At 44.0% G+C, this 72,089-nt stretch overlaps 2 protein-coding genes and 1 long non-coding RNA gene across 3 annotated transcripts; 1 reads left to right on the top strand and 2 right to left on the bottom strand.

Annotated features, from left to right (window-relative positions):
- Window positions 1-12,054: 12,054 nt before the first annotated feature.
- On the bottom strand, window positions 12,055-13,779 carry LOC106610757 (uncharacterized). The gene is made up of 2 exons (XR_001329964.2): window positions 13,634-13,779; window positions 12,055-12,959 (listed from the first exon to the last, which is right to left on the bottom strand). It is a non-coding gene; the product is annotated as an uncharacterized lncRNA (long non-coding RNA).
- Window positions 13,780-39,482: 25,703 nt separating this feature from the next.
- On the top strand, window positions 39,483-47,189 carry LOC106610740 (isoleucine--tRNA ligase, mitochondrial-like). Its single transcript, XM_045723331.1, has 11 exons — window positions 39,483-39,556; window positions 39,844-39,962; window positions 40,342-40,404; window positions 40,491-40,660; window positions 40,853-40,943; window positions 41,042-41,178; window positions 41,223-41,383; window positions 44,512-44,603; window positions 46,435-46,502; window positions 46,628-46,754; window positions 47,053-47,189. The coding sequence occupies exons 1-11, from the start codon at window positions 39,483-39,485 to the stop codon at window positions 47,187-47,189; spliced, it is 1,239 nt and encodes a 412-aa protein (XP_045579287.1).
- Window positions 47,190-47,699: 510 nt separating this feature from the next.
- Window positions 47,700-71,849, bottom strand: LOC106610756 (rab3 GTPase-activating protein non-catalytic subunit). The gene is made up of 34 exons (XM_014210296.2): window positions 71,429-71,849; window positions 70,494-70,576; window positions 65,470-65,590; window positions 65,264-65,345; window positions 65,006-65,053; window positions 64,815-64,890; window positions 64,622-64,723; window positions 64,413-64,512; window positions 62,940-63,038; window positions 62,599-62,747; window positions 62,357-62,436; window positions 61,966-62,055; window positions 61,630-61,769; window positions 61,272-61,461; window positions 60,995-61,138; window positions 60,779-60,861; window positions 60,630-60,694; window positions 60,444-60,534; window positions 60,196-60,323; window positions 57,881-58,094; window positions 57,363-57,460; window positions 56,992-57,097; window positions 56,521-56,681; window positions 56,271-56,445; window positions 53,721-53,888; window positions 53,525-53,631; window positions 53,222-53,288; window positions 53,060-53,130; window positions 52,609-52,644; window positions 52,424-52,498; window positions 49,914-50,129; window positions 49,523-49,825; window positions 49,211-49,375; window positions 47,700-49,033 (listed from the first exon to the last, which is right to left on the bottom strand). Exons 1-34 carry the CDS (start codon window positions 71,535-71,537, stop codon window positions 48,881-48,883), a joined length of 4,095 nt encoding a protein of 1,364 aa, XP_014065771.1. The 5' UTR covers window positions 71,538-71,849; the 3' UTR covers window positions 47,700-48,880.
- Window positions 71,850-72,089: the final 240 nt, after the last annotated feature.

Below are 72,089 nucleotides of genomic sequence, written 5' to 3'. Positions count from 1 at the left end.
CTGTAGAACACAAAGGGCCAGTGGTGTAGGGGAGGGTATACGTAGGTATAAACCGTATACCCATTTTGTTTTCAGTCGGCATTGCGTATACTCACTCCTTAGTCCCTACTGATGCGTATCAAAGTAGTGTAGTGGAGGTATACGACTTGTAGTACAATAGAGAAATCATGCACAAAGTTGCCAACATAAATCGCAAAGCACGTGAAGTATATTCACATGTGCACCACACACAAAGCCTAGTTTCAGCGAAATATCATCTGCAGGCAGCCAGAGTGTGCAGCTCTCAACTGGTTTTGGCATGGAGCAGCTCACAGATTAATGACATTGGTAGCCGGTAGGGTAGGAAAGACGTTTCAACTTATGATATCTAAGACAACAATGGTATGCAAACCAGGTATTGAAAAAGTTTAGACCGAAGTGTTGGTTAGAAGGCTATTTGTGATGCGCAATTGTCATCATGGGCTGTTTGCATCAGGGTGTAGATATGGATGGGCCTGGGTGGACCAAGGCTCATCGACTTGGAAGCCAGGCCCTGACTGGCACACCCAATCAGACTGATGTGGTTTAAGCATTGTTGTGGACTTAGCCCATCTAACTTTGTGATTTTGAGAGTGAAAATCAGAGAAATCTATAGGAAAACTCACAACGTGAGATCAAAAGACAGATACTGGTGGACAAGGAGGCATACAAGCAAAGGGTGGAGAGGACCCTCTCCTCAGGTAACTCAAGTGTGGCGCACTGCATTAGCATCGAATAGCCCCTGCGATATGCAACTTTTCAGAGAAGTTAGGAACCAATATACAGTCAGTTAGGAATGCAAAGGCTAGCTTTTTCAAACAGAAATTTGCATCATGTAGCACTAATTCCAAAAAGTTTTGGGATACTGTAAAGACCATGGAGAATAAGAGCACCTCCTCCCAGTGAGCAGGAAGTGCTCTTATTCTCCATGGTCTTTACAGTGCCCACTGCACTGAGGCTAGGTAACACTGTCACCACCGATAAATCTACAATAATCGAGAATTTCAATAAGCATTTTTGACTATCAGCTCTGCACCCCCCGCAGACAATGTGGACCCTCTCTTTCTAAAATTATCCGCCGCAATTGTTGCAACCCCTATTACTAGCCTGTTCAACCTCTTTCGTATCGTCTGAGATCCCTAAAGACTGGGAAAGCTGCCTCAGTCATCCCCTCTTCAAAGGGGGAGACACTCTAGGCCCAAACTGTTACAGACCTATATCCATCCTGCCCTGCCTTTCTAAGGTCTTCGTTAGCCAAGTTAACAAACAGATCACCGACCATTTCGAATCCCACCGTACCTTCTCCGCTACGCAATCTGGTTTCCGAGCTGGTCATGGGTGCACCTCAGCCACGCTCAAGGTCCTAAACGATATCATAACCGCCATCGATAAAAGACAGTACTGTGCAGCAGTCTTCATCGACTTGGCCAAGGCTTTCGACTCTGTCAATCACCACATTCATATCGGCAGACTCAACAGCCTTGGTTTCTCAAATGACTGCTAGTAAAACTAAATGCATGCTCTTCAACTGATCGCTGCCCGCACCCGCCCGCCCGACGAGCATCACTACTCTGGAGGGTTCTGACTTAGAATATGGGGACAACTACAAATACCTAGGTGTCTGGTTAGACTGTAAACTCTCCTTCTACAGTCACATTAAGCATCTCCAATCCAAAATTAAATCTAGAATCGGCTTCCTATTTCAAAACAAAGCCTCCTTCACTCATGCTGCCAAACATACCCTCGTAAAACTGACTATCCTACCGATCCTTGACTTTGGCGATATCTTTTACAAAATAGCCTCCAACACTCTACTCAGCAAATTGGTTGTAGTCTACCACAGTGCCATCCGTTTTGTCACCAAAGCCCCATATACTACTCACCACTGCGACCTGTTTGCTCTCGTTGGCTGTCCCTTGCTACATATTCGTCGCCAAACTCATTGGCAGCCCATCTGTAAATAGCCCACCCAACTAACTCATTCCCATGTTATTTTTTTCCTCTTTTGCACCCCAGTATCTCTACTTGCACATCATCATCTGCACATCTATCACTCCAGTGTTAATGCTAAATTGTAATTATTTTGCCACTATGGCCTATTTATTGCCTTACCTCCCTATTCTTACTACATTTGCACACAGTGTATATAGATTTTTCTATTGTGTTATTGACTGTACGTCTGTTTATCCCATGTGTAACTGTGTTGTTCTTGTCGCTCTGCTTTGCTTTATCTTGGCCAGGTCGCTGTTGTAAATGAGAAATTGTTCTCAACTGGCCTACCCGATTAAATAAAGTTGAAATAAAAAAATACAAATAAAAGGGTGGCCTGGCAAGGGATTAAATCCATGGCTGGTGCCCCCCACATAGGCAGGGGAAAACCAGTGCTGACCATGGGAGAGATGAGAGCCAGAACATGGCTAAAGAATTGAATGTTTTCTTCTCAAGATTTGAATCAGACAACTTTGTGTCAGAGGTAAAACAAATGGAAGCATCATTACAAATGTTTGAAAGGTTCGTTGTTCAACAGGCTGATGTTTTGGCATTTTTCAGGGGATGTAATGCACACAGGCCAAAACAAAATAAGTGGACATGTGTTAAAGCACTGTGCTGAACAATTGTCTGGTGTTTTTACAGACATTTTCCAATCCTCACTCGGCAAGCAACACATCAAATCAAATTGTATTGGTTTCATACACATGGTTAGCAGATGTTAATGCGAGTGTAGCGAAATACTTGTGCTTCTACTTCCGACAAGACAGTAATATCTAACAAGTAATCTAACAAATTCACAACAACTACCTTATAAACAAAAATGTAAGGGATGAATAAGAATATGTACATATAAATATATGGATAAGTGATGACTGTGCGGCAAAGGCAAGATGCAGTAGATGGTATAGAACAGTATATACATATGAAATGAGTAATGTAGGATATGTAAACATTATTAAAGTGGCGTTATTTAAGGTGACTAGTGATACCTTTTAATTAAGTCCATTTATTAAAGTGGCCAGAGATTTGAGTCTGTATGTTGACAGCAGCCTCTCTATGTTAGTGATGGCTGTTTAACAGTCTAATGGCCTTGAGATAGAAGCCTTTTTTCAGTCTCTCGGTCCCAGCTTTGATGCACCTGTACAGACTTCGCCTTCTGGATGATAGCGGGGTGAACAGGCAGTGTCTTGGGTGATTGTTGTCCTTGATGATCTTTTTGGCCTTCCTGTGACATCGGGTGCTGTAGGTGTCCTGGAGGGCAGGTAGTTTGCCCCCGGTGATGCATCGTGCAGACCGCACTACCCCCTTGCGGTTGAGGGCGGTGCAGTTGCCGTACCAGGCGGTGATACAGCCCGACAAGATGCTCTCGGTTGTGCATCTGTAAAAGTTTGAGTGTTTTAGGTGACAGGCCAAATTTTTTCAGCCTCCTCAAATCAAATCAAATTTTATTTGTCACATATACATGGTTAGCAGATGTTAATGCGAGTGTAGCGAAATGCTTGTGCTTCTAGTTCCGACCATGCAGTAATATCTAACAAGTAATCTAACCTAACAATTTCACAACAACTACCTTATACACACACAAGTGTAAAGGAATGAATAAGAATATGTACATAGAAATATATGAATGAGCGATGGCCGAAAGGCATAGGGAAGATGCAGTAGATGGTATAGAGTACAGTATATACATATGAGATGAGTAATGTAGGGTATGTAAATATTATATAAAGTGGGCGGAGCAGTTGCCGTACCAGGCGGTGATACAGCCCGACAGGATGCTCTTGATTGTGCATCTGTAAATGTTTGCGAGCGTTTTTGGTGACAAGCCGAATTTCTTCAGCCTCCTGAGGTTGAAGCGGCGTTGCTGCGTCTTCTTCACCACGCTGTCTGTGTGGATGGACCATTTCAGTTTGTCCGTGATGTGTACGCCTAGGAACTTAAAACTTTCCACCTTCTCCACTACTGTCCCGTCGATGTGGATAGGGGGCTGATCCCTCTGCTGTTTCCTGAAGTCCACGATCATCTCCTTTGTTTTGTTGACATTGAGTGTGAGGTTATTTTCCTGACACCACACTCCGAGGGCCCTCACCTCCTCCCTGTAGGCTGTCTCGTCGGAGTACAGGAGAGGGCTGAGAACGCACCCTTGTGGGGCCCCAGTGTTGAGGATCAGCGGGGTGGAGATGTTGTTACCTACCCTCACCATCTGGGGGCAAACCGTCAGGAAGTCCAGGACCCAGTTGCACAGGGCGGGGTCGAGACCCAGGGTCTCGAGCTTAATGATGAGTTTGGAGGGTACTATAGTGTTAACTTCTCTAGGGCCAGTGGGACGATTTCGTCCCACCTACGTAACAGTCAGTGGAATCCCGTGGCGCGTTATTCAAATACCTTAGAAATGCTATTACTTCAATTTCTCAAACATATGACTATTTTACACCATTTTAAAGACAAGACTCTCGTTAATCTAACCACACTGTCCGATTTCAAAAAGGCTTTACAACGAAAGCAAAACATTAGATTATGTCAGCAGAGTACCCAGCCAGAAATAATCAGACACACGCATACCCCCCGCAAACTTCCGGTGAATTTACTAAATTACTCACGATAAACGTTCACAAAAAACATAATTATTTAAAGAATTATAGATACAGAACTCCTCTATGCACTCGCTATGTCCGATTTTAAAATAGCTTTTCGGTGAAAGCACATTTTGCAATATTCTAAGTAGATAGCCCGGCATCACAGGGCTAGCTATTTAGACACCCAGCAAGTTTAGCCCTCACCAAAGTCAGATTTATTATAAGAAAAATGTTATTACCTTTGCTGTTCTTCGTCAGAATGCACTCCCAGGACTTCTACTTCAATAACAAATGTTGGTTTGGTTCAAAATAATCCATAGTTATATCCAAATAGCGGCGTTTTGTTCGTGCGTTCAAGACACTATCCGAAAGGGTAAAGAAGGGTGACGCGCCCGACGCGTTTCGTGACAAAAAAATTCTAAATATTCCATTACCGTACTTCGAAGCATGTCAATCGCTGTTTAAAATCAATTTTTATGCAATTTTTCGCGTAAAAAAGCGATAATATTCCGACCGGGAAATCGTGTTTTAGTACAAAGAGAGAGAAAATAAAAACATGGTGTCGCCCCGTGCACGCGCCTCAGTCTGATGGTCCTCTGATAGACCACTTACCAAAGGCGCTAATGTGTTTCAGCCAGGGGCTGGAATTACATCATTCAGCTTTTTCCTGGGTTCTGAGAGCCTATGGGAGCCGGAGGAAGTGTCACGTTACAGCAAAGATCCCAAGTTTTCAATAAACAGAGCCAAGAAGACCAAGGAATGGTCAGAGAGGGCACTTCCTGTACAGAATCTTCTCAGGTTTTTGCCTGCCATATGAGTTCTGTTATACTCAGACACCATTCAAACAGTTTTAGAAACTTTAGGGTGTTTTCTATCCAAAGCCAATAATTATATGCATATTCTAGTTTCTGGGCAGTAGTAATAACCAGATTAAATCGGGTACGTTTTTTATCCGGCCGTGTAAATACTGCCCCCTAGCCCTAACAGGTTAAATACTGAGCTGTAGTTGATGAACAGCATTCTTACATAGGTATTCCACTTGTCCAGATGGGTTAGGGCAGTGTGCAGTGTGATTGCGTCGTCTGTGGACCTATTGGGGCGGTAAACAAATTGGAGTGGGTCTAGAGTGTCAGGTAGGGTAGAGGTGATATGGTCTTTGACTAGTCTCTCAAAGCACTTCATGATGACGGAAGTGAGTGCTACGGGGCGATAGTCATTTAGTTCAGTTACCTTATCTTTCTTGGGAACAGGAACAATCGTGGCCCTCTTGAAGCATGTGGAAACAGCAGACTGGGATAAGAATTGATTGAATATGTCCGTAAACACACCAGCCAGCTGATCTGCACATGCTCTGAGGACGCGGCTGGGGATGCCGTCTGGGCCGGCAGCCTTGCGAGGGTTAACACGTATAAATGTTTTACTCACGTTGGCTGCATTGAGGGAGAGCCCGCAGGTTTTGGTAGCGGCCGTGTCAGTGGCACTGTATTGTCCTCAAAGCGAGCAAAGAAGTTGTTTAGTTTGTCTGGGAGCAAGACATGTGTCTTGACGACGACTGTGTGATCACGATCTCCATGGCCGACATGAGTAAGACCTTTGAACAGGTCAACATTCACAAGGCTGCTGGGCCAGACGGATTACCAGGACGTGTACTCCGGGCATGTGCTTACCAACTGGCAGGTGTCTTCACTGACATTTTCAACATGTCCCTGATTGAGTCTGTAATACCAACATGTTTCAAGCAGATCACCATAGTCCCAGTGCCCAAGAACACTAAATCAACCTGCTTAAATGACTACAGACCCGTAGCGCTCACGTCCATAGCCATGAAATGCTTTGAAAGGCTGGCAATGGCTCACATCAACACCATTAACCCAGAAACCCTAGACCCACTCCAATTTGCATACAGCCCAAACAGATCCACAGATGATGCAATCTCTATTGCACTCCACACTGCCCTTTCCCACCACGACAAAAGGAACACACCTATGTGGGAATGCTATTCATTGACTACAGCTCAGCGTTCAACACCATAGTACCATCAATGCTCATCACTAAACTAAGGATCCTGGGACTAAACACCTCCCTCTGCAACTGGATCCTGGACTTCCTGACGGGCCGCTCCCAGCTGGTGAGGGTAGGTAGCAACACATCTGCCACACTGACCCTCAACACTGGAGCCCCTCAGGGGTGCGTGCTCAGTCCCCTCCTGTACTCCCTGTTCACCCACGACTGTGTGGCCAGGCACGACTCCAACATCATCATTAAGTTTGCAGATGACACAACAGTGGTAGGCCTGATCACCGACAACGATGAGACAGCCCATAGGGAGGAGGTCAGAGACCTGGCCGGGTGGTGCCAGAATAACAACCTATCCCTCAACGTAACCAAGACTTAGGAGATGATTATGGACTACAGGAAAAGGAGGACCGAGCACGCCCCCATTCTCATCGACGCGGCTATAGTGGAGCAGGTTGAAAGCTTCAAGTTCCTTGGCGTCCACATCACCAACAAACTAGAATGGTCCAAACACACCAAGATAGTCGTGAAGAGAGCACGACAAAGCCTATTCTCCCTAAGGAAACTAAAAAGATTTGTCATGGGTCCTCAGATCCTCAAAAGGTTCTACAGCTGCAACATCGAGAGCATCCTGACTGGTTGCATCCCTGCCTGGTACGGCAACTGCTCGGCCTCCGACCGCAAGGCACCACAGAGGGTAGTGCGTACGGCCCAGTACATCACTGGGGCTAAGCTGCCTGCCATCCAGGACCTCTACACCAGGCGGTGTCAGAGAAAGGCCCTAAAAATTGTCAAAGACCCCAGCCACCCCAGTCATAGGCTTTTCTCTCTACTACCACATGGCAAGCGGTACCGGAGCGCCAAGTCTAGGACCAAAAGGCTTCTCAACAGTTTTTACCCCCAAGCCATAAGACTCCTGAACAGGTAATCAAATGGCAACCCGGACTATTTGCATTGTGCGCCCCCTCCCCAACCCCTCTTTTATGCTGCTGCTACTCTCTGTTTATTATATATGCATAGTCACTTTAACTATACATTCATGTACATACTACCTCAATCAGCCCGACTAACCGGTGCCCCCACACATTGGCAACCCGGACTATCTGCATTCTATAGGAAGTGCTTGTTGCCTTTTTATGTTAATGCAAATTCACCGGGTCATGATTTTTTACTGCATGAGCAATAATCAAAGGTCAATATGGTTGTTTGCTCCCTGATGCTATCGGTTGACCTTTCAGAATGGAATCCCTCCTCAACATGGCCCCAAAGGCAAATCTGGTTTACAATGGTTCTAATGCTCCCTCTCAACCTTTCAAATAAGTAATAGTTATCAGGAGTTTAGTTCAACCATCCTTGGTGCTTGTTTTCACAGCCACTGGGGCATATGGAAAGCCAAAAACTTAGAACCTTTACACATATCACCTGCCAGTTCATCGTCTAGTCCCAGTGTTTCCTAGCCTCGTAAACCAGCCCGACCGCTGTGCTCAATTGTTTCACTTCGAGCTTAGGTTTGGATCAAAATGATATTAAAATGCACACACCATAACTATCATGTACAACAAGCAGATATGAGCTTTCATGCTGTTCCTTTAGATGTCTTATGATAAAAAGACTACTTTACCTCAAAGGTGGTGAAGTAGGAAACACCATGCAGGGAGGAGAGGGATGCAAAAGAGAGGGATTCAAATTAAAACAAATGGATGTAAAATCAATGCAAACACCTTCCACAGCAAGAGGCTGTGTGCAGACCATGGAAAACTTGAGCCCCAATGATAAACTCAGCAACAAAAAAATAAGCAGGAACTGGCAAATCTGGTGCAGTCCATGAGGAGATGATGCACAGCAGTACTTAATGCAGCTGGTGGCCACACCAAATACTGACTGTTACTTTTGGTTTTAACCCCCCCTTTGTATCAGGAACACATTTTTCCATTTATGTTGGTCACATGTCTGTGGAACTTGTTCAGTTTGTCTCTCAGTTGTTCAATCTTTTGTTCATACAAATATTTACCCATGTTAAGTTTGCTGTAAATAAATGCAGTTGACAGTGAGAAGATGTTTATTTTTCTGCTGAGTTTACATATGAATCACTTGAGGCCCTGTTAGCGATGCTCAAGTAGAAATGTCAGAGGGACTTGTTTCATCTTAAGGTGATCTGTTTTGTTTCTAGAACAACGCTACTGCACATCTATGGCAAAGTTCTGATTCCCGACAAGGTGTAAATGAACTGGTGCAAACCATCAGGCACCTGTATCTTGCTTCAAACCAATACACCTTGACGGAGCATCGCTCATCAAAAACAGGAAAACAAGGATTTAAGGAGATGAACCCATTTGGTTGATGCATAGAATCCATGGTGTAGGTGGTTTACGTAACTGATAAGATACTTTGCTCACAGGGAGAAGAGGGACACGAAACTACTCGATTGGAACCAGTGGCGATTTTAGCATGTAAATCTTGTTGGGGCAATAATAATAAAAAGTGGGATGCATGAGAGAAAAGCCACTACACAACACTAAGCAATACATGAATTGCACTATAACAGTTACAAACGGTGCCCACAAACTGTTTGGGCCTACATAAAGCTGTCCCAACATCTTACCACTGCTACACCTGGCTATTGGCTATCAGCAGAGCCTTGTCTGGCAGCCAAATAGTTCATTCAGCCTCATGTACTGCCTTTAAAGAAACATAGCTGATATGGCTGACTAGCTTAAACAAATGTGGTTTCTAATGACAATTGAGATGTACAAACTATGGCATAAGGGGACAAAAAGCAGATAAGAGGCAAACCAGAAATTTCGATTAAGACATTAATGAGCGAGCTAGGATTGACGTAGTCAATATAACTATTTGTTTAGCACTTTTGAAATGTACAGCGACAGAAATCAGAACATGGGCCGTTCTTAGGGTATTCTCCCTGTAAACCAATTCAGAACCGCAGGATAAATTAAGGGGACATATAAGCAGACAATGAAATCTCGATGATTACATCTCTCTAAAGCAGGTTATAGGCTACATGTGCACCACCAAGTCAGAACAGTAGGTGAAATAAAGATGGGTAAATAGATCAAATTATGAGGGTGAATCACATTGGCTACTAACAGTTTACTACACAACATACACTTAGTATTACTTTCTTAGCTACAGTACAAATATCTCCCTGGCATATTACATCACTTACGCAGCAGCATACACAACATTTTTGGACTCACCTTGTTGTGCTGTGCTCACTTGAACAGGAAGGTGGCACGGCGGACCTTCGTGGGCAAATTTTTTCATCAAAGTCTGGCATTCTCTGGATGTATGGTGCCTTCAAGACAACTGGGATCTCGGAAAAAAAAACAAGGTCAAATCATGACGTCATTGATCTTCAGGTTGTAGCTCTAGAATGAGGCCTGAGTTCCCAACTTACAATTCCGAGTTGGATGACCGTTCAAAACGTATTTCCCAGGCGGAGCTAGTTTTTTACAGAATTCCCAGTTAACTTCACTTCAGTGAGTTCAAGATTTCGCAGATCCGAGTCAGTTGTTTTGAGCATGGCACAAATCATGCTTCATTGACAGCACGGCCAATGTTGAATGTTAATCAACTTAAAACTTGGAAAACACTTAATCCCAGATTTGGGACCACACAGCCACTCCACTGAATAGCTGTAATGGAAATTATGTGATTAAAGGTTTGACTAAATGATTTCACTCAGAAACCATATAACCTGTTGAAATGTATTAGCAAGTATAAGGCTATAATAATATGTTAAAAACTATAATCCAATACTGTGTGTGAGTTGACTGTTTAAGACTAAGACACTGTTACCACTTCAAAATGAGCAGGGCAGAGTTGATAAGACGACCTTGGGAAAGGAACAGGAGAAGAGGCCTCCCTAAGTTAGGGAGAGAAACAACGGCCTGGGAACGGCTTACTTGGCAGGAGATTATTAGACAGGTGGCAAGGTTTGATAATGAATGCATTTGTACTGTGGAAAAATACAGCCGCATAAAGCCGGGTGGAGTTCTCTACTGATGCGAGTTCATTTGGGTGTGTGTGTGTGTGTTAATATAAAAGGCTTCGTACATTATATGGATTTTAGAGCTCTCGTAAATAAACATTCTGGCTCTCCGTCTGCTTCATTCAACCAGAATCTTACACCCTCTGGGGGGCAGACTGAGTAGTTTCATTTAAGTTCTGTTTAAGAACATTGATAACTTAATTCATGTAACAATAGCAGGCTAGTGATTGCTTTGCAATGCTTGCAGTTAGCCACTTTTACTGATTCCTTCCAAACCACTCCGTTGAATTTGCGATTTTCAACTTGTGTAATGTTTATGTCCAATGACCGGTGAGCACCGATGCACTATAATTTCTCTTAATATGACAAGGATTAAAAAGGATTTGCCAGTAGATTGTCGACTTGATTCATGACTGCTAGCTCAGATTTTGAAAGTATGTTGACAGTCCAAAGCTACTGTAGATAACGTGATTTGACGTCATTTTATCTGTGGCCAATGACCTTGAGCTTTCTTGGATGGACACTTCTAATGTAACTATGGTAGCACCCAAGGGGCTTGAATTCAAGGTCTACCCTCCCCACAAGTGACAGAACAGAGATAATCATGGTGCAACTAGAGAACATTACCAACGCCACATATTTTCCGCTGGCTACCCCACCACAGAAAGCACTGAGGTAGGCTGAAATACCTGTGTTTTGGATCTGCCTTAAAGCAAAAACAGGCCGTGTTTGCATGTGGTTTTAACACTTAACAAACTGATGTGACAATGCCAAACATGCAAAACAGGTAAGCCCCAAAAACCAATTGAAAATTACTACAATGTACAGCATTTCAACCCCCCTAAGGTCAATTAGCATTGAATCCCCATAAAGTCAGTTTAAGCCATTTTTTTTTTGCATTGGATGAGTTGTCACTCCACCGCATGTGCTGGTGTGAAAGGTGAGTGTATGTAAAACCATGCGACATCCTGAAAACCAGTCTACTCACGTAGCTCGCGAACACAACAGCGTTCCGTTTCTCTACAACCATCTTGTGAGAAGTCTGAATAGCCTCCAACTTGTCTGTAGCATATGAACAGTCTACACACCATGACCCCTCTGGAAAGGTGAGACAAAGGTCAATGTAGCTAGGGTAAAGTAAACTCGATTTAAAGCAGACAAGTCAACTGTCAGGAAACTGCACTGTTTTGGCCACAAGGAATGCAAGACAAGTCATGTCCTAGTTGACATGGCATAAATGCTAGAACTGGCCAAAGGCAAACATTCGTATAACCCATTCTAAAAGAAGGATTTAAATTGTGGCACATCAAACCTAGTCTACCTGAGTAAATCCCTGGTCTTAGCTATGTGATCAATAAAGGGGCTGGAGACAGTGGAACAGAGCAAATTACTTGGCAGGTCTAGCATTATAATTTACAGACAGGAGAAGTCAAAATTATGTCAAAGTATTTTTATTATATAAGAAAAGCGTCACGATTAATCTATATTTCAGAGCTTTAATTAAACAGGCCTTAAAAACAAATAATCTAAGCATATCACAGCACTGATTTATACAATTAAATCTCACATATGCCAACTCAAACAATCTCATATTCTAGAAATAAATATCACAAGTGTACATCAAGCCTCTGACAAAGTAGTCACTGCAGTTGCAGAAATACCACTGTTCGTGCATGTGCCACAGATTCATTTATACCTTATTTTCGAAGTGCCTCAACCAACATTTCTTTAGACATGTTAACTTCTTAAGTTCCTAAACTACCCCCTGTGCTACACTGGAACAGCGGGACCAAACGGTTCAAAGTGCAGAGTTCCGTACATCCTCATCATGGACTGATCCTTATCATGAACTGCCTCCATGGAGAGGACCGTACCGGTCGGCCTATGGGCATGGGGCCAGTGTGCGAGGAGTGTAGGCCTACTGGTTTGAAGCGGCCGGAAGGTGTGAGGGTAAATAATTCCCATCAGTGAAGTAGAAACGGGTTCTCCTCCGGCACGCAACTCGACCGAATCTCTTCGGTTATGTGCGAACATGACTGCCTTTCTGAATTTTTTTTTGTATGTACCCTTAGTAAAACAGTTTGCCCCATCTAGGCAGCTGATGTTACAGTCTTGCCGGTGTCTGTTCAGTGATCAACAGCCCTCTAGAAGCGCCCCTGTAGAGAGCCCCCCACCAGGATGGGTATGATGAGCGCGACCGAGCTGGACTGCAAGGACGCACTGGCTCCTTTGGGAATGGTGTTGTTCTTGGCGACATCGGGCATCTTGGTCATGTTAGAACTCGCGCCGCCAGCTTTGGTCGTAGCATTCATGGCAGGGGACTGTGTGCTAGCCTTTTGCGCGTGGACCTAAAACAGGAGAGCAGAGGGGCTTGTCACATGTGAAAAACACGTCAACCTGAAACATTTGACGAATCAGACAAGTATAAATAAGACTTCACTTTCGTCCGACTAAATTAAAAAGGGCAAACGGTCAGCTAGGCAGTAAAAATACAAGAGCCCTACGGCAATATGTTCCAACAACATGCACCATAGAAAACTAAAGACATGTAAGTGCCATCACCTTGTGGACAATGTTTTCTATAGCCTATAGGGTAACGGGCAACATCCTGCATTTGAATTGCGCAGTCAAGGATAAGAAATAAAGACAGTCGCGCTAAAATTACATTAGCCAGCCTATGCATGTTGTAGTAACTTTAGATCGAGGACTAAGTAGCCTATCTGAAGAGAGGCGTCAGTTCCAAATTGCGCTGGAACGCTAGATTTTGCCAACATGTCGTCAATCATACTTACTGAAAACATCTGAGGTTAATTATACGCGCCATCATTCGCTTGTCAATGTCGAAAATCATACATTTTAGATTTACGGTAACAAATTTCAGCCTGATTAATAAGCCATATTGAACGTTACACCTGTCCTGTTGAAATACATTTGCTCTCCAGAATAATGGGTAGCCTAATTCAAATCCGGGTTAATCTAAAACAAACATAGTAAAAAGTATTTTTGAAAGAAAATGTCTTACCTGTGATGAAAAATGCATTGCAAGGAGAAGGAATCCAATGTAAGCCATAACAATTTTAGTCATCTTGTTATCGGTTTCTTCCCAGCCACAATTACGCGTAATATAGCTATGCTGCCTCCGGCTTTTCTCAAGATGAATGACTGGAGGACAAACCCAGGGGATTTTATACCACCACCGAGCGTGACGTTAGGCAACGCTGCGCATCCCCCAAACCACCTGTACAGCCTTCCAATCAAATGGAAACCTACAGTTTATCAGAAACATCCCAGAAACTACACCTCTGAGACCTCTTCTTATACATCTTAGGGTGTGACTGTCAGCAATACAAAAAGCCTTTGTGTTTATAATCATTGTCTTTAAATATGAATTCACTCTCACAATTTTTAGAGTTTGAGACAATTATTCTCTCTACCTTCCTCCTCAGAGAAGGTTGATTCCATGAGCATGATGGGGACAATTTTCAAACAATAATAATTATACAAGTAGTCTAGTTAATGTTGTTCAAAATATTTTTATGGTGATATTTTGCCTGGTAAATGGCAAAGAAAAGTTTTACACATAAGCAGGTCTTATATCGACCTCTTGCGGTAAACATACGTTTTTTACCACAATGCAACTCGTTTCATATGTACCTTCCCTGTCCGTAGAAGCTATAATTCACCGGCGGTGACTAAGGTCAAGTGAATACTAGAAAAGTACATTTCCTAAAGAAAATTTGTGCTTGCTAGTTTGTTTTGAAGTAATATGGTTGATAGAAAAGGATAGCTGGATTAGGTGAAAGTTGGTTGGGTGTCTCTAGCTTGAACGGTTCTAGAGTTAGGCCTATAATATTACTGTTGGTGGCTTATTTATGCTAATTAATGAAAATGTAAATAGTTATAATTTATAAAGTTTTGAAAATGTTGAAGTTGTTTTGTTTGTAGCTGAAATGGTGAAAGAGCAGTAGCATTTAAAATGTCACTGTGTTTTTATGGTTGGCATTGGGAGATTCTCAAGTGGTCTAAAGCCCATCCTCCATAGCTGCAGGAAGCAGGGGTGCTGGGGCTGCGGTGGAGATGGAGTTGAAATCAAATCAAATTTTATTCATCACATGCTTCATAAACAACAGGTGTGAAATAACAGTGAGATGCTTACTTACGGGCCATACCCAACAATGCAGAGAGAAAGAAAATAGAGAAATATTGGAAAAATAGTAACTTTATTATAAAGGTGATTTTTTTTCAGTCAGCACCCCCTACTCAAAACATCTTGCAGCGGCTATGCCATCCTCTCCTTGACTCCACTGTCCTCCTCTCCTCCGTGACCCGTAAACCACTAAGTAGTCGAGGGGTCTAGGATAGTGTAAATGAATTAATAGGTGAACAAAGGAGTGTCCTCCTCCCCTTAATTACCTACTTCAGCAGAGGATGCAGAAGAGCATCCTCCCAGTGGCAGACAGTGGCCAAATGGGGCACAAGGGCATGTGTCCCCTCAGATTTGTCCAGTTTATTTTTTATTTTTCAGATGTTAAATTAATTACTAAACTTCATTTTTAGCCCACATTCTGTTGTAATTATTTATAGAAAAGATCTGTCAGCGCTATTTTGCGGAGTGAGCACACTGACTGGACCAGGCAAGGATTACCAGGCAAGGACTCGCAGGAGGTATGTTGTAAATGAATTTGATTAAGCTATGTAGCCTTTTGATTCCTTCTTAATCAATAAATACAACTTTTTTTTTTGTTTCTCTGTAATACTATCCACCTAGCAATTTCATGAATTTGACTTTATCTAGCCAGCTAGATCGGTTCCCTATCTCCCAGCCTCATGACTAGCAAAATTGTGCACTCTCTTTGTAGACTTTGCAGTGTCTATTAATTGTCCAAACGCACAGTCATTTTCCCACTCTATATTGCAATAGAATTTTCACAAATGCTCACAAACTGTTAGGGCCTACATAAAGCTGTCCCAACAGCAGAGTCCCAACAGCAGTCCCAACCCCTTACCACTGCTACACCTGGCTATCAGCAGAGCCTTGTCTGGCAGAAAAACATTTAATTTAGCCTCATTTACTGCCTTGGGATATATAGACAGAGTTGGTCCATTTGTGCAGACAAAGCCAAAAAAATGGGATCTCTGCAAAATAAAATATATGAACACTGATTCACAGAGCCATAAACTTGCACAGGAAATTCTTTAAAAAAAGAGCTGCAAAAGAGCTGGATGCTCGCTTTTTAAGAGTATATTTTTTCTACCAAATCTGTCTTCCGAACGGCTTACTATGTCACCAAAAAAAAACGTCCTTTCACTGACCATCCTGGGCTGATAGACCTTGAGAAGGTCAACGGTGGTAACATGGGTTGAGTCCTACATTCAAACGTGACATGTTCAGACAATATATATTTCATATCAAAAGAGATGAGACAGGCTTTGGTGGCCAACATCAAAAGCACTAGGCCAAAACTCACTGTTCTCATCGATGAGAGCACTTATCTTAGCAAGAGGTCTTGCTTGGTTGTCTACCTTAGAACATCCATACACAACTCAGAACCACTGACCTTTTTCCTAGATCTTCTGGAACTGGAGAATAGCAATGCAGAGGGAGTCACTAATGCAATGCTCAACTGCCTTCTGACATGTGGCCTTGATGATGCCTTCCTTAAAGAGTGCCTAGTTGGGTTCTGTTCAGACGATGCTTCAGTGATATTAGGTAGAAAGACTAGTGTATATACACAAGGTTAAAAAGCCAGTTCCCACAGAGTTGTCTGTTAGGGATGCAGTGAAGTGTTGTACAGAAATCAATCACTTTACATGTTTTATAGACGAGTTGTAATGTCTTTTTAAGGTGTTTAATGTCAAGGTTAATGTCTTGGGGGTAAGGTGGGTGGCGTCATCATATAGAACTTGTTATAGCAGTCTGTAAAGTGCACCATGCATCGACCAATGACTTGTGTGCTGCCAGTAAAGATCAACACTGCTGCTACTCGCTGATTATTATCTATGCATATTCACTTTACAAATGACCTCGACTGACCTGTACCCACGCACATTGACTTGGTTACCGGTATCCCCTGTATAGAGCCTCGCTATTGTTATGTAAATATCTTGTGTTACTTTTAGATTTTTTAACATTAGTTTATTTAGTCAATATTTTATTAACTCTATTTCTTGAACTGCATTGTTGGTTAAGGGCTTGTAAGTAAGCATTTGCATTCGGCGCATGTGACAAGTAGCATTTTATTTTATTTGGTCATTTTATGAAGAATATGGGTCTCATGATGGATGCATGAAAGGAGTTGAAAGACTTATCAGAAACTTTACGGTCAAGAGACATTCGTTTGACAAACACAGTGAGTCACACAATAAAATAACAATAATGAGGCGATGTACAGGGGGTACCGGTACCGAGTCAATGTGCAGGGGTACAGGTTAGTCGAGGTAATTTGTACATGTAGGTAGGGGTAAAGTGACTATGTATAGATATTTATGCTCTTATCTATTCAGTTGTGGGGGTTTGAGTTGAGTCAGGTCTCTTTCTCTCCCTCCTCTCTCTTTTCTCTTCTCTCCCCCTTGTGGTGGATATCTGGAGCAGTGCTCGCAATAGTCTCTCACTTCGATTATCTATGAATTTACTATTGTAAACTTGGAGAAAAGGGAATGGGAATAATATCAAGTAAGGAACATGGCATTCTCTCGCCCTCAGCTCTCCGGCCTGCTCCGGCCATGTCAAGCACGTAGACTTACTGGCCTACTATGAAGCAACACAGGGTGTGACCCCGTTGGTACTGGATGTAGGTAAGCACTTTTCTCTGCATTGGCTGGCAATGTCCTGAAACCGTTTCTTTTTGTGCTCAATTTTATTAGGCACAATCTTGTGTTTACTAATTTAGTTGCAACACCCCTCTCGTTTTCGCTCTCTTACACACACCTATTGTAATTATGTATTACAAAGAAATGTGTGCACAGTTTTTTTTGCAAACAGCCAAGAGTTAAATGCATTTAGACTGCAGTGATACTGTTACCGAATCGTGTCCTATGCTTAGGCTAATCATCACATAAGGAATTGGATTTTGTTAGCCTGCATAGATGCATCATGCTTTATTATAAAGGTGATAATTTTGTTTCAGTCAGCACCACCTGCTCAAAACAACTTCCCGTGGCTATGCCGTCTTCTCCTTGACTCCTCCGTCCTCCTCGCCTCCTTGACCGGGAGGAGAGAATCCTCCCAGCGTCTAGCATGGACAGTGGCGTCATGCCCATAGGGGGCACAAGGGCATGTGCCCCCTCAGATTTGTCCTATTTATGTTGAAATAATTACTAAACTTCATTTTTAAGCCTACGCTTTATCATAATTAATCATAATTATTGTGGAGGGGCACACTAACTGGACCCCCCCCCTATTCTCCCTAGTAAGTGATTAATTCCAATGTGCACTGAGCAAAGAAATGCTAGGCAGGACATTGGATAGATACTCTAGTGTGTGCAGTATTGTCAGTGGAGGAGGAGAGGGAGTGTAGAGTGACACACACAGCGTTTGATTTGATTTTAGCTGCCGGTGATGGGAAGGACTTGCAGGAGGTATGTTTGTAAATTGATTTGATTAAGCTATTGGTTCCTTCTTGAGGAATAAATACAAAAAAAATAATTGTTTTTGTTTTTCTGTAATACCAGCCACCTAGCAATTTCATGAAGTTGGCTTTAGCTAGCCAGCTAGATAACTCTGTTGGAAGATTGAGTTTTATTAGATCGATGGGTTCCCAAAGGAAACTCAAAAGGTTTTCTTTAATGGAAGCTTCTCTAATGTCAAACATGTAAAACGTGGTGTACCGTAGGGCAGCTCTCTAGGCCCTGTACTCTTCTCTATTTTTACTAATGACCTGCCACTGGCATTAAACAAAGCATATATGTCCATGTATGCTGATGATTCAGTTCTTAACTGACTTGCCTAGTTAAAAAGGTCAAATAAAAAATAAATTCAACTATATACACATCAGCAACCACAGCTGTTGAAGTCACTGAAACCCTTAGAGTTGCAGTCTGTTTATGAATGGGTGGCCAATAATTAACTGGTCCTGAACAAATAAGAGCATTGTATTTGGTATAAATCATTCCCTAAATTCTAGACCCCAGCTTAATCTGGTAATGAATGGTGTGCCTGTTGAACAAGTTGAGCAGACTAAATTACTTAGTGTTACCTTAGATTGTAAACTGTCATGGTCAAAACATATAGATTCAATGGTTGTAAAGACGGGGAGAGGTATGTCCGTGATAAAGAGATGCTCTGCTTCTTTGACACCACCCTCCAAAAAGCAAGTCCTGCATGTTCTAGTTTTGTCTTATCTTGATTATTGTCCAGTCGTGTGGTCGAGTGCTTCAAGGAAAGACCTAGTTAAGCTGCAGCTGGCCCAGAACTGAGTGGCACGTCTTGCTCTTCATTGTAATCAGAGGGCTGATATAAATACTACGCATGCCAGTCTCTCTTGGATAAGACTTGAGACTGACTACCTCACTTATTTTTATAAGAAACATTGTGTTGAAAATTCCTAATTGTTTGCATAGTCAACTTACATACAGCTCTGACCCCCCCCAACCCCAAAACATGCCTCCAGGGGTATTTTTGTCACGGAAGTCGGCTCCTATCCCCGTTCTGGCGGCACTCGGCGTTGCCAGCCTACTTGCTGCCACCGATCCTCTTTTCCTTTGGTTTTGTGTTACACCTGTTTTGAGTTTAGTAATTAGTCGGGTATTTAGTCTTGCTGTCTGGGTTTAGGTTTTTGTGCGGGATTGTTTGTTGCTTGTCGTGGGGTTTATGTGGGGTGTTTTTGTTTTCTACATTTATTTTATGTAGAGGACGTTTGTTTCATTTACTGGACTGCACTCAAACTATTTTGAGTTGGACATTTTTTGTCTGGGTTGTTTTTCCCTAAAGGATTTTTGTGGAACTAGGCAAATAATCACCCTACTCTATATACATGGTCTCCTGCGCCTAACTTCACTCTAGTGAGTCGTGACAATTTTCACCAACCTCAAATTTAGAACAAATTCAAGAAAGCGTACAGTATTATATAGAGCCATTATTGCATGGAACTCCGTTTCATCTCATATTGATCAAATGAACAAACATGGTTTAAAAAAAAAAACATTTCATAACCTCTCCCCTATTTGATCTAGATAGTTTTTGTGTACGTCTTGATGTGTAGGCTACGTGTGCCTTTAACATTTTACTTCTGTCCTTGTATTAATCTCATGTTTTGTGTGGACCCCAGGAAGAGAAGCTGCTGCTTTTGCAACAGCTAATAAAATACCTCATAACTAGCTACCAAGACATTTTAGGCTATCAAGTTAGAGTAGCTTGTCTATTTTAGTTGGTATGCCTGCCAGACTTTAGAAAAGCAAGCGATTAAATGTTCTGAGTCACATTCTCAATATTTTAGCAGAGATGCATATTTAGTATGTAGTGGTCAAAACAGCGGTTTGCAAAAATTTTAGATTGATGCTGTTAATACATTTTGTTCAAACGCCAGATTTGAGTAGCGGAGAATTAGGTGTAACTTTGTCTAAGTTGTTGCAAAGTGGAATTATCTGATATGAAACACCGTACCCCCACAGTTATGCTCCCGCCATAGTGAAACAAGTGACAGCAGAAAGGGGTCAAGTACAGAAACTGAAAGTTGAGCTAGGCTAGCAGGGCACAGAAGGCTACCCAATTAAGCGAGTCACGTGTAATTAATGGCTGAAAACCTGCCCAAAAGGCAAACATAAGAGCCCATGGTGAAGGACTAATTGTGGGAAGTCAAAACAGTCAACTTTGAAAACCCTAGATATGTAGGGTCTGGAGACTAAAGTGACAGCCAATTAGTTGGCATGTCAAGCTTTAAAATACTAAGGACTATGCTCATTTCAAATGTTATTGTAGCCTATGAGAAAGTGGAAACATACCTTGTCACAAGTGCATATTAATACTTTATTGAACAATCTATATATTAGGCTGCAACAGTTACATTTCATGATAAATTTACAATATAAAATGTGATACTCATCAACTAAAATCACCAAGTGTATATCAACCCTCTGACAAAGTATACTTTGCAGTTGCAGGAATAGAAATACCACTGTATGGACACATGCAACAGGTCAGACGAATGGATATGTAAGCGTCAACCAACATTTTCCCCTTTAGTTGGTTTCCCTAACACAGCAAAAATGTACACTGCAAAACAATCCCTAACGACCCCTGTCGTCTGTGCACAAGAACCAAACAAGTCAGGAGTTTCGTACATCCTCATGGCCGGCCTCCAGAGCGGACCACACGTTAAGACATATGTGCTTGGGGCCAGTGTCCACGGAATGGGTAGGCCTACTGGTTTGAAGCGCCCGGGGAAGGTGTGAGCGCAAATACGAATTCCCATCCGTGAAGTAGAAAGGTGATCTCGTCCGGTACTTGAACCTCCCAATTCGCTCACATGACCGCCCGCAACGATTTTTTAAAGAGTGTTTTGTAAAACATCGTGGCTGTGTTTTCAGTGCACATGTGCCCTCTAGAAACGGCCCTGTATGAGCGAACCCACCACAGCAATATGGATGAGGAGCGTGACCGCGCTGGACTGCAAGGACGCACTGGCTCCTTTAGGAATGGTGTTGTTCTTGGCGACATCGGGCATCTTGGTCATGTTAGAACTCACGTCGCCAGCTTTGATCGTAGCATTCATGGCAGGGGACTGTGTGCTAGCATTTTGCGCGTGGACCTAAAACAGGAGAGCAGAGGGACGCGTAATTGAGGATTGGCGACAAACTTCAAGTCAAACTTAAACACTTGACGAATCGGGACAAATCTCAAAAAGCCTACATACCTTCCGACTAATTCCAAACGGGAAAAAAACATGTGCATTATGTTTGGAGAACATATTGCCATGCGCCTTACAAAACTTAAGACATGTCGTAAGTGCCATCACCTTGTGGAAATGTTATCCACAGCCTATAGGGTAACTGCCAATACCCTGCATTTGAATTGCGCAGTGGAGGAGAAAGATACCGTCGCTCTCAAATTACATTAGCCTATGCATCTTGAAGTAACTTCGTAGCAAGGATTCAGTATTTGATGGGAGGCGTCACCGTTTCACAGCGCGCTCGCACGCTAGATTTCGCCAATCAGACAGAAAACATCGGATACCAATTATATGCGCCATCATTAGCTTGTCAATGAGAACACCCGTCGATAGTCTAAATACATCTTACATTGATTCATTTTCTATGGTTTATCAACAATAATCCATATTGAATGTTGCAGCTGTACTGTTGAAATGCCTTTACTCTACAGAATGGATAGGCTAATTAAAGACACTTTGTTCAACCGAAACAAACATGTTAAAGAGTAAGTCATAGAAAATGTCTTACGTGTGATAAAAACAGGATGGCAAGGAGAAGGAATCCAATGTAAGCCATCACAATTTCAGTAATTCTGTTATCGGTTTCTTTCTCTACCTCAATTACGTGTAGTGTGACTGTCCTGTCTTTTATCACGGTGAATGACAAGAAAACAAATCCAGGGGATTTTATACCCCCACAGAGTGTGACGTCAGGTCAGAAGGTCATATCCCCAAAACCAACTGTCTGGCCTACCCCTCAAATAGAAACCTACAGTTTATCAGAAACCTCCCATAAACTAAAGGGCTGAGACCTCTTCCTATATATATCATCTTATGGGGTGACTGTCAGCAATACAAATATCCTTTGTGTTTTTAATTACTGTCTTTCTTTATATAATGTCAGTGAATATTAGGCAAATTCACAGGCTAATAATTTGAAGTTCGAGACTATTATTCTCAAAATCTTCCTCAGAGAAGGTGGACCTCCATGAGCATGATGGGGACATCTACAATATTACTCCTATAGGTAGTTTAGTTTATGGTGCTCAAAATATATTTATGGAAGATATTTTGCCTGGTAAATGGCAAAGAAAAGTTTTACACATAAACAGGTCTTATAGCAACCTCTTGCGGTAAATCAAATCAAAGTTTATTTGTCACGTGCATCGAACAAAAGGTGTAGGCCTTACAGTGAAATGCTTACTTACAGGCTCTAACCAATAGTGCAGAAAAGGTATTGGGTGAACAATAGGTAAGTAAAGAAATAAAAACAATAGAAACTACTTACCACAATACAATTCGATTCATACATTATGTCCCTTCCCCATCCGTAATATTAGGCATACTGGTCTCACATGGAAGCAGTGGCGGTTGTAGTTTGTATGGCTCCCTGGGCGAACCCCCCCCTTCAAAAATGCAACAATATGTCTGTGAAACTATATATTCACAGTATTATGAATGAATTGTGGTTTAATTTGGTAGCATTTCATAGTGTGACTTATTTTACTAATTGCGTTAGTACTGTACAAAGTTAGAGGTGTAGCTATTTGATAGATTCCCCCGCTCCCTCTACCTCGGCCTTCCAGTGGGGAGCTTGTCTTGAAGTAATATGGTTGATAGAATAGGATAGCTGGAACAGGTGACGGTTGGTTGGGTGTCTCTTGCTTGAACGGTTCTAGAGTTCGGCCTATAATATGTGTTATTTTATGTTATTTTATGCTAATTCATGCAAATTTGAATCGTTCTAATTTTTAAAAGTTTATCAATTTTTTACATTGTTTCAATGATTGTAGCTGAAATGTTAAGGAGCAGTAGCATTTAAAATGTCTATCACTGTGTTCTTATGATTGGCATTGGGAGATGCTCAATTGGGTTAAAGTCCATCCTGCATAGGGGAGCTCCAATACCCTCTGTGGTGAAATGGCAAAACGGCAGCACCCCCTGCAGAAGAGGTAAGAATTTGTGTTGTTGCATTAAAAAAAACATTGCAACTATTTTTCTGTTGCATATTTGATATAATTAATAATTGGAGTAGGGGAGAGAGAAAAACATGGGAGTTCTTTGAAGCGGTGGATGTGGTGCAATCAGAAGTGGAGAGAAGATTCGACCAGGAAAGGCTTGGGATATACGCAAAATAAGAGAGAACCATAATAGCCGCAGCAAAAGGAAGCACAACTCAACTGGATGCACAGTCCCTTGACTCCCTTCACCTCCCCATGCAGCTAGACATAGGCCGCCTGCTGCTCCAACTCCACGTTGGGAGAAATTACAAAAAATATCCCTTGCAGCACTGTCCCATGGGTTACTTCAACTCGCCCAACTTCACCCACAAACAAGAGGTCTCTTCAGAGAAGTAGAAACCCTAATCAAACTTTGACTCTGTCTTCCAATCTCTGTCGTGTCCTCGGAGAGGACGTTCTCCACCTTTCGCCGCCTAAAGGCGTGGATGGTCTGCTAAGTTAATTGAATCTCTATATAAACCACAAAAAGGAGGGACTGGGATGTCTTGCTTCCTACTCAGTATCTGGATGGACGTGTTCGAACACTTTTCCATGAGAGCAGAAGTCATGTTCTGATAATCACGCCAACTAGTAGGGAGTTTCAAGACAACGCTGAAGCTCTGAGTTAAAATGTACATACGTTTTTTGCGTAGTGCTTCCTAATGGTCGATTCTGATATTTTCCAATTAGGAAATTTCAGAGTTTTTGAGTTCTGGGTTGTCTTGAAAAGGGGAGTTAATCACGTGTTTGACTGAATGGTCATATACAGTTGAAGTCGGAAGTTTACGTACACGTTAGCCAAATACATTTAAACTCAGATTTTCACAATTCCAACATTTAATCCGAGTAAAAATTCCTTGTCTTAGGTCAGTTAGGATCACCACTTTATTTTAAGAATGTGAAATGTCAGACTAATAGTAGAGAGAATGATTTATTTCAGCTTTTATTTCTTTCATCACATTCCCAGTGGGTCAGAAATTTACATACACTCAATTAGTATTTAGTAGCATTGCCTTTAAATTGTTTAATTTGGGTCAAACGTTTTGGGTAGCCTTCCACAAGCTTCCCACAATAAGTTGGGTGAATTTTGGCCCATTCCTCCTGACAGAGCTGGTGTAACTGAGTTAGGTTTGTAGGATCCTTGCTCGCACACGCTTTTTCAGTTCTGCCCACAAATTGTCTATAGGATTGAGGTCAGGGCTTTGTGATGTCCACTCCAATACCTTGACTTTGTCATTAAATCATTTTGCCACAACTTTGGAAATATGCTTGGGGTCATTGTCCATGTGGAAGACCCATTTGCGACCAAGCTTTAACTTCCTGACTGATGTCTTGAGATGTTGCTTCAATATACCCACATCATTTTCCTTCCGCATGTTGCCATCTATTTTGTGAACTGCACCAGTCCCTCCTGCAGCAAAGCACCCCCACATGATGCTGCCACCCTTATATGGTGTTTTTCGGCTTGCAAGCCTCCCCTTTTTTCCTCCAAACATAACGATGGTCATAACGGCCAAACAGTTCTATTTTTGTTTCATCAGACTAGAGGACATTTCTCCAAAAAGTACGATGTTTGTCCCCATGTGCAGTTTCAAACCGTAGTCTGGCTTTTTTATGGCGGTTTTGGAGCAGTGGCTTCTTCCTTGCTGAGCAGCCTTTCAGATTATGTCGATATAGGACTTGTTTTACTGTGGATATAGATACGTTTGTACCGGTTTCCTCCAGCATCTTTACAAGGTCCTTTGCTGTTGTTCTGGGATTGATTTGCACTTTTCACACCAAAGTACGTTCATCTCTCAGCAACAGAACGTGTCTCCTTCCTGTGCGGTATGATGGTTGTGTGGTCCCATGGTGTTTATACTTGCGTACTGTTGTTTGTAGAGATGAACGTGGTACCTTCAGGCGTTTGGAAATTGCTCCCAAGGATGAACCAGACTTGTGGAGATCTACAATGTTTTTTCTGAGGTCTTGGCTGATGTCTTTTGAGTTTCCCATGATGTCAAGCAAAAAGGCACTGAGTTTGAAGGTAGGCCTTGAAATACATCCACAGGTACACCTCCAATTGACTCAAATTATGTCAATTAGCCTATCAGAAGCTTCTAAAGCCATGGCATCATTTTCTGGAATTTTCCAAGCTGTTTAAAGGCACAGTCAACTTAGTGTACGTAAACTTCTGACCCACTGGAATTGTGATACAGTGAATTATAAGTGAAATAAATCTGTCTGTAAACAATTGTTGGAAAATTACTTGTGTCATGCACAAAGTAGATGCCATAACCGACTTGCCAAAACTATAGTTTGTTAACAAGAAATTTGTGGAGTGGTTGAAAAACGAGTTTTAATGATTCCAATCTAAGTGTATGTAAACTTCCGACTTCAACCGTGGCTTACTGTGTAGAGCACCTAGCTCCTCATGATTGTTACAGATTGTGGCAAAGGTCCCAGTTATTATGTCTGTCTATCTCTGATAAGCTTCCCAGGACAGGGCTGAAAATAGACCATATCAATATATGTAGCCATATCATTTTTTTATTTATTTCACCTTTATTTAACCAGGTAGGCTAGTTGAGAACAAGTTCTCATTTACAACTGCAACATGGCAAAGATAAAGCAAAGCAGTGCGACACAAACAACACAGTTACACATGGAATAAACAAACATACAGTCAATAACACAATAGAAAAAATCTATATACAGTGTGTGCAAATGAGGTAACATTAGGGAGGTAAGGCAATAAATAGGCCGTAGTGGCAAAGTAATTACAATTGAGCAATTAAACACTGGAGTGATAGATGTGCAGAAGTTGAATGTGCAAGTAGAGATACTGGGGTACAAAGGAGCAAAAAAATAAATAACAATATGGGGATGAGGTAGTTGGATGGGCTATTTACTGGCTATGTACAGGTGCAATGATCTGTGAGCTGCTCTGACAGCTGATGCTTAAAGATAGTGAGGGGAAATATGAGTCTCCAGCTTCAGTGATTTCTGAAATTCGTTCCAGTCATTGGCAGCAGAGAACTGGAAGGAAATGCGGCCAAAGGAGGAATTGGCTTCGGGGGTGACCAGTGAAATATTCCTGCTGAAGCACGTTCTACGGGTGGGTGCTGCTACGGTGACCAGCGAGCTGAGATAAGGCGGGGCTTTACCTAGCAAAGACTTATAGATGACCTGGAGCCAGTGGGTTTGGCGACAAATATGAAGCAAGGGACAGCCAACGAGAGCGTACAGGTCGCAGTGGTGGGTAGTATATGGGGCTTTGGTGACAAAACGGATGGCACTGTGATAGACTACATCCAATTTGCTGAGTAGAGTGTTGAAGGCTATTTTATAAATGACATCGCCGAAGTCAAGGATCGGTAGGATAGTCAGTTTTACGAGGGTATGTTGGCAGCATGAGTGAAGAATGCTTTGTTGTGAAATAGGAAGCCGATTCTAGATTTAATTTTGGATTGGAGATGCTTAATGTGACTGTAGAAGGAGAGTTTACAGTCTAACCAGACACCTAGGTATTAGTAATTGTCCAATTATTCTAAGTCAGAACCGTCCAGAGTAGTGATGCTGTACGGGCGGGCGGGTGCGGGCAGCGATCAGTTGAAGAGCATGCATTTAGTTTTACTTGCATTTAAGAGCAGTTGGAGGCCATGGAAGGAGAGTTGTATGGCATTGAAGCTCGTCTGGAGGTTAGTTAACACAGTGTCCAAAGGGCCAGAAGTATACAGAATGGTGTCGTTTGCGTAGAGGTGGATCAGAGAATCACCAGCACCAAGAGCGACATCATTGATGTATACAGAGAAAAGAGTCGGCCCAAGAATTGAACGCTGTGGTACCCCCATAGAGACTGCCAGAGGTCCGGACAACAGGCCCTCCGATTTCACACACTGAACTCTGTCTGAGAAGTACTTGGTGAACCAGGCGAGGCAGTCATTTGAGAAACCAAGGCTGTTGAGTCTGCCGATAAGAATGTGGTGATTGACAGAGTCAAAAGCCTTGGCCAGGTCGATGAAGACGGCTGCACAGTATTGTCTTTTATCGATGGCAGTTATGATATCGTTTAGGACCTTGAGCGTGGCTGAGGCGCATCCATGACCATCTCGGAAACCAAACTGCATTGCGGAGAAGGTACGGTGGGATTCGAAATGGTCGGTGATCTGTTTGTTAACTTGGCTTTCGAAGACTTTAGAAAGGCAGGGTAGGATAGATATAGGTCTGTAACAGTTTGCGTCTAGAGTGTCTCCCCCTTTGAGGAGGGGGATGACCGCGGCAGCTTTCCAATCTTTGGGGATCTCAGACGATACGAAAGAGAGGTTGAACAGGCTAGTAATAGGGGTTGCAACAATTGCGGCAGATCATTTTAGAAAGAGAGGGTCCAGATTGTCTAGCCCAGCTGATTTGTAGGGGTCCAGATTTTGCAACTCTTTCAGAACATCAGTTATCTGGAATTGGTTGAAGGAGAAATGGGCAAGGCTTGGGCAAGTTGCTGTGGGCGGTGCATGGCTGTTGACCGGGGTAGGGGTAGCCAGGTGGAAAGCAATTATTGTGGATTTATCGGTGGTGACAGTGTTTCCTAGCCTCAGTGCAGTGAGCAGCTGGGAGGAGGTGCTCTTATTCTCCATGGACTTTAGTGTCCCAGAACTTTTGGGAATTTGTGCTACAGGATGCACATTTCTGTTTGAAAAAGCTAGCCTTTGCTTTCCTAACTGCCTGTGTATATTGGTTCCTAACTTCCCTGAAAAGTTGCACATCGCGGGGACTATTTGATGCTAATGCAGTACGCCACAGGATGTTTTTGGGAGTGGAGCTAGGCGCTGCAGGGCCTGGATTAACCTCCACATCACCAGAGGAACAGAGTAGGATAAGGGTACGGCTAAAGGCTATAAGAACTGGTCGTCTAGTACGTTCGGAACAGAGAGTAAAAGGAGCAGGTTTCTGGGCGCGAAAGAATAGATTCAAGGCATAATGTACAGACAAGGGTATGGTAGGATGTGAATACAATGGAGCTAAACCTAGGCATTGAGTGATGATGAGAGGTTTTGTCTCTAGAGACATCATTTAGACCAGGTGAGGTCACTGCATGTGTGGGGGGTGGAACAAAAGGGCTAGTTAAGGCATATTGAGCAGGGCTGGAGGCTCTACAGTGAAATAAGACAATAATCACTAACCAAAACAGCAATGGACAATTGCGATTCAGACAGCTAGCGGGCCGGGGCTAGCAGAAGGGCCTTAGGGGGACGTCGTGACGGAAGAATCTGTTGTAGCCCCCTCGGACGGTTACGTCGGCAGACCAGTTGTGTTGGATTGGCAGGGCTCCGTGTAGGCAGTAAAAGGGTCCATGCCAATTGGCAAAATAGATATTGTAGCCCAAGAAATTGGCTGATGGTCCTCTTCAGCTAACAGTCCGATATGCTCTAGACAGCTAGCGGGCCGCGGATAGCAGGCTAGCGGATGGGCCTTCAGGGGACGTCGCAACAGAGGAGCCTGTTGAATCCCCATCTGGCAGATTACGTCGGTAGACCAGTCGTGATGGATCGGCGGGGCTCCATGTCAGCAGTAAAAGGGGTCCAGGCCAATTGGCAAAATAGGTATTGTAGCCCAAGGAGTGGCTGATGGACCTCTTCAGCTAGCCAGGAGATGGGCATAGCACGAGGCTAGTTCCAGCCTCACTGGTGGTTGCTTCGGAACAGAGACGTTATCCAGGGGGTAGCCACTCGAATAGCAGCTCGCTAGCTGTGATGATCCAGGCGAAAAGGTTCAGAGCTTGCGGTAGGAATACGGAGATGTGGAGAATAAGCAGTCCAGTATGCTCTGGGTTAAATCGCGCTGTGCAGACTGGCAGGAGTTGACCGGGCTAAGGTTAGCTGATGACCACTAGCAGTGGCTAACTGACTACTAGCTAGTTAGCTGGCTAGCTTCTGTTGGGGGTTCCGGTACTAAAGTATAGAAAATAGCAGATCCATACCACATTGGGTGAGGCGGGTTGCAGGAGAGTATGTTGAAACTGAGGTTAAATATATAAAAAAATATATAGAAACTATTCCGCATTCAAGCGCCTGTCTCCTGAATCTCTTCATACCAACGTGACAACAATTCTTTAATAATCTGGACACAGGTCACTGACCTCCTCCCTATAGGTTGTCTCATCGTCATTGGTGATCAGGCCAACCACCGTTGTGCCGCCAGTAAACTTCATGATGGTGTAGGAGTAGCGCGTGGCCACGCAAAAATGGGTGAACAGGGAGCACAGGAGGGGACTAAGAGCACACACCTTAGGAGCCCCCATGTTGAGGGTCAGCTTGGCGGATGTGTTGTTGCCTACCCTCACCATTTGGGGGCGGCATGTCAGGAAGTTGAGGATCCAGTTGCAGAGGGAGTACCAGGGTCCTGAAATTAGTGATGAGCTTGGAGGGTGTGGGGGAAATTCTAAAGAAGAGAGAGAATGTAGACTCTTCCAACACACTTAATTATAAGATTAGCAAAAATGGAGTAACCAGCATCACTCAAGTAGTTCAATGCTGAAAGTCCATCGAACAAGAGTTGGGTCTCAGCTTTTATAGAAAGGTACATCCTCTTTTGTCTGCGTGGCAGTTCGCTGATGTGTGGAAACAGGGGCAGAACATAGCCAATCGCCTTTTAAACTTGTCTGTGCAGATCAAGATAGTCTGAGGTTGATAGCACGAGAGTTCAACAGTATAACTGCGTTTTGTGAACAGGGAGCACAGGAGGGCACTGAGCACGCACCCCGGAGGGGCCCCTGTGTTGAGGATCAGTGTGGCGTATGTGTTGTTATCTACCCTTACCACCAGGGGCAGCCCATCTGGAAGTCCAGGATCCAGTTGCAGAGGGAGGTGTTTAGTCCCAGGGTCTTTAGCTTAGTGATGAGCTTTGAGGGCACTATGGTGTTGAATGCTGAGCTGTCATCAATGAATAGCATTCTCACATAGGTGTGATCCTTTTGTCCAGGTGGGAAAGGGCAGTGTGGATGCAATAGAGATTGCATCATCTGTGGATCTGTTAGGGTGGTATGCAAATTGGAGTGGGTCTACGGTTTCTGGGATAATGGTGTTGATGTGAGCCATGACCAGCCTTTCAAAGAACTTCATGCCTACAGATGTGAGTGCTACGGGTCGGTAGTCATTTAGGCAGGTTACCTTAGTGTTCTTGGGCACAGGGAATATGGTGGTCTGCTTAAAACATGTTGGTATTACAGACTCGGGCAGGGAGTGGTTGAAAATGTCAGTGAAGACACTTGCCAGTTGGTCAGCGCAGGCTCGCAGTACACGTCCTGGTAATCCTTCTGGCCCTGCGGCCTTGTGAATGTTGACCTGTTTAAAGGTCTTACTCACATCGGCTGCAGAGAGCGTAATCACACAGTCGTCCGGAACGGCTAGTGCTCTCATGCATGTTTCAGTGTTATTTGCCTCGAAGCGAGCATAGAAGTAGTTTAGCTCGTCTGGTAGGCTCGTGTCACTTGGCAGATCTTGGCTGTGCTTCCCTTTGTTGTTTGTAATGGTTTGCAAGCCCTGCCACATCCGACGAGCATCGGAGCCGGTGTAATACGAATCGATCTTAGCCCTGTATTGACGCTTTGCCTGTTGGATGGTTTGTCGGTGGGCATAGCGGGATTTCTTCTAAGCTTCCGGGTTAGAGTCCTGCTCCTTGAAAGCGGCAGCTCTAGCCTTTAGCTCAATGCAGATGTTGCCTGTAATCCATGGCTTCTGGTTGGGGTATGTAATAATGGTCACTGTGGGGACGACGTCATCGATGCACTTATTGATAAAGCCAATGACTGATGTGGTGTACTCGTCAATGCCATCGGAAGAATCCCGAAACATATTCCAGTCTGTGCCAGCAAAAACAGTCCTGTAGCTTAGCATCTGTTTCAGCTGATCACTTTTTTATTGACCGAGTCACTGGTGCTTCCTGCTTTCATTTTTGCTTGTAAGCAGGAATCAGGAGGAAATAATTATGGTCAGATTTACCAAATGGAGGGCGAGGGAGAGCTTTGTACGCGTCTCTGTGTGTAGAGTACACGTGGTATAGAGATTTTTTTCCCTCTGGTTGCACATTTAACATGTTGATAGAAATTTGGTAAAACGGATATAAGTTTCCCTGCATTAAAGTCCCCGGCCACGAGGAGCGCCGCCTCTGGATTAGCTTTTTCCTCTTTGCTTATGGCGGAATACAGCTCATTGAGTGCGGTCTTCGTGCCAGCATCGGTCTGTGGTGGTATCTAGATAGCTACGAAAAATACAGATAAACTCTCTAGGTAGGTAGTGTGGTCTACAGCTTATCATGAGATACCTCAAGCGAGCAAAACGTCAAGACTTCTTTAGATATCGTGCACCAGCTGCTGTTTACAAATATACATAGTCCGCAACGGAAGGCAGTGGGGGTTTATTCGATCGCCTATGAATTCTCATTAGGCAGCCGAACTCCGTCCTCTTGACGGGGATTTGGACCTGCTCCCGGGAAAGCAGTATGTCCTTCACGTCAGGCTCGTCGGACTCTTTAAAGAAAAAAAAAAAGCTTCTGCCAGTTCGTGGCTGTACAACCACGTCAGTACTAAACGCACCCTCACATGGCAACTTTGATCCGCATAGATACTATTTTCATCTAGGCCACAGGGATTGGTGGAAATCATTTTGGCAAAACCGTTTTTTCCCGCATTCATGTGATGTTGGCACCGAAGCAGACACGTTATGCACACATTTCGCATGCCAAAGCTTGGTGTGCTAATTACATACGCCACCAACAAAGGTGATGGATACAATTTGGAATTTTAACTTTCCTGACTGGGACAGTCACTCAATACTGGAATATAAAAGAATACCAGAAACCCTTGACATGTGACTAAATATATTATTAAAGCGGTAGCAATGCTGTGCGCGTGCTCAACCGGAAAACGACGGCGCGTGGCTTTTGACAATTCAGAAACGTTATGGGGTGCACATCCAGCTGACTGTCAGCTGGCTAGATATTGTGTGTGTGGTGTAACGTTACTGATTCAAATAACCCATGGAATGTCAGAATAAAATTATAGGGATTATATTCATTCTCGGTATAATAGTTTTAAGCTAGTATACATTGCTAATTGCCTCTGTTGGGAGCATGTAGCACAAATCTATTGCTTCATGCTAATGCTAGCTACTGTCGGTAGATTTTTACATTATGGTAGGGGCGGTCAGTTCTAGCTAGGTGTCAGTCACCGTCTAAAAATCGTGTGTGTGGTGTACTGATTCAAAGAAACCATCAGATGAAATTTCAGAATATGATTCATTATAGGGCTAATAGATGGAAGTTAGCGTCAGTTTCAGATCTCTTATGGAAGCCGGTAGCATTGTTAGTCTCTGCTCGCAAGCTAGCTAATTAAGTTCTCAGATCGACATAGCTAGCTTGTTACCAGTGTCTGGGTGTCACCGTTTCAGAGCAAGTTCAACCATCATTCTCTCCCAGGAATGCTTTGCCATGTTGTGTCCCTAGATTGTTTGCAATTGCAACAAATAATCTGCTCAGACCCCAACCAAGGAGCATTAAAAGTCGTGCTATAAATTCTCAGACAACCCAAAGATTCCTTGATGCCCTTCCAGACTGCCTCTGCCTACCCAAGGACGTCAGAGGACAAAAATCAGTTAACCACCTAACCGAGGAACTCAATTTAACCTTGCGCAATACCCTAGATGCAGTTGCACCCCTAAAAACTAAAAACAGCAGTAATAAATTTATGAACTTCTTTGAGGAAAAGATCATGATCATTAGAAAGCAAATTACAGACTCCTCTTTAAATCTGGGTATTCCTCCAAAGCTCCATTGTCCTGAGTCTGCACAACTCTGCCAGGACCTAGGATCAAGGGAGATACTAAAGTGTTTTAGTACTATATCTCTTGACGCAATGATGAAAATAATCATGGCCTCCAAACCCTCAAGCTGCATACTGGACCCTATTCCAACTAAACTACTGAAAGAGCTGCTTCCTGTGCTTGGCCCTCCTATGTTGAACATAATAAACGGCTCTCTATCCACCGGATGTGTACCAAGCTCACTAAAAGTGGCAGTAATAAAGCCTCTCTTGAAAAAGCCGAATCTTGATCCAGAAATTATAAAAAACTATCGGCCTATATCGAATCTTCCATTCCTCTCCAAAATTTTAGAAAAAGCTGTTGCACAGCAACTGACTGCCTTCCTGAAGACAAACAATGTATACGAAACGCTTCAGTCTGGTTTTAGACCCCATCATCATAGCACTGAGACTGCACTTGTGAAGGTGGTAAATTACCTTTTAATGACGTCAGACCGAGGCTCTGCATCTGTCCTCGTGCTCCTAGATCTTAGTGATACCATCGATCACCACATTCTTTTGGAGAGATTGGAAACCCAAATTGGTCTACATGGACAAGTTCTGGCCTGGTTTAGATCTTATCTGTCGGAAAGATATCAGTTTGTCTCTGTGAATGGTTTGTCCTCTGACAAATCAATTGTAAATTTCGGTGTTCCTCAAGGTTCCGTTTTAGGACCACTATTGTTTTCACTATATATTTTACCTCTTGGGGATGTCATTCGAAAACATAATGTTAAATTTCACTGCTATGCAGACGACACACAGCTGTACATTTCAATGAAACATGGTGAAGCCCCAAAATTGCCCTCGCTAGAAGCCTGTGTTTCAGACATAAAGAAGTGGATGGCTGCAAACTTTCTACTTTTAAACTCGGACAAAACAGAGATGCTTGTTCTAGGTCCCAAGAAACAAAGAGATCTTCTGTTGAATCTGACAATTAATCTGGATGGTTGTACAGTCGTCTCAAATAAAACTGTGAAGGACCTCGGCGTTACTCTGGACCCTGATCTCTCTTTTGAAGAACATATCAAGACTGTTTCAAGGACAGCTTTTTTCCATCTACGTAACATTGCAAAAATCAGAAATTTTCTGTCCAAAAATGACGCAGAAAAATTAATCCATGCTTTTGTTACTTCTAGGCTGGACTACTGCAATGCTCTACGTTCCGGCTACCCGGATAAAGCACTAAATAAACTTCAGTTAGTGCTAAATACGGCTGCTAGAATCCTGACTAGAACCAAAAAATTTGATCATATTACTCCAGTGTTAGCCTCCCTACACTGGCTTCCTGTTAAGGCAAGGGCTGATTTCAAGGTTTTACTGCTAACCTACAAAGCATTACATGGGCTTGCTCCTACCTATCTTTCCGATTTGGTCCTGCCGTACATACCTACACGTACGCTACGGTCACAAGACGCAGGCCTCCTAATTGTCCCTAGAATTTCTAAGCAAACGGCTGGAGGTAGGGCTTTCTCCTATAGAGCTCCATTTTTATGGAATGGTCTGCCTACCAATGTGAGAGACGCAGACTCAGTCTCAACCTTTAAGTCTTTACTGAAGACTTATCTCTTCAGTAGGTCCTATGATTAAGTATAGTCTGGCCCAGGAGTGTGAAGGTGAACGGAAAGGCTGGAGCAACGAACCGCCCTTGCTGTCTCTGCCTTGCCGGTTCCCCTCTTTCCACTGGGATTCTCTGCCTCTAACCTTTTTACAGAGGCTGAGTCACTGGCCTACTGGTGTTCTTCCATGCCGTCCATGGGAGGGGTGCGTCACTTGAGTGGGTTGAGTCACTGACGTGGTCTTCCTGTCTGGGTAAGTGGGTGGGGTTATATCCTGCCTGTTTGGCCCTGTCCGGGGGTATCATCGGATGGGGCCACAGTGTCTTCTGATCCCTCCTGTCTCAGCCTCCAGTATTTATGCTGCAGTAGTTTATGTGTCGGGGGGCTAGGGTCAGTCTGTTACATCTGGAGTATTTCTCTTGTCTTATCCGGTGTCCTGTGTGTATTTAAATATGCTCTCTCTAATTCTCTCTTTCTGTCTTTCTCTCGGAGGACCTGAGCCCTAGGACCATGCCTCAGGACTACCTGGTATGATGACTCCTTGCTGTCCCCAGTCCACCTGGCCGTGCTGCTGCTCCAGTTTCAACTGTTCTGCCTGCGGCTATGGAACCCTGACCTGTTCACCGGACGTGCCTGTTGCACCCTCGACAACTACTATGATTATTATTATTTGACCATGCTGGTCATTTATGAACATTTTAACATTTTAACCATGTTCTGTTATAATATCCACCCTGCACAGCCAGAAGAGGACTGGCCACCCCTCATAGCCTGGTTCCTCTCTAGGTTTCTTCCTAGGTTTTTGGCCTTTCTAGGGAGTTTTTCCTAGGGAGTTTTTCCTAGCCACCGTGCTTCTTTCACATGCTTTGCTTGCTGTTTGGGGTTTTAGGCTGGGTTTCTGTACAGCACTTTGAGAATGTCAGCTGATGTACGAAGGGCTAATTAAAAATAAATTTGATTTGATTAGCAATGTATGTGTGTGTAGCTGTCAGTCAGTGTCATACAGGTTCGATTGTGTCACTATCATAATAAAATATGATACCAAGGTGAAAGGCAGTAACTGCAGCCAAGGGCAGGTTAAAACCAAGCTAAAAGGCAGTAAGGTCAGTTACTGCCATTTACCTTGGTTTCACAGTAACTGCTAATATGACCCCCATTTTCTTCAAAACAATACGAGGCAGGATACTTGTCCACGTGATTAAGCATGTATTTAATGTAGCAAAAATGACTAACTCATTTGACCAAATGAGCAGTTACTGCCTTTTTGCTTGGTAGGGCAGTATATGCATCTAAGTAGAAAATAATCAAATGTCTGTTTACATAGTTTCACAATTGGGTTAAATGTAGAGTAATGAAGTGGGTTACCTTCTGTATTTGTACAAATGAGCCTGTGAAAGCTGTTGCCGCTGACAGGTGAAGGTTGCTGGCCAACATGTGGCCGACTGTTCGTCACAGGAATGCTCACAGCGAGGGCATGTCTGCATGATGCTAATGAGGGCCCCCTTGCGGTCTTCTCTAGGCTGCATGTTTGGCTGCAAACTGGACATCTCAAATAACTGCAGCAGGCAATCGTCTGGTAGGTCCCGACATCTGTTCAGAACTAGGGGATCAGTCTGGCACCCAACTGTGCACTAACAGAAACAGGGTCTATTGTCAACCCTCAATTATAATAGCGCGAGAAATAAACTTGTTTGGAAGCTAGTGACACCTTAAAGATGTAGACTGGTTCCTGATTGGATTAGATTCAGGCCAGTGACACCATACTATGCCACCAACTGACATATTTCACTATGGCCCTGGGTTGGTTTTAGGTTTGCTGCTCAGTACACTTGTCAGACAAGTTAGTACCATCATAACTGCATTCAATTTTGTGCCCTAGACATGGGTTGCACCGCAGGCTAATGTGACAGTTGTCAAATTACACTTAGTGGTATGGAAACACTGTACAATGACATTGCTAAACACAAATTAGGAAACTTCCATGTCAAATTTACAATTACTAGCAAATTGTCAAAAATAACTAGCAATGCTAATATTTGCTAGCTAAAATTACTCCAAGCTGAAGGTTGTGTTCAAGCCTAGCGGTACCCATTTGTTTTAACCTGAAACCTTACCCGTTTAACATTCAAAATTAATAGCTAAACTTAATGTTTCAACCCCATCCAAAACCTTAACTTCAAAAAGGTGACAGAAACTGAATACTGCGCAGGAGTCAACCCAGGGTGTCAAACACTAACATTGAGAAAAGTGGCTCAATGTCACTCTTCAGTCAAATTGGTGAAACCAAGAGATCGTTGCATAAAGTATCAAGCAAGGTGTTCAGTATGCACCCTTCCTCCTAGGCCATGATAGCCTAGCCAGGTCTGGAGACAAAGGGAACAGAGCCAATTAGTTGGCATGTCAAGCTTTAGACTAGAGACATGTCAGTTAGGCCCATGTCATTTTATTGTAGGCTACAAGAACAAATACATTCGTCACAAGTACATTTCAAATAATTAGTTAACACATGACAATTTAAACTAAAATGATATTCCTCAAATATAAATCACATAAGCTTGACAGTGTCCAGGATTAGAAATACCACCATTAAGGCCATGCATGCCAAAGATCAGACTACTGGATACATTGTTACACAATGCACCTCAATCAACTTCTTCATATTAGTAGACTACCCAATCACTGTGCAAATTTACACTTCATAAGTTAAAAAACAACCCTGCCATCTACACAGGAACCAAACGAGTCAAAGAGTCCAGTTTCACACATCCTTGTCATGGCCTGCCACCATGGAGGGGGTCCACGCCATAGGCCCTATGGCCAGTGCACAAGGTGTATAGGCCTACTGGTTTGAAGTGGCCAGGGATGTGTGAGCCCAAATAAGAAATCCCATCAGCGAATTAGAAAGATGTTCTTGCAGCACTGCAACCTCCCAGTCACACTTAATCTCTATGGTTAGGTGTACACATGACTGCCGATATTAGTCTTTGCAGTGTACAGGAGGAGCCTTCTAGAAGCGGCCGTGTAGGAGAGCGCCCGCCAACGCGATGGAAAAGAGCGTGACCGAGCTGGACAGCAAGGACACACTGGCTCCTTTGGGAATGGTGATGTTCTTGGTAGCGACAACATCGAGCATCTTGGTCATGTTGGAACTCGCGCCGCCAGCTTCGGTCATAGCAGTCACGGCTGGGGACTTGGTCGTAGTGTTTGCGCGTGGACCTAAAACAAGCATGGGAGCGTCACTGACTGAGCTTTGGCCACAAAGTTCACATGTGAAACTATTTAAAGAGTAAATTAAACATTTGACAAATCGGCACGATTCCCAATACATCATACTTTCGTCAGACTAATTTCAAGCTACAAAAAACGCATGCGTAAAGTTAAGATCTAGGCTACACAAGGTCTAGTCCTGTGCCTAAGACAATAACCCCACGGCAAATGTTTCCCAAACAAAATGCACTTCAGATAAAATGTCATTAAATTAAGTCGAGCCCTCACCTTGAGGGAAATGTGTTCATAGCATATAGGTCAACTGTCAAAATCCTGGATTCAAAATTGCGCCGCTTAAGGCACGTTATATTTCGAACACCTTTTGGCATCATTAGGATTTCAATAAGAAAGCCCACCAATTGCCAATAAATCTTAAATTTAGATTCAATATGATCCATTTATGGTTTCAAAAACCAATGTTGCACCTGTTGAAATGCATTTATTATACACATAATGGGCACTAATTAAAACAGATCATTAGAAACAAACATGGTAACGAGTAAGTCAATTTATAAGACCTTAACCTACCTGTGATTAACAAGGCAAGGAGAAGGAATCCAATGTAAGCCGCCACCATTTTGGCCATTTTGTTGTCGGTTTTTTTCTCAGCCGCTTAGTGTGACTGTCCTGTCGATGGCTTTTCACCGTGAATGACTGGAGAACAAATCTAGGGTATTTTATACCCCCACCGTGTGACGTCAGGTCAAAAAGGTGCATCCCCAAAAACACCGGTCTTATCCTCCAATGGAAACCTTCACTTTATTCCGAAACCTCATCATAAACCACACCACTAAGACCTCTTCTTTGACAAAATGTAAGGGTGTGACTTTCAGCAATACAAATAATAGCCTTTGTGTTATTAATCATGGTCTTTTTTTTAGGCCTATATGCCTGTAGACAATGAATATCCCTATTAATTCACAGGTTTATAGTTTGAAGATCTTGACATATTAGGCTAGGGTCTCCCTTCCTCCTAAGATGTATCACGGTTGTTCTCCCCAAACATGATGGGGGGATTTTCTGCAATACTATTATAGGTAGCCTATGGTGTTAAAAATGTTGGCTATTATGAAAAACATTCTGCCTCAAATGGCAAATAAATGTTTTACACATAAACAGTTCTTATGGCCACCTCTTGCGCTAAAAATAAACAAATTACCACAACACAATTCAATTAATTTGGCCCTTCATAGTGTCTGTAGAACTCTCTTCTGGAGGACCATATCACAACAACAAACCAACCAAATGGTCTCTTTTTTAATTTTGGTAGCTAGATCTGAATATTACAAAGTGCTTGCCTCTCCATGTTGCTGTGCCACATCTCAGCAGTGAGCCTGACCGTAGTGAGATGGTGACCAAGTGCCCGGAGAGGCACCCTACTCCACCTCCGCACTCCCTTTCAACTCCAGCTGCTGTCAAAATGTCAGCTCCACCGAAGGCACTGTTCAGTCTGCAGCCGCCGTTCATCTCAGGATCTGACTGGTTGTTCTTGTGTTGTCATTTCTAGGGTCTGATCTACCAGGACTATACACCAGTGTTCTGGTCTCCTTCCTCCCGTAGGCAGCACTGAGTGCCTTCTGGATATCACAAGTCTTTGCTACACACCTTTGGTGGCTTTCTCAGTCCCTCATTCTTAGCCCCCCTCTCACCCCTCGTTCCATTCTCCCCCTCCATACCTCTATTTCTTCCTCTACCTTCAATCTCTCCAGGAAGGCTCTTTCGGAGGCAGAACTAGAGTATAACCCCCAGCATGTGAGCAAGGCCATCTATGCCACCTTCACCCTGGTCAACCTGCCCCCTAAGATGGCAGAAGCTGCAGGGGAGTTGGGCAACATTTCTGTGTTGGTGTGGACCACCCAACCATGGACCATCCCAGCCAACCAGGCTATCTGCCACTGTCAACAGACAACCCCCACACAGATACCTCCAGACTGCACATTCACTAGAATCCCTAACATAATAAGGTATATCTCATATCTGTTGTAAATGTTGGGGCTCCCAAGTGGTGCAGCAGTCTAAGGCACTGCATCTCAGTGCTAGAGTCATCACTACAGACCCTGGTTCAATTCCAGGCTGTATCACAACCGGCCGTGATTGGGAGTCCCATAGAGCGGCGCACAATTGGCCCAGTGTTGTCCGGGTTAGGGTTTGTCCGGGGTGGGCCATCAATATAAATACGAATTTGTTCTTAACTGACTTGGCCACAGAGTGTGTTTCGAGCCTGGCAATTCTGCTGGGCACAGAGCTGGAGAGTGTTGGCACCTTCACAGGTAAACTATACACACTCTCAGACAAACACACACACTGTCTTTTCACCTGTCATTCTAAAGCTTTTTCTTCCCATCCCTACCTCTAGGTGCAGAACTTGAGGGCGGAGTCTGCCAGCATCCCACCATTTCCGGGAAGGAGGTTCCATTGCTTCCAGCTAATCTTTTGACCATGGGAAAAGGAACAGGATTGGTCCACACAGCTCCTGCCCATGGGATGGAGGACTACAGTGTGGCCTCACAATTTGAACTAACAGTGGTGCATTCTTTTAGTTGACTGATATAGCAGCTGGATTGACAGAGCTGAGTGAGTTCACCAGCTTGGATGCCAGTTAGTTTCTGATGAGCCAACTCCCGAAACAGTCTGGCGTCCAGGCTAATACAGTAGGTCGTAAGTCTTTATGAACTTCCAATGATATATGTACGGCTGTGTGTGTTTCTCCTGTTCCAGGAGTGTATGGTGGATGAGGAAGGTAGGTTCAATGAGCTAGCTGGGCCTGAGCTACAGAATCAGTCTGTGATGGGGGAGGGAAACTACACGGGTAGGGAGAAACTGTATGTGTGTGAGCGACAGAGAGTTCTAGTTCAGCTTCTGCCACTCTGTACACGCTTTTGTTTGTTATCTGTGTGTGTGTGTCAGTGATTTCCATGCTGAAGGCGGTCCGTGCTCTAGTGAAGGAGGAGGAGTGTGTCCACAGCTATCCAGACGACCGGGGGAGTAAACAGCCTGTAGTCATCAGACCCACACAGTTAGTTGTACTCTTAGAAACTGAGAATGTGTCTTGCTCTAGGATTAAGAAACTCTTTCTGACTGTGTGTAGGACGGGCTGGCAAAGATGTGTGTAATGCCAGAGTCAGCGAGGGGCAGTCTGTTTGCCCAGCTGGACAGGAGACCGTCCTGGTGTATCTCTCAACAGAGAAGCTGGGGTATGCCCATAACTGTTTTCTACCACATAGAGACAGGAGAGCCTCTCATGAACAAGTAATTACATACACGCACACACACAAACCACGACCCCACGCTGACCCCTGCACTCTCCCCATGTGGCCCAGTTGTTCTCAGAGAAGGGAAGTGACTGCTGGTGGGAGCTGCCCCTGGAATCCCTACTGCCCCCTGAGGTGCTCATGGTGAGTCACTGCAGTGTAGAGCAGGGAACAGTACATATACAGTGCCTTCAGAAGGTATTCACACCCCTTGACTTTTTCCACATTTTGTTGTGTTAAAGTGGGATTAAAATGGATTGAATTGTAATTTTTCTGTCAATGATCTACACAAAATACTCTGTCAAAGTGGAAGAAAAGTTCTCAATTTTTTTTATGAATGGAAAATAAAACACTAATATATCTTGATTATATAAGTGTTCAACCCAGTGAGTCAATACGTTAGAATCACCTTTGGCAGTGATTACAGCTGAGAGTCTTTCTGCTTAAGTCTAAGAGCTTTGCAGACCTGGATTGTACAATATTCGGCCATTATTCTTGAAAAAATGTGTCAAGCTCTGTCAAGTTGTTGATCATTGCTAGACGGACATTTTCAAGTCTTGCAATAGATTTTCAAGGCGATTTCAGTCAAAACTGTAACTAGGCCACTCAGGAACATTCAATGTTGTCTTGGTAAGTAACTCCAGTGTTTATTTGGCCTGGTATTTTAGTTTTTTTCCCTGCTGAAAGGTTCATTTGTCTCCCAGTGTCTGTTGGAAAGCAGACTGAACAAGAATTGCCTGTACTTAGCTCTGTTTACTTTGTCCTAAAAAACTGCCTAGTCCTTGCTGATTACATGCATACCCACCACCATTCTTGAAAATATGAAAATACTCTGTGTTGTGTTGAATTTGCCCCCAACATAACGCATTGTGTTCAGGACAAAAAGTTATTTTCTTTGCCACATTATTTACAGTATTACTTTTGTGCCTTATTGCAAACAGGATGCATATTTTGGAATATTTTCCTTCTTTTCACTCTGTCATTTATTTTAGCATTGTGGAGTAACTACAATGTTATTGAGCCATCCTCAGTTACCTCCTATCACATCCATTAAACTCTGTAACTGTCTTTAAAGTTCCCAAACAGCCATTCTGATTCCCATGTAAAATAGCCTTTTTAAATGACTAAAATATCACCCATAATATTTTGGTGGGGGATGTAAATGCTCAACATTTTTGAAAAAGTACTTTTTTTCTCATGGCTAACTACCAGGAAGTTTGAAAAGACAGGCTGAGTGGGAGGGGAGCTTATATTCATGAGCTCGCCTTGACTGACATATCTTTGAAACGCCTATGTTAAGAAACTTGGATGCAGTGAGCAGTGTTGCAGTAATATCATCTCAAGCAAATTTGGTGTTAAACAAAGCAACTCAAACAAAATTTTGAATGACCCTCCCCCATTTTGTTCCATGCCGGCTGAAGACCTAGCTAGCCAATAACTAGCTAACACCAGACACAGACAAAAGTGCCATAGATGAATAGTGTAAACGTTTAATTATATTTGCTGACACCCTACAGTAAAATTTTGTCCAGTAGAGTAGATATCTAGCTATATAAACCATGCCCATCCAAACACACCTTTTCCACTGTTGGTTACAAGGGTCTACTTATTTAGATTAGGTAAGAGAATATCATGTTACCATTGGTGTATTAAAATGAGAGTTAGGGTGATGTCACCCTATCCCCTTAAAAATCCTGCCTCCTAAATCCAAATGTTTGAAATGAGAGAGTGGACCAGTAACTTTATGATCAAACTTTATCAATGTAGAAGCCACAGTCATTTTTCATACTTTGATCTGGTTTCATCCAAATATCACCCAATTTCATTAAAAATGATTTTGACTGTTCATGACCTTTAAAATCACCATTGGCCTCATAGTTTAATCCCTAAGCTGTTTCATTGCTCTCTGGCAACTGATTTAAGAAGGGCGCCTGTCTTTGTAGTGACTGGGTGTATTGATACACCATCCAAAGTGTCAAATTAATAACTGCACCATGCTCAAGGGTATTCATTGTCTGCTTTTTTTTTAACCCATCTACCCTTTGCAAAACATAGGAAAGCTTCCCTTTGAGGTTGAATCTGTGCTTGAAATTCACTGCTCGACTTAGGGACCTTACAATTATCTGTATGTGTGGGGTACAGAGTTGGGGTAGATTGAATAATCATGTTAAACACTGTTGCACACAGTGAGTCCATGCAACTTATTATGTGACCTGTTAAGCACATTTTTACTCCCAAACTTATTTAGGCTTGCCCTAACAAAAGGGTTGAATACTTACTGACTCACTTGGCATTTCAGCATTTCATTTTTAATTCATTTGTAAACATTTCTAAAAACATAATTCCACTTGGACGTTATAGGGTATTGTATGTAGACCAGTGACACAATCTTAATTTAAGCCATTTTCAATTCAGGCTGTATAACACAACAAATGTGGTGGAAGTCAAGGGTTGTGAATACTTTCTGAAGGCACTGTAACTGCTACATTCACTCACAAGTCAGTGAATACGGTTGTATAATTTGGAGATGATTTTACCGCCGTGTGTGAAGGTTAACATGTTGTGTGTTTGTCAGAGTAAAGCAGGAGTAGGTAACAGACTATGAGCGTGGAGTAAACGTGTTGGACATCTGGTTTGACAGTGGAACCTCCTGGGCTGCTGTTTTTGAAGGTGAAGCTCAGTGTTAGCTACCCTGGCAAAGCTACGTACTACTGCTGCCAAGTATTCTTACACTAGCGATTACTTTAATTTCTTAGAATTCAAGGTTGCGTCTTCTTAGCTAAGGCTAGCTAAATCCCAATTTGGTAAGTGCCTACCTATACTCACACAGCCAGTAATGCTAAGTCTCCTTACTGCACTACACAGTTACTGAAGACTTACAAACTGCCTGGTAATACAATCTCTATTTGCCACATTGATCATTGTGAATAGCAATTACTTAAACTCTTATCTCTACATAGTAGCTTAGTCCTCTTACGTCAACAACTAGCTTAGTCTCCCTGTGGAACACAAACTGTGACACCATACGTAAGTATTTATTGTTGATGGTGAGGATGATTGTACAAAACATGAGGAACTGCTCTTTCCATGACAAATGTGTATTCATTAGTCATTTCTCTCACTCAGGGCTCCGGTGGTACATGACTTTGTGGTCAGTGAGAAAGGAGAGAAGGTTTTATGCAACTTAGTAGACCCAGATACAGTCATCCACGGTGAAGGTGAGAGGCAGTGGATATTATGCATTTTTGTATTTTTTTCACCTTTATTTAATCAGGTAGGCCAGTTGAGAACAAATTCTCATTTACAACTGCGACCTGGCCAAGCTAAAGTAAAGCAGTGCGACACAAACAACAACAGAGTTACACATGGGATAAACAAACGTACAGTCAAAAACACAATATAAAAAGTTTGTCTCTCCCTGCATTAGGCGGCAGATTGACGAGGGCGGAATTAACTGAGCAAATCTGATCAAGACGCACCTCCAACAACAACACATAAAACCTCACATAATGCTGCCCCAAAACAATGACAATTTCTCTCAACCAGTGGCATAAGGGTTTTTTAGGTGAGGGTTGATGCCGCCCTGTGATAAGCAGTGCTCACTTTGTCCCAGGGTGCTGTTGGAGAGACGCATCGCTGCAGCGCTCCACCAACGTTCCGTCAAAGAAATCATCTCACATGAATCATGTAGCAGAAAGAGTGTGTGTCCTTTTCTGTAGCCTACAGGCTGGAGATAAAATGGATGACAATGACAGACACTTTTTAAATCACGCAGATTTCTCCAATCAAATAGCCTAACCTAAATGACACCCAATCAAATAAAAAATGCGTTGTCATGTTAACAAAAACATCCTAAAAACAGGACAGGTCAAAGTCAAATGGACAATATGGAATGGACAATCACATCTGTTTCACCCCATTGTCATAATCAGTGGTTTCAAGTTTGTATCCGTCAATTTTTGACAAGCTGATCATAGTGAAAAATACTTCTGCATTTCCTGCTGTGTAAACAGACTAGACTCACTATAACTCCTGATAAAGTTGGGTAGCTGATATTCAGAGCTTAAATAGCCAAATTGATTAGTCACAGGAATCAGGACGAATGCCAATGCAACGGCCTGTTTTACAAACGGTGGGCCTACCACATGGATGGGCATTCGTAAAATTCCATTGGGTGCCGACATGGTAGGCTACACCCCAGTAAGCACGAGCCGACGTCTTTTTTGGGGGTCCTGTCCAGACGTCTTTTTATTTTTATTTTTTGTGTGTTTTTTTTTTTACAAATGGCAGGCTTACCACAGATGGGCATTCATAAAATTCAATTTCAGGCAACACTGTAGGCTACACCTCAGTAAGCACGGGCAGATGCCTTTTGGACATCTTTTTTTTGGTGCTGTCTGGACCAGCGTTGATTTCCACACCCAAATCTGAACCAATCATAGACGTCCGTTTGGTTTCAGATTTTGTCAGGTCCGGACCAGCCTTGATTTTGCCCAAACATAGACATCTATAAATGACGTCTTCTCATCTTTCATTCAAACCAAAAATGAGCCTGATTTCAACATCCGGAAAATGTATTTTTAAACAGCTTTTCAACTAATTTTGCTTACTGTGACTATTCTAGTTTGGCGGGGGGAGGCATTTGGTTTGGTCTCACCTAGGGTGGCAGAACGGCAAGGACCGGCCCTCTCGATTACACTGTTACTAGAACACTACTACTAATACACTGTCCTTAATGAATAGTCTGATACAACTACTCTTCCCCCTCCTTGGGTCGGAGGTCCTGTCCGATGGTTTTAGAGGCGATTCTGGACGCAGTGACACGTTCCATTTCTCCCATCGTGTCTCACCTGGTCGAGTAGGTCTACCTACACACCCCAGGACATGACGGTACGGCCCTGTGTGTACATGTGAGCGTGTCTTAGTGACTCAAGGTAAATCTCTGTATCTCCAGAGGGGGAGACCCTGTTCAGGATTGGCTGGATTGAGAGCAGTCCTGTGTGGCGGAAGCATGTGCTATCAGGGATTCCTTCCTGTCCTCTATCCCAGGACGCAGCGCAGTCGAGTATGAGCTGACCATAGAGATTGAGCCTGGCCTACTGTTCGAACTCAGTCAGGTAAGGGGGCAGAATGCACTCTGACGTCCTCATAATCACTATACCACAAACAGCTGAGCTGTAGTTGTATGGAAGTGACAGTCCTGCCACTAACTGTACCCATCTACTCTTTCTCTTTCTTCCAGTCTCTTTTACACCCAGCTAACGGAGCTGATGGTGTCATCATGGACCACCCTGAACAGCGCCCTGCCCAGAGACGTGCCCTTGCCGATGCCCTCATCAGCAAGGTCAACTTTCTCATCAACCTGGAGGGTGAAGCCGCTAACACTAACAAATTGACAGTGCTGTGGCAGCTGTCTCCATAACGAAACACAATGAGTTCAAAAGACCCAAGTATTTTAGAGGTCATACAGTAACCCCGGGTCATATTCACTACTAGAGACACTAAACGGAAGAAAATGGACCAAAATAGAGAGTAACTACCTGATCTTTTCAAATAAGAAGTGTTTCTGCTGCAAAATGTTTTACTACGGTGTGCACTAATGAATGAGACCTTGGTAAGCTTCCTAATCATAGCCCCGAGTAACCTTCCTTCCCTCTGTCCAATCAGATGGGGTTATCCATGAGGACAGTGCTTACCAAGTAGCGGCAGTGCCCACCTCTATGGTCCGGTGCGCGAGGTGCCGCCGTTACACCTCAGTCTCCCCGGACTGCCCCTGCCAGATCATCCTCACCAGGGCGCAGTGACACCCTCACCCGTCATCATTACAACCTGCAAATGACCCTCTGATCCGGTCGGTCTGCTTGAACTTAGCCCGGACAACCAGGGGTCAACAAAGAAACACACCCTGCTTAGCAACAGTACTGAGAGGGGTAACAGAGCGACAGCCACTGTCTAGCAGTGCCAAAACGACATTACCCACAATACTTTAAGTGACATTGACTCTGGCATGTTGTTGCTGCATGCAGAGTGAGGATGAATGGTTCAGCACTCATTTTGTGTTATTTAAGAAAGGAGAGAATTATCATCTGGTGTAAGAGCTATGTAGTCCTTTTGAGTTGACACGACACCTCTCCCAAAAAAGGAAACGTCAGTGATGTTCCCTGGAAAGGGAAACGTATTTACTTCTGAAATCACTCCTATGAGGCGCAGAGTACAGTAAGATACCTACTGAGAGAATCAAGTCAAAGGGCAGGCATGAAGTCAGATTAAAGTTTGTGTGTGTGCGTGGAGAGGATATATAGGGAATGGTACAATTCTGAGTGCTTTGGTTTTTATTTTTATTCAAATTTAATGTTCAAATGGAAGTCATAATGTAACTCATGTTATAATGTGACAAGTAAAGAAGAATGGGGAAGAGATGTTTGAGTTCATTAACAAACTATGATGATTATGGTTTTGGGTAATTGTTCTTCCATATTTTTACTTGTAAATGCAAACCTCTGTATTATACTCCTATACCAAACTCATTAAATAATGAATTATTATTTATTTTAGTTGGAATATTGACCAACACAATACACATGGAAGCCAGATATGGCATGTTGGGAATTGCGCTACCTTACAGTACTCATCAAATAGTCGGTGATTCCCATCACCCTCTGGATGAGGTCAGTGAGCTACTGTACAAATGTTTACGAAACGTTATAAACAGTCTGTCTACCTGAATGGTCTGGAGAGAATACTGATTGGAAAGTACCACCATGACCAGCGTTGACTGCTCTTACCCCAGACCCAGAGAGAAAGAAACCAAAGACAGACCATGCTGAGCATTAAACCTATTTAGTCTGTTCTGTCTGCCCCCAGTGGGGTTCCTCAGCCAGGGTGTAGAACTACAGAACAGTACAGAGGTTACAGTCACAGCTAATACAGTACTGCAGCGTGTATAAATAACCAGATCATCCATTCTGTCTATCATACATCATCATTACTAATCTGAGGGACAGGTGAAGAGAAAGGGATGCTTACTAAACAATGAAATGGCACACAACCACACCCTGCAACCCACTTTGATTGGATCGTTAAGTCTGTTATAATGGGCAGTACAGGGGCTGCTAGGTATAGCTGACAGACAAAGTAAAAAATAAGTAGGAAGTGACAAAAACAAATGGATATATAACACCATGCTCATATAGCATATCCCCTTCAGAAATGCAGACTTCAAACAAAACAATTATCCATCCATCTTTCATTTACAATTAGATTTTTTCAACTGAACACATGAGCCTCCCTCCTCTCAAACAGGGTGGCCATTTCCCTGACATCTCCTTCCTGTATTGTACATGATAGGTGTATAATCCTATATATTTCCTACTTCAACAGTTTACTACCTCACTCTCTCACTCCTATCCTGGATGCTAGCAATGAAAGCAGGAACGGAATTGCACACAGGCCATCTCTCTTCCTGAGCCTCTTGCTCTCCCCCCCCCCCTCTCACTCAGTCCTCTTCCTGCAGGACCTCCACAGCCTCCAGTAGGTGTAGTGCCAGGCTGTACTGGCCGTGGTTCTCAGGTAGGATCTCTATGAGGCGGCTCACCAGCCTGCTGGTCTGGCTCAGGGGCACCGACGGGCACCCCAGCTCACTGGGATCCTGGGGATAACACACACACACACACACACACACACACACACACACACAGAGAGATAAATACAAACACCATCAGTAAACCAGGCAACACTAGGGGGTTGAATTAGGCTAAGAGAGATGTTTTTAATCACCTTGAGACAGTCGTTCTAGCATGTAAGGTAACACAGAGGTTGGTCTCACCATAGCCTTGAGCCAGGTGCAGAGTGTTGGGGGGAGGCGTGCCAGCAGCTCCATGGCGGGCTTGGTCTGGGTCTGGGTGTGCAGCAGGGAGTAGCTCAGCCTCTGGCCTGTTAGAACCAACAGCTGAGAACCCAACACGTCCTTATCCTCCACCTCCAACATCACCTGACAGATAACACACACACACACACCGGCTAGCTTCCGCTTTTTTAATATACTTCATGAGTGATCATATTCATTTGATTAATGTGTGTATAATGTTACTTGTATTTTGTATTGAAGTTGTTGTTGGTGGTGTTTATGACTACCTACCTGCTCTGCCCGGGGATCCAGGCCCTGGTTGTACAGCTCACACACCAGGTGTCTGCGCAGGATGTCTGGGTTGACTTGCAGCAGGGTCCCCAGGTCCAGACACAGAGAGGGCCACGTCTCATCCCCTGACTCAAGGTCCAGCCGGGTGGATGCAGGAGCCGTCCCTGCCTCACTCTGGGTCTTCACCCAGCCTGTCAACACCCTGAGCAGGAACTCCTGTCTAAGAGAGACCAGTCCAGGGTCCATATCTCCGCTGGGCATCAGCTGGATGGACACCAGCTCTCTGAAGAAGGCACTCTTACCCTGGAAGAAGGAAAGAATTACAGTGAGTATACTGTAGGTGTTATGCATGTGTGTACTCTTTGGTTTACGCCACATGTGTTTGTCTCACCTTGCTGTCGAACAGACTGAGTGGTTTGACCCGGAGGTTGAAGGTCATAGCAGTGTGTAGTAGAGTGGCCAGGAGACAGTGGTGTTGTACAAGGGGGTAGTGGATTCCCCTCTGCTCCAGGGCTAACTCTACTATGGAGGCAGGACCCTCCGCTCCCCCCCACACTTCCTCCACACACAGCTCTGGAGGGGTCACCTCTTCTATCCCTGAGTCTGCCTGGAGGAAAGGGGGGAAGGGGTTCAGAGTTACCAAGGAAAAGCCTCACTTGTCACTATCAATCTACAAATGCTTTAGTTCAAAAGTCATTTTTCAATGCTGCAGCAACTAACAGGGCTCGCAACTAACTTTTTTCCTCACTGTCCCGAAGTTGAACTATCCCAAAAGTAAAATACTATTTTTAAAAAAATATGGTTTTGATATGCCAACATGGGTCTGGGTCATTTGCAGTGCTTTTGTTGTGTGTGTGTGTGTGTGTGTGTGTGTGTGTGTGTGTGTGTGTGTGTGTGTATGTATATTTATTTCTGAGACAGTCTATATTATTTATTTAAGAAAATAAATGTTGAGCATCTTAATTAAAACAGACAAACATGCATTACATTATTAATAATAATAAATTGAACACGTTAACCACATGTATACAATATATCTAAGAGAGAACTATGTTATTGTGAACTGGTTACTGAATCAACTTAAGTTAGCGACATTACATTCCACCACCAGCTGCCCCATTAAAACAACATAACACAACAATAGCCTATACAATAAAGAATGTGTGTTCCCCAGCCTTCACTTTCTCTGCTTCACCCTCCCTCTTCAGTCACTGGAGAATGGTGGTCTTGACCTTTTTGAGCACCACCACTTACATAACAGCCAGGGCCTAAAATGTACATTTTGGTTCAACAGCCACTGTGGCAGGTAGATTTAAAAATCTACCAGCCACTCATATTTCAAACCAGCCAAAATAAAATAAAAATCTCTAAAATTACACCAACAAAAACACACACAAAAAAAGAGATGAGCATGCTTTGTAATGTTTCTAAAATAATACATGCATTACTAGTAAGTAGTAATGTGGTATATTGTTCTTTGAACACAAAATACCACAGACGAGACAAAATGTTCACCTGCCGCTTTAAAGGAGGTTACCTTGGTAACGCGACTTGAGTCTGTTCGTGACTGAGATTGAGAGTGACTAGTATCCACGTTGCTTCTCTTCCCTAGCTGTTGAAACTCAAACATTAAAAAACAACCTAGCTTGTGAACAAAATGTAAATAGCCAAGGAGCCCAAGGACAAAGTCTTACTTCAGTAGACTTTCGTTTAAAGTAAATTAAACTGTTATGCCTGGGCGCAGCGCTTCAAAAACGGCAGGAAGAAATACTTTGCAAATTTTACAGTGTGCATTCGATACAGGCCACGGAGATACAATCATATTCTCTGGAATACCATAGTAGCTAGCCATAGCGTAAAGACAATGCAAATGCCACAACAACTCCCGGCACACGCAACCTAAACTCTATGCCAGCAGACAGGCTGGGAGAGAGTAACATGTACATTTCAATAGGCCTATTTGCCCAACATTGTAATAATATTTTTATATTAAACATTTCCATAACTAAAATAATGACATATACGAAGCCTAGCCAATCATATCATTGTTTGAAACCTGGACGTTTTAAATAGCCTACAGCTAAAATTATACCATTGAAACCAAAGGCAGTAAGGCACAATCCTATTGTTGCATGTTTAGATATTCCCTCTTTCCAAGTTTCTACCATTAGGCAGTATATCCCGAGTGGCGCAGCGGTCTAGGGCACTGCATCTCAGTGCTAGAGGCATCACTACAGACACCGTGGTTCGAATTCAGGCTGTATCACAACCGGCCTTGATTGGGAGTGCCACAGGGCGCCGCACAATCGGCCCAGCGTCGTCTGGGTTTGGCTGGGGTAGGCCGTCATTGTAAATAAGAATTTGTTTTTAACTGACTTGCCTAATTAAATAAAAAGGTTAAATAAATAAAATATCCATCGCATTTTAAAAACCGCTTCGCATCAGGTGCACATTTGGGAACGCTGTTCTCCCGTAATAACATTTTGGAACATTCACGCATATGGCAGAGAGGAGTGAACACATTGCTGCTCTTGTAATGTGAATTATTCATAGTTTATCAACTTTCAAGCTAAATGTTGTGATCTGTTTCAGCAGCCTTGTCTTTGTGTTTAAACATTTTAGTATGGAACCACTGTTGTATGCATTTTATATTTTTCTGGCCTATCGTCCCCCAACTTCTATTTAGAACCGTCCCAACGTCTGTTTTGAACCATCCCAGACAAAAATAATGTATTGTGCCCGGGAAAACGGGACACCCTTAATTTTGAGCCCTGAATGGTACATCATTGCTGTGACAAATCCTCTTGCACTTACATCCACTTTGCATGCAGCGCATGCTTTTTACCTGTGCTGCAGTTAATCTGCCTAACTGTATGCATCCATCCATCTATTTTTGTGTACCTCCATCAGAATCTGTAGCAGCTCAACACAGGAGCCGAGGAATGACGTCATGGCACCGTCTCCCATTCCCACATCCTGAATACACACAGAGGCACCACGAATGTTATATACCGTTATGTGTACGTCTAATCACAGCCCAATCAGAGAGGTAGACGTGTAGCTGAATAGAGCAGTGCTCTGCTCACCCGTCGACACAGGCGGTCTTTAGGGGCCTTCCCCACCTGTGGAGAGGAAACGCAAACAATCTTTCATGAAACACAAATATAGGACACCAGTTTTCTGTTCTGTTGAAAACAGAACCCATTTGAGTCCCCACACTAACATAATACTAAATAAAATACTAAAAATAGAAATACTTTAGAAAATTAGAAATACTAATCAGTTGTAATAGTGTGAGGATGTTCAGCTATGCAAATATATTGTGTACATTTCAGCTGATGTCTGCAGAAAATCCAACAACTTCGACCAAACTAAATGTAAATCATATTTCTACACAAGTGAAATGTCAGTTTTATCGCCTTTAGTTGGCAAGGTAGTCACACGTGAAGAGCATTATAAAGATAATTATGATCGTGACGTTTCATGCATCAGAACTCTCTCACATACAAACACACAAAAAAAGAAATTGCTGCTCACCTTCTCCATAAGGAAAGCAGCAGCTGAGAAACGTTTAACGATGAACGTGTTCCACATCATTGAGGAGATGCCTGCAGGAGAAAGAGAGTCTTATAGTACAAACCAAAGGACACACTGAGGAAACACAGCGTGAATATTAAATACGATTCTGTATTGTCTGACCCAGCTGGATGTGAGGACTAGAGACTAGCTTCAGGTGTTCCACTGCACAACACAGATACCGCCCCTCCTACAGGGAGAGAGAGAACAAAACATTAGATTTTACACCTTAAACTGTGTGTGTATAGATGTGACTGTGTATAGATGTGTGTGTGTGTGTGTATAGATGTGTATGGATGTGAGTGTCTGTGTGTGTAAGGGAAAGGGGGATAACCCAGTCAGTTGTACAACTGAATGCATTCAACTGAAATGTGTATAGATGTGTATGGATGTGAGTGTGTGTGCTGGTACTGTTTGGAGCCAAACCTCTGGGTATTTGTTCCACTGCACCACGTACTCCCAGCAGCAGTGGGCAAAGAGCAGGTCAGGAGAAAGGGAGTCTGGGAAACGCTGACACACAGACACCAGCAGCTCTGGAGGAACACAGAAAACACACTCTTTAATACAACAACCCCACTTCCTGTAGAGGAATCAGTTTAGTGACCATAGAGTACCCACTCACCTGCTGCCTTATTGAAGTCTGCATCCTCCTGGCTTTTCTCCCTCAGCACTGGCTGGGAGGGCTGTTCTGTTCTCTGGGTCTCCCCCCTCCTCTGCAGCATGTCCTTCAGCCGCTCAGGGGCCAAGTCCTGCCTGAACACCCACTTAGCCACACTGTCTGCTATACCACCTGAGAGAAAAAAAGGGGGGGAGAGAAAAAGGGATCTACTGTTCATGTGATTGGATTGGTGAAAGCAAAGTTTCACTTTACCACTCTCACCAATCCCAAGCCTCTCAGATCTGAGATTCTGAGATTAAGTTACGGATTATGGGCTTTTTATTCAAAGTGGCTGCAGATCCGACTTTTCTGGACCTTTCTTCCTGGGAGTTAAAGGTCTAGAAGCTTCTGCGCATGTGTGCGATTCTGTACTTTACACACAGTCTCTGCTCTACTCGTAGAGAACAGGTTACTCTGGCAAATGGTGCTCGTTTAATAGTTACCGGTAGACCAAAGCTGAATCAATGTCTGCAAGATCACAATGACAATATATAATAGCATAGTATACCGTTATTGGAATGAAGCTGAAACGGTCTAACCACAAGGACAACGTAGTGAAGAAGGCACGACAGCGACTCTTCAACCTCAAGATGCTGAAGAAATTCGGCCTGTCCCCGTGGGCCCTCTACAAGAGCACCATTGAGAGCATACTGTCATGCAGTGTCACAGCCTGGTACTGCAACTCCACCGCCGTGGACTGCACGGCTTTTCAGAGGGTGATACGTGCAGCCGAATGCACCATTGGGCGCACACTGCCTACCCTATAGGACACATACAACACCAGGTGTTGCAGGAAGGCCAAGAAGATCATCAGGGACCCCAGCCACGCCCTGTTCTCCCCGATTCAATCACTCAGAAGCGGGCAGTACATGGCAAAAAAACTGAAAGACTGGCCAACAGTTTCTACGGTCAGACCACCCCCACAACTCTCACCTACCTGCTAATCCCCCATGGACATTCTTTCTCTGGCCAGGATGATGGTGTGAATGGTGGCATTTCTCGCTCATGCGGCCATAACGCCACAGCGCGTGCCACTGGGCAAAAATACGCTAATATATATATTTTTTAATTGGACAACTCGTTGCTGACAGGTGTATAAAATCGAGCACACCGCCATGCAATCTCCATGGACAAACACTGGCAATAGAATGGCCTTACTGAAGAGCTCAGTGACTTTCAACGTGGCACCGTCATAGGATGCCACCTTAGTTCGTCAAATTCCTTCCCTGCTAGAGCTGCCCCGGTCAACTGTAAGTGCTGTTATTGTGAAGTGGAAATGTCTAGGAGCAACAACAGCTAAGCCACAAAGTGGTAGGCCACACAAGATCACAGAATGGGACCGCAGAGTGCTGAACGCGTAGCGAGTAAAAATCATCTGTCCTCGGCTGAAACACTCACTACCGAGTTCCAAACTGTCTTTGGAGGGCAACGTCAGCACAAGAACTGTTCGTTGGGAGTTTCATGAAATGGGTTTCCATGGCCGAGCAGTCGCACACAAGCCTAAGATCATCATGCGCAATGCCAAGCGTCGGCTGGAGTGGTATAAAGCTCGCCGCTATTGGACTCTGGAGCAGTGGAAACGTGTTCCTGGAGTGAGTCACCCTTCACCATTTGGCAGCACAAAAGACAAACCCCGGTTTGGCGGATACCAGGAGAACGTTACCTGCCCCAGTGCATAGTGCCAACTGTAAAGTTTGGTGGAGGAGGAATAATGGCCTGGGGCTATTTCATGGTTCAGGCTAGGCCCCTTAGTTCCAGTGAAGGGAAATCTTATCGCTACAGCATACCATGACATTCTAGATGATTCTGAGCTTCCAACTTTGTGGCAAAAGTTTGGGGAAGGCCTTTTCCTTTTTCAGCATGACAATGCCCCTGTGCACAAAGCGAGGTCCATACAGAAATCATTTGTCAAGATCGGTGTGGAAGAACTTGACTGGCCTGCACAGAGCCCTGATCTCAACCCCATCGAACACCTTTGAGATGAATTGGAACGCAGACTGCGAGCCAGGCCTAATCGCCCAACATTAGTGCCCGACCTCACTAATGCTCTTGTGGCTGAATGGAAGCAAGCCCCCACAGCAATGTTCCAACATCTAGTGGAAAGCCTTCCCAGAAGAGTGGAGGCTGCTATTACAGCAAAGGGGGGACCAACTCCATATTAATGCCCATGATTTTGGAATGAAATGTTTGACAATCACGTGTCCACATACTTTTGGTCACGTAATGTATGTGCTTTGATTGAATCAAAACACAGGTGTGCTGCAGTTTGTTAACACCATCTGCTCAAAAGTTCGCTCCAAAACATAATTAGCATTCACGATTGACAGTGAGAAAAGTGAATGGAGGGTGAACACACAAATTTGTGCGCCAAGTAACACATGCGCAGAATGTGATCTGGATCTTTCCATTGGGTTCTAGGGGGGGGGGGGGGGCGGAAAGGGGCGGTTACCTACGGATTAACAGCCACAGCCTTTTTATTTCTTATAGTATTTCTTAAAAGTATTTGTTCAGTACCTCGGCCCCCCTCCAGCAGGGCTTTGACTGAGCAGTGTGGTGTGGCGCCCCCTGGTGTTCCTTTAAGAGGCGCCACACACAGCAGCGTCTGCAGGGCCAGCACGTCCTCCAGCTGTCTCACACACACCGCCCACTGCTCCAGCTCCAACGACACCGCCTCCCACTCTGACTGAAACTGACACACACACACACACACACAGTCAGTGACGAAGCACACACACATCAGTGTGTGTGTGTGTGTGTGTGTTACCTTGGTCTCGGCCAGGCTGGTGATGTTAACCTTGGCAGCGCGGTGAGCCACTATTGCAGCCAGCAGGGCAGCAGCAGCACTTTGTGACTGGACACACGCAGACCGCACCTGCTGCCACCAGGGGGAAACACACTGCATGTCCCACGACGACTCCACCGCACCTAAGGAGTGGAAGAAACACAGACGTCTCTGAAAGTCAATGGGAGTCCACCACAGGAGGCTGCTGAGGGGAGGATGGCTCATAATAATGACCGGAACGGAACAAACGGAATGGCATTAAACACTTCGAAACCATACGTGTGATGCCATTCCACAATTCTGCTCCAGCCATTACCACAAACCTGTCCTCCCCAATGAAGGTGCCACAAACCTCCTGTGGACTCCACTACCTATTATCTTACCACAACCCAACTGCTAACTCAATCGTATCACAGCACAGATCACCTTACAAAATAAGATGTGATCGCACACCTTTCATGGAGCTGAGGGCAGTGAGGAGTGTGTGTAGGTGTCTGACGGCCTTTGGTTTCTTCAATACTTCCTTCTCTCTGTGCAACCATACACTCAGCAGCAGAGACTGAGGGAAAGAACACACACATAGACAACATGGATGAGTTACATTTCCTTCTATTTCAGTCTATTCTTCCTCCCATACCCAAATCTCCCCTTCCTTGAATCGGAGGTACGGATCAAAAAAGATGGATGAATACATACAGTTGGGCAGATGAAAAAATGTCCCTGCGCTGAAGCACAGGTAAAAAGCATGTGCTGCATGCAAAATGTATATTAGTGCACGTCACACTCCCATCCTGTTGCCGTACCACCCTGCTTCCTCTCCTCACCAGTAAATGCTGTGGGCTGATGCCGGTCTCCTGTAGTGTGTCACAGACTTTCTGTAGAGGGCTCTCTCCTGTCAGACAGCCCCAGAACAGAAAGCTCCCTACAGGGTAAACAACAACACAGTCTTACCCTTTATACACATAGGTTTCAAGTTTCACGTTTTAATGTTGCGTGCACAAGTACACATTTTGCCATGGAACGAAGGGAAAATGTAGCAGTTTTAAAGCTAATTTCCTGCAATTTTACATATTTTCAATGTCACGTGCACAAGTACAGTGAAATGCCTTGATTATAAGCTATAAACTCAACAATGCAGTAATTAATAACAATGTAATACTAAAAATAACTTAAGGTAGAACAAAAACACGCAAGAAATTAAAATAAGAACACGAGAAAGCAAGAATACTATATATTGGGTCAGTCAGTTCCAATATCATATTTACAGTGTGCAAGAGATACTGGAGTGATAGATTTGTATAGGGGTAATGTGACTGTGTGTGCGCGCGCGCATTCATCCTACCCAGTTGTGTCCAGTCTGCGTCGGGCCCTGGGACCACCCTGATCTCCTCTCCTTCACACTCCATCTGGGACAGGAAGCCGCGTACAGAAAGTGATGCGTCAGGGGAGTCCTGGGCAAATGAGACGGAGGGGCGTGAGCCGGAGGTGAGCTCTGTGTAGCGCTGCAGGATAAGGGAGACACGGGCCAGCTCCTCCTCTACACCGGCAACCTCCGTCTGGATAGGAAGAGGAAGAAGAGGAGAATTGTAATTTTGAATTCTGTAAAGTGAGTGTGGTAGAGGTGAAAAAAATGACTGACAAGACAAGCCACCAGGGTCAGACAACTTGGATGGAAAATTACTGAGGATAATAGCAGATGATATTGCCACATCTTCCATTTAAGCCTACTAGAAAGTGTGTGCCCTCTTGCCTGGAGGGAAGCGAAAGTAACTCCGCTACCTAAGAATAGTAAAGCCCCCTTTACTGGCTCCCAAAAAATAATTGTTTGACCAGATACAATGCTATTTTACAGTAAACAAATTGACAGACTTTCAGCACGCAGCACTGATGATTGGCAGAGAGAAATTTATAATAAAACGATTTGGGGGACTGTTTAGTTAGACTTCAGTGCGGGTTTTGACATTATCGATCATAGTCTGCTGCTGGAAAAACGTATGTGTTATGGCTGCTATATTGTGGATAAAGAGTTACCTGTCTAACAGAACATAGAGGGTGTTCTATAATGGAAGCCTCTCCAACATAATCCAGGTAGAAATCAGGAATTCCCCAAGGCAGCTGTCTAGGCCCATTACTTTTTTCAATCTTTACTAACGACATGCCTCTGGCTTTGAGTAAAGCCAGTGTGTCTATATATGTGGATGACTCAACACCATACACGTCAGCTACTACAGTGACTGAAATGACAGCAACACTTAACAAAGAGCTGCAGTTAGTGTCAGAATGGGTGGCAAGGAATAAGTTAGTCCTAAATATTTCAAAAACTAAAAGCATTGTATTTGGGACAAATCATTCACTCAACCCTAAACCTCAACTAAATCTTCTAATAAATAAAGTGGAAATTGAGCAAGGTGAGGTGACTAAACTGCCCAGAGTAACCCTGGATTGTAAACGGTGAAGGTCAAAACATATTGATACAACAGTAGCTAAGATGGGAAGAAGTCTGTCCATAATAAAGCGCTAATCTATCTTCTTAACAACACTATCAACTAGTTTTGTCGCACCTGGACTACTGTTCAGTCGTGTAGACAGGTGCCACAAAGAGGGACTGTCAACGGCTGGCCTTTGGCTGTACAGAGAGCAAACAATAAATATGCATGTCAATCTCTCCTGGCTCAAAGTGGAGTAGAGATTGACTTCATCACTACTTGTATTTGTGAGAGGTATTGACATAATGAAAGCACCAAGCTGTCTGTTTAAACGACTAGAACACAGTTCAGACACCCATGCATACCCCACAAGACATGTTACCAGAGGTCTCTTCACAGTCCCCAAGTCCAGAACAAACTATGGGAGGAGCACAGTACTACATAGAGCCATGACTACATGGAACTCTATTCCAAATCAGGTAACTCACGCAAGAAGTAGCATCAGATTTTAAAAAACAGATGAAAAAAAGACACCATATGGAACAGCGGGGACTGTGAAGCAACACAAACATAGGCACAGATACATGCATATACACACACGATAACATAGGCACTATACACCCACGTACACATGGATTTTTTGTTGTAGATATATAAGGGCCAGAGGGCACACAGTGTGTGGTGAAATCTGTTATGAATGCATTGTAATGTTTTTAAAATGGTATAACTGCCTTAATTTTGCCAGACCCCAGGAAGAGGAGCTGCTGCCTTTATGGGGATCCATAATAAATACAAAATCCCCAAAAGTCCCCACAAGGATAGTAAAACAAGGAAAATTCTCCCTCGTGGGGACATTTTCCACATTCCCACGAGGACAAAGGTTATTTTAAACTTAGGGGTTAGGGTTAAGTTCAGAATTAAGTTAAGGCTAAGGGGTTCTTGATTAGATTTAGTTTATTTAACCTTTGTTTAACTTGGCAAGTCAGTTAATAACAAATTCTTATTTACAATGAAGGCCTACCGGGGAACAGTGGGTTAACTGCCTTTTTATCTTGTCAACTCGGGGATTCGATCAAGCAACCTTTCTGTTACTGGCCCAACGCTCTAACCAATAGGATACCTGCCGGGTTATGGTTAGGGTAAATTTGGATTTTGAATGGAAATGAATTTTAGATCCCAACGAGGATAGAAGAACAAAATGCATGTGAATGCGTAGTGGTTCTGCACTCACAGGTTTAGTGTGTGCATCTGTGCTAGCCTCCACAGTAGAGTGCAGCTGTTGGATGTCGGTGTAGAGCTGGAGCAGTTTCAGCTGGGAGGAACACAACTGGAGCAATGCTTCATCTACCGCCTCACGGTCTGCAGGGACAAGACACACACACACACACACACACACACACAGAAGCATTAAGACACATATTTGTACAAAAACATGGTTGTGATATTAATTCTCAATGAATGTCCAGAAACGCACAGTACCTTTCCCCCTGAGACTGGCCAGTAAGAGTCGGGTGATGTTGGTCAGACAGGAGACTGGAGCATTCTTATTGGCTAGCAGAGACTCCAGGGCCTAAAGGGTAGGACAGAGAGCAGCAAGTAATAAGAAACGACATTCCCTGGGTGTGCTGACCCCACCCGTGTCTGAGTGTGTGTGTGCTCGTTGACCTGTTTCTTAATGGCAGGGTGTTTGATGTCCAGCAGTACACGCTGGGCCTCGCTCTCCAGGTAATCTGAGGAGAGAAGGTCAAAGGTAAGAAAGAGCTCGTCTGTAAAAGGGCATCCTTAAACCTCTTCATGTTCCCCCTCCATCTCACCTGGTTCCAACTCTCTGCTCTTCAGTAGTGTGGTCAGTCTCTTCAGCAGGTGCAGGTCCTTCGCTCTCTCACTCTTCTTATCACTGAAACAGGAGTCAACGCTGTTTTACGTGTGCACCTTTGCCATGCATGACTATCGAGAGACCACAGTGTTCGAAATAGCTTTTCACATTCAAATAATTGTAGCCCTGATACAAAGTGTGTGTATGTACTCACCTGAGGGCCAGATGGAAGGGGACAGTGACAGTGCGTAGTGCTCCAGTAGCAGGGTCGAACAGACACACCTGCTGTGTGTGGAGCTGCCAGCCCTGACTGGTCACACTGTTCACCCCCATCAGCCGGTAGCCTGCATACAACAACCTGACACACACACACACACACACACACACACACACACACACACACACCGAGAGAAGGGAATGGTTACTGGTTACAAATGCTTTAATCAGAACTGTGTGTGTGTGTGTGTGTGTGTGTGTGTGTGTGTGTACACCTGCAGTGTTTCCCGACAGTGAAGGCTCCTACTCGGGGGCCCTGCTGTGTGCCCCACACCTCCAGGATGCCTCTCCTGGGGGCGTAGATGACCAGGAACTGAGCGTGGCGCCGTGGGAGGGGCGCGGACGGGGAGGACTCGCCCCGCCCCTCAGACACCTGCACCCAACCCAGCTGGGCGTCCCGGTAGCCTGGGGCAGGGGACACTCAGAATTAGATTAGAACTAGATGTATAACCAGGGCCTTTTTCCAATTCAACAAAAACTAAACCCTACACAATGTTTGCTGTCTTTACAATAAACCACAAAACTCAGTTACTGTTGAGTGTCAAAGGGAAACTCTATTTCTCTCTCTCTCACCCTTCCACATGCGGATGGCGATGCCTCTCCCCACGTCGAGCAGCATGACCCTGCCAAAGTCGTCCGTGACCCCAGCCAGAGTGTTACAGGGGGACAGACAGATAGACTCCCCATGACGCCGTGAGTCTGGGAGACCAAACCTGGGGCCGGGACAGAGAGGAAGGACAGGGTGAGGATAGGCTAGGTAATCAGTTCACTTAGAAATGGAAAACAGACCAATTGATTCATTTGTAAGTGAAAGTGGTAAGGTAACTAGGCAAGTTGACTGTGTGTCAGAGTACATGTGCAGACGAAACAACTTCCTAGTTCTTCTAATAAGAGGGACGTGTTGGTCACCTGACTGCCAGGGGCGTGGCCGGTTCCACCTTGGGCTTCTGTTTCTGAGTTGGCTCCTCCTCATTCTGTTTCTTCCAGCCCAGCCACCCACTGAGAGAGAGCAAGACAATTAGATGGAAGAGAAAGGGTAGAGAGAGAAAGAGGCAATGCAGAAGAAAGAGTGAGAAGAGACGGAAGGGAAAGGACAGGAAAAATACACGGCAAACCAAATGCATAGACGGAGCCCTGAGCTGGAGAAAATCGTAGATATTTAACTCATGGTTATAAGCAGAATCATAGCATCCACCCCCCATGAGGGTATTGACAATCACACCGTGGGTATTTCAAAATACCCCGGTATACATGGTATACCGCCCGAGCCTATCATTCACTGAGAAATACACACACACACCTGGCGGCGGTGAATAAGGCCGATGTGAGTTTGCTGGCCACAGCCAGAGCAACGTGGGAGAGGAGAGGCTGGGAGCTGCCCTAGAGGGAGGGAGAGAGAATAGGAGAGTCAGGAATCCCTGCTACTGGTCTGAACTAATGCTGACTGTTTTCTTAGCCGATAGTAACTACGACTTTCTCTCAGAGATAAATAGACATGTGAGGTGAGAAAAAGATGGACAGCAGCCAGACACAAACACACACCTCTATGGCATAGTAAAAGCCTGTGTAGGGTCCTCCCCCCACAGTTATGTACTGACTCATGGCAGGGAGGCTGCCCTTCACAGCGGCATGGAAACCCCCCAGGATAGACGCATTCCTCATCTGGTCAAACACACACAGGGTCATTATACCTGTGTAGGGAGGTACGGAGAGAGAGCACTGTTAGAATGGAGAACATAGTTACACTTTCACTCAACCGGTATCCATCCAATCGATTCTTCATGATCTTCTCCTCCTTTCTTCTCCACTCCCTGTCCTCCTTCCCCCTCCAGCCCCCCCACGTCCTCCTTCCCCCTCCAACCCTCCCTCCTCCTGTCTCTCACCCACGCTGCTGTGGTCTACAATAGCATCCATGTCCTGTAGACCCCACTTCTTATAGGCCAGAGGAGGAGGCTGGACCACCTCACTGCCTGCTGCCGCCGCTGGGGAGGAGAGAGAGAAGACACGCACATAGAAAGTTAAGAATAATGACAAAGAGAAGGATTTTGGAGGAAGAGAGGGTAGACCGAGAGAAAGAGGAGATGAGGAAAAGAGTTGACTAAATGGTATGGAATTCCAGTATACCACCTCAAGCTACAATACACAAAATATACAAAACACACTACAGGTACTATGCTACGTGTCAAAGACTAGCTTGTGTGTGCGTGTCAGTACCTGCATCCTTTCTGGCGAACCCAGCCAGCAAATAGAGAAGATGGTTCTATTAAAACATAGGATTTCTTTGAATTTTTGCATTGAAATTTCAGACAACAAAAACTGTATAAAAAAGAAAAAAGCAAATAGCAAAATAACAAATGATTAAAGAGCAACAATAAAATAACAGTAACGAGGCTATATACAAGGGGTACCGGTACAGAGTCAATGTGCGGAGGCACAGGTTAGTTGAGGTAATATGTACATGTAGGTAGAGGTAAAGTGACTATGCATAGATAATAAACAGAGAGTAGCATTAGCGTAAAAATGGGGGTGGGGGGGTCAATGCAAATAGTCCGGGTAGCCATTTGATTAGCTATTCAGGAGTCTTATGGCTTGGGGGGTAGAAGCAGTTTAGAAGCCTCTTGGACCTAGACTTGGCACTCCGGTACCGCTTGCCATGTGGTAGCAGAGAGAACAGTCTATGACTAGGGTGGCTGGAGTCTTTGGCAATTTTCAGGGCCTTCCTCTGACACCGCCTGGTATAGAGGTCCTGGATGGCAGGTAGCTTGGCCCCAATGATGTACTGGGCTGTACGCACTACCCTCTGTACAGCTGTTTTATGCTGGTGGACCAAAACCGAAAGTAACTTACCATGAGATTTAAAAAGCTGTAAAAATTATATATTTTTTTTATTGAAAATATATTTCACAGCGATTTACATGGCACAATGATAAATTGAAATTGAGCAAACAGTGTAGAATTTTTGCAACCAGGAAATGACTTAGCGATTTCCACTAGATAACACAGTCTCAAAGTCAGAACAGCTTTCCCAATTTGACAACAGATGCCGCTCCAGCGGCAGAAATCAATAGGCGAATTCCACAGCCAATCACAACACTGGGGGGGTAAGTAATACTGTGAAACACTATCATTACACTACTAGCGACAGATATATTATGGATATTTTCTGAAATGACAATGCAAATATTGTAAAAAAAAAAAAAATGTACATTTTACATGTATATTTTAGGCATTTAGCAGACGCTCTTATCCATAGCACCATTAATGCATTACTAAAACTAGTTTTACAACTACTACTACCATACATGTACTGCTACTATAGTACTTTAACAAACAGACACACACACATGCAGCAGTACCTCGAGCCACCTGGTTTCTGCAAGCCCGTAGAGACTGGAAGAGACTGAAGCCGTCGATGGTGACCAGGGCTGCTGGGTAAAGGATACTCAGCTCCTCATGCTGACACAGAGACAAAGAGAGAGACTCATAAATACAAAGTGTCACCAAGAGAACCTTCGTCTCCAGGCCCAGACAGCCGTCAGTGTTTCGATGTGTATTATAGTCGTACCTGCTCGGTGACACCGGGGTGGCGGGGGATCTCGTAAGTGCGACACTTGAGCCTCAGCACAGGGTCCTCATTCAACAGCTGGGCTAGGAGTAGGACCCCACTCTGACAAAACGCACACCACCGTTAGATTAACACCAGCCAGACTCCTGACGATATTCTGCCTTCCAGGTCACAGAAGTAAATGCTGCTATACCTCGGTGTAGAAGCGTACATAACCAGATGAGAAGCCCACTACAATACATGTCCAGTCTGGTCGACCCGTGGAACTTCTGAACGCAGATAGAGAGAAGGTTAATACTCATCAATAGGACAAACTTAAGATGCACACACATTGATATGGGCACAGAAGTGAACACACATGGATGGACACGTTAGGTGGCTTACCTCTTCTGGCTGGCCAAAGGTATACAGATGACGTTGCTCACACTCTCCCTGTAGAGACACACACAGTGAATCTGGAATCTCGTCTTCTTTCTGTGTCCTTTCCTCTCCTCACATTCCTCTCATCCGCCCCGGTTTCTTCCCCACCTCCCTCATCCCGCTGTTCTCTCCCCCTGCCCGTCTCATCCATCCACCCCCCCATGTTTCTTCCCCTTCTCATCCCCCGGGTTCTACCACCCCTCCCTCGCCCTGTTCTCTCACCCCTCGTCGGTGCTGAGAGTTCCACTCCAGGACACAGCCAGCGCCATCCCCTCTCTGCCTCCGTCATCTGATCGCCACTTCGCTGTCGGAGAGGAGAGAAAACAGCAACACACACCCCTCCAATCAACAGCAGTGTGTCTGTGTCATGTCTGTGCACGTGCGTGTGTGTACATTAAACGTGAGCGTCTGTGTTTTGGGAGACATACCTGAGAGAAACACAGCCTTGCTGCCTTTGGCGACGACCATCAGGTCTGAGCAGGGAGACAGAGACACCAGACAGTCCTGCAGCCAGGGGGCGCTCACTGCTGCAGTGTCCTCCTCCACCCCCTGAGGAACAACACAACAGGACCAATCCTCAGAGATCACTGACTGCTATGGAAGAGTGCTATCTGATTTTTGTGCACAGGACAAAAGGCATAATGAAGGACGTTCAGGGATTTTTCTGCCATTGTAATCCTTGGGCGGGCCGCCTAAGCGTTTTTTTTTTTGGGGGGGGGGGGTTTCCTCCTCCGAGTCGCCTAAGTCCAAACAGTGAAATACTAAACATTTGGGATGGAAAAACGCTTTCAGTGTAAACTTAAACAACAAAAACCAGATATAAACTATGTACACCCATCTAGTACTGGGTCAGACCACCCTTTTGCCTCCAGAACAGAATTAATTATTTGGGGCTTGGAAACATTACTCAATTGGTATCAAGGGGCCTAACGTGTGCCAGGAAAACATTCCCCACACCATTACACCCCCGCCACCAGCATGTACCATTGACCACAGACAGGATGGGTCCATGGACTCAAGATGCTTACTTCAAATCCGGACTCTGCCATCAGCATGACACAACAGAAAATGGGATTTGCCAGACCAGGCAATGTTTTTCCACTCGTAAATTGTCCAGTCTTGGTGATCAGGTGCCCACTGAAGCCGGTTCTTCTTGTTTTTAGCAGATAGAAGTGGAACCCAGCGTAGTCGTTCGCTGCAATAGCCCATCCGTGACAAGGACTGACGAGTTCCGAGATGCCGTTCTGCACACCACTGTTGTTCCGCACCGTTATTTGCCTGTTTGTGGCCCGCTTGTTAGCTTGCACAATTCTTGCCATTCTCCTTCGACCTTTCATCAACAAGCCGTTTTCGCCCCCACAAGACTGCCGTGGGCTGGATGTTTTTTTTGTTTGACGCACCATTCTCGGTAAACCCTAGACAACTGTCGTGCGTGAAAAGCCCAGGAGGCCGGCCGTTTCTGAGATATCGGTGCTGCCTTGCACAGACGAACATACCACGCTCAAAGTCGCTTAGGTCACTTGTTTTGCCCATTGTAACATTCAATCAAACAGTAACTGAATGCCTCGATGCCTGTCTGCCTGCTTTATATAGCAACGGCCACGTGACTCACCTTAAAAGATAAATATTTTCGTGAACAGGGTGGTGTACCTAATAAACCGTTTAAGGAGTGTCTTTTTTTTTAATTAATATAATCTTTGAGAACTAACAATCACCAAAATAAAAAGCTAGACAGGCAGGGAAAATGCCCAAAACAATACATTTAGTAGTATTGCTTTTGTTATTATGTTTGAGCAAATGTACACATCTTATCCGTTGCAAAATGCATAGAATTGCAGGAAATTTGCTTTAAAACTGCTAAACTGTCTCTACACCGCCAAGATGGGGGCTTCTAAAATCTTCCCTACAATTTAGCTGCGCCGACCGGCAGACCAAGGCCCTTTTTGATCCAGAACAACCCTGACGTTAAATTATAAGAAAGACTACTGGGAGAAAGCTGGACAGAAGGAGAGTGTTGGAGATGTTTTGGCCTGTTTATGTGTTCCGTATACAGTTGAAGTCAGAAGTTAACAAACACCTTAGCCAAATACATTTAAACTCACAATTTTCACAATTCCTGACATTTAATCCTAGTAAAAATTCCCTGTCTTAGGTCAGTTAGGATCACCACTTTATTTTAAGAATATTTTAAGCTTTTATCACATTCCCAGTGGGTCAGAAGTTTACATACTCAGTATTTGGTAGCATTGCCTTTAAAATGTTTAACTCGGGTCAAACGTTTTGGGTAGCCTTCAACAAGCCTTCCACAATAAGTTGGGTGAATTTTGGCCCATTCCTCATGACAGAGCTGGTGTAACTGAGTCAGGTTTGTAGGCCTCCTTGCTCATACACATTTTTTCAGTTCTGCCCACAAATGTTCTATATGATTGAGGTCATGGCTTTGTGATGGCCACTCCTATACCTTGACTTTGTTGTCCTCAAGCCATTTTGCCACAACTTTGGAAGTATGCTTGGGGTCATTGTCCATTTGGTAGACCCATTTGTGACCAAGCGTTAACTTCCTGACTGATGTCTTGAGATGTTGCCCCTGAACAAGGCAGTTAACCCACTGTTCCTAGGCCGTCATTGAAAATAAGAATTTGTTCTTAACTGACTTGCCTAGTTAAACAAAAGGTCAAATTAAAAAAAATATCCACGTAATTTTCCTCCCTCATGATGCCATCTATTTTGTGAAGTGCACCAGTCCCTTCTGCAGCAAAGCACCACCACATGATGTCGCCACCCCCGTGCTTCACGGTTGGGATGGTGTTCTTCTGCTTGCAAGCCTCCCCCTTTTTCCTCCAAACATAACGATGGTCATTATGGCCAAACAGTTCTATTTTTGTTGCATCAGACTAAAGGACTTTTCTCCATGTGCAGTTGCAAACTGTAAGTCTGGCTTTTCTATGGCGGTTTTGGACCAGTGGCTTCTTCCTTGCTGAGCAGCCTTTTAGGTTGTGTCGATATAGAACTCGTTTTACTGTGGATATAGATACTTTTGTACCCGTTTCCTCCAGCATCTTCACAAGGTCCTTTGCTATTGTTCTGGGATTGATTTGCACTTTTTGCACCAAAGTACATTCATCTCTAGGAGACAGAACGCGCCTCCTTCCTGAGCGGTATGACGGCTGCGTGGTCCCATGGTGTTTATACTTGCGTACTATTGTTTGTACAGATGAACGTGGTACCTTCAGGCATTTGGAAATTGCTCCCAAGGATGAACCAGACTTGTGGAGGTCTACAATTTTTTTTATGAGGTCTTGGCTGATTTCTTTTGATTTTCCCATGATATCAAGCAAAGAGACACTGAGTTTGAAGGTAGGCCTTGAAATACATCCACAGGTACACCTCAAATTGACTCAAATGATGTCAACTAGCCTATCAGAAGCTTCTAAAGCCATGATATCATTTTCTGGAATTTTCCCAGCTGTTTAAAAGGCACAGTCAACTTAGTGTATGTAAACTTCTGACCCACTGTAATTGTGATACAGTGAATTATAAGTGAAATAATCTGTCTGTAAACAATTGTTGGAAAAATTACTTGTGTCATGTACAAACTATAGTTTGTTAACAACACAACTGTATGTTGTCTGTCAAGGGTTATTTTTACTTGTTTTGTACACTAGAGTTCACTATATGTTGGGGCCATGGGTCAGGTATGTATGTATATATATATATATATATATATATATATATATATAAATAAATAAAAACACACACACAGTGCATTCGGAAAGTACTCAGAACCCTTGACTTTTCCCACATTTTGTTACATTACAGCCTTATTCTAAAATGTATTAAATAAAACATGTTCCTCATCAATGTACACACAATACCCCATAACGACAAAGCGAAAACAGGTTTTTAGAATAATGTTTTTATAAAAAACATATTTACATAAGTATTCATACCCTTTGCTATGAGACTCAAAATTGAGTTCAGGTGCATCCTGTTTCCATTGATCATCCTTGAGATGTTTTTACAACTTGGAGTCCACCTGTGGTAAATACAATTGATTGGACATGATTTGGAAAGGCACACACCTGTCTACATAAGGTCTATATACAGTTGACAGTGCATGTCAGAGCAAAAACCAAGCCATGAGGTTGAAGTAATTGTCCGTAGAGCTCCGAGACAGGATTGTGTCGAGGCAACAAACAAACAAAAAAAATCAGGGGAAGGGTACCAAAACATTTCTGTATCATTGAAGATCCCTAAGAATGCAGTGGCCTCCATCATTCTTACATGGAAGAAGTTTGGAACCACCAAGACTCTTCCTAGAGCTGGCCGCCCAGCCAAACTGAGAAATTGGGGGAGAAGGGCCTTGGTCAGGGAGGTGACCAAGAACCCTATGGTCACTGCCAAAGGTGCTTCAACAAAGTACTGAGTAAAGGGTCGGAATACTTAAAAAGTGATATTTATGTTTTTGCTTTGTCATTATGGGGTATTGTGTGTAGATTAATGGGGCGGGGACTATTTAATACATTTTTGAATAAGGCTGTAACGTAACAATGTGGAAAAAGTCAAGGGGTCTGAATACTTTCTGAATGGACTGTAGGTAGCACAGGGGGCCAGAAAGGGTTAGCACAGGGGGCCAGAAAGGGTTAGCACAGGGGGCCAGAAAGGGTTAGCACAGGGGGCCAGAAAGGGTTAGCACAGGGGGCCAGAAAGGGTTAGCACAGGGGGCCAGAAAGGGTTAGCACAGGGGGCCAGAAAGGGTTAGCACAGGGGGCCAGAAAGGGTTAGCACAGGGGGCCAGAAAGGGTTAGCACAGGGGGGGCCAGAAAGGGTTAGCACAGGGGGGCCAGAAAGGGTTAGCACAGGGGGGCCAGAAAGGGTTAGCACAGGGGGGCCAGAAAGGGTTAGCACAGGGGGGCCAGAAAGGGTTAGCACAGGGGGCCAGAAAGGGTTAGCACAGGGGGCCAGAAAGGGTTAGCACAGGGGGCCAGAAAGGGTTAGCACAGGGGGGCCAGAAAGGGTTAGCACAGGGGGGCCAGAAAGGGTTAGCACAGGGGGGCCAGAAAGGGTTAGCACAGGGGGGCCAGAAAGGGTTAGCACAGGGGGGCCAGAAAGGGTTAGCACAGGGGGGCCAGAAAGGGTTAGCACAGGGGGCCAGAAAGGGTTAGCACAGGGGGGCCAGAAAGGGTTAGCACAGGTGAGAGGAGAGCTCATACAGTTGTTACCGTATCACAGATACAGCTTATAGAATGCATCTCTGCACCTTTAGTATAGGAATGTGTTTAAGCTATTTATATTTTATATGCACAATAAACTGGAACTTCACCCAAAAAGATTAACATTTGGAAAGCTGATTTTTGAGGACATGTTATTTACAGCGCTCTCCTGTGCCAGTGGCTTTTCATAGGGAATCGCCACTACAAAGAACAAGAGTGTAAGAGACAGACAAACTGACCGTGGTGTCCCCACTTCCAACTTCTTTGGCCTCAGGGTTATCCCATGACCCCCAGTTGGAGTCATCCCAGGCCAGCTCATTCTCTGAGGGGGAGAAAGGCAATCACAAATTATTTGAAGGTGCAATCCAGAATCAATTGTCAGTTTTAAAGGCTATAAAGTTTAACATTTATTCAGACCAGGTGATGACACACACACACACACACACACACACACACACACACACACACACACACTTGTAAAACATATTTCGAACTGGCGGGGTCACACTAACAGAGAAAGCAGAGAGAGAAGAGCATGAAGGACAAGAGAACTCCCTTGACCCAAGAGAGAAAAGGGATGAAGTCGAGATGCTATAAATATCAGTGAGTGGGAGGAGGAAAGCTATTGACAGAACTCCTATTGACAGCCAAGGAGACGCCTGTTGCTATGGTCTGACTGAAACATGCATGCACAATGGTTCAGGGTTAAGAGCATGCATGTGGATTGTTGTGTGTGTCTTCTTTTGTCCAGTATCATGCGGTAATCTGTTCAGATGCCCTCCTGTAGGATGACTCATAGCATACGTCAAAGGGCAAACCCCCCCCCCCCCCCTTTCTTTCCATCCCTGTCTGCCTCCCGCTGTTACTGCAGATCGAAACAGCTCACCTTCACTACACCTTGCGCATATCAACTGCTATAATCTCTAATTATATGATTCATTATGTGACAAGCCAAGGATTTAAAGAGATGCATTGTTTACATTCCGTGCCCCTGGCATTTTTAACATCTAGAACAAAAAGTGCGACTTCGAGAGCTAGCAAATTCTGCAGACACGAGATATAGGTGACTTCGCCCACAACTAAACATTAACGTTTGCAGTCTCTTTTTGAAAAGCAAGCACACAAGTTGGTCATAAACAGCAACTTCTCTCTCCCAGAGCTGAGCGTTAGCTACCTCCTTTCCTGTCCGCCGAGGAATTGTTGTTTTGCTGGCTCTGGAACAAGAACTCCCGGACTGCTTTGAGTTCTTGGACCCGACAGTACTCGAACAGGCAGCAGGACATTTCGATGCAGTCCCGACCAGAGCGGATACAGGGAATTAGCCAGCTAGGCTAGCTAGCAGCTACAGTCCAACAGGGGAGGAATAACGTTGCAGTACGATTAAGTTAGCGCGAATCTATACAATAAACAAGACTAGAGTCCTCGGCGATACGTTGTGTTGATATCTGTAACGTTCCCAGGAATATCGGTAGAAAAATGAAGTGTACAGGCTATTGCTGTCAGTGGTTTTCGTTACTATTTGTACCGTTTCCACTCTTTACTTTAAGTGTTTTGGTGACGACACATACCGTTGTGAAACAGGCAATAATAACTTAACACTTTCGGGTCACGGATTTTTTGGAATAGGCTACTTCAGAATAAGAGTCCCGTCCTGTATGCTTTGTAAATTGATAATTAGGTAAAAAATGATGGAACATTTGCACAATTATCATAATACATTTTGTAAACGTTATCATACAAATAATAATTTAAAGTATTTCTATAAGATATTTTGTGATTTTTATTCTTCTTTTCAAGCCTAAATGGTCAACAATGTTTTGTTGTGTGTAGGCCTA

Source organism: Salmo salar, chromosome ssa09 (assembly GCF_905237065.1).
Source record: "Salmo salar chromosome ssa09, Ssal_v3.1, whole genome shotgun sequence".
Classification (NCBI taxonomy): domain Eukaryota; kingdom Metazoa; phylum Chordata; class Actinopteri; order Salmoniformes; family Salmonidae; genus Salmo; species Salmo salar.
Note: the sequence above shows the minus strand (reverse complement) of the source record. Positions and strands in the feature narration are given on the sequence as shown.

What these genes read in the sequence shown, in the direction of transcription:
- LOC106610740 (XM_045723331.1), top strand. Translation starts at nt 39,483, where the DNA reads ATGGTGACCAAGTGCCCGGAGAGGCACCCTACTCCACCTCCGCACTCC. An exon ending in TACTCTTAGAAACTGAGAAT is followed by an intron (nt 41,179 to 41,222) that starts GTGTCTTGCTCT and finishes GACTGTGTGTAG; the next exon opens with GACGGGCTGGCAAAGATGTG. An exon ending in GGAGAGCCTCTCATGAACAA is followed by an intron (nt 41,384 to 44,511) that starts GTAATTACATAC and finishes TCTCTCACTCAG; the next exon opens with GGCTCCGGTGGTACATGACT.
- LOC106610756 (XM_014210296.2), bottom strand. Translation starts at nt 71,537, where the DNA reads ATGTCCTGCTGCCTGTTCGAGTACTGTCGGGTCCAAGAACTCAAAGCA. An exon ending in CAAGGCTGTGTTTCTCTCAG is followed by an intron (nt 65,346 to 65,469) that starts GTATGTCTCCCA and finishes CCTCTCCGACAG; the next exon opens with CGAAGTGGCGATCAGATGAC. An exon ending in AGTGGAACAAATACCCAGAG is followed by an intron (nt 53,289 to 53,524) that starts GTTTGGCTCCAA and finishes CTCTCCCTGTAG; the next exon opens with GAGGGGCGGTATCTGTGTTG.